The sequence below is a fragment of the Ambystoma mexicanum genome, chromosome 12, assembly GCF_040938575.1.
Source record: "Ambystoma mexicanum isolate Mex_15411 chromosome 12, UKY_AmexF1_1, whole genome shotgun sequence".
Classification (NCBI taxonomy): domain Eukaryota; kingdom Metazoa; phylum Chordata; class Amphibia; order Caudata; family Ambystomatidae; genus Ambystoma; species Ambystoma mexicanum.
Genome location: NC_090936.1, coordinates 1198882826 through 1198954914, shown reverse-complemented (window position 1 = coordinate 1198954914; position 72089 = coordinate 1198882826).

Sequence of the window (72089 nt, the reverse complement as noted above, 5' to 3'; positions counted from 1 at the left end):
ACAAGTATCTACAACACATTTCAGTCAAAGGGTCCCCGACCAAAAATGACCTAGCACTAATCCAGCAGAGGTCTGTGCCTGCCCCAGAGAGAATATGTAATAGAGTATTAGCAGCAAGCCCTCTCTCTGTACAGTGTGATCACCTAAATGTTGCAGTAACACTATGGCAGGTACAAGTGCACCCCCCAGGTTAGAGGACAACAACGTTCAAAACATGTGCCTACAGGTGCATGGCCACTCTTCATCTTGCACACCCTGACAGTCCATAAGACCAGCCAATCTACACATTGCAAACACATTCAAATCAGTATCCCAGTCACTTGCTACGCTGCCTGATATTCTGACCAATCCCATTTGGGACTTTCTGACCCTGCCTACCATGCCTTGCATGAAATTGATGGCTAAATGCATCAAATCACACCCGACAACATTATTAGAAAGGTCATCATGCCATGTTCCATGTCTCCAAAGAGGCACACAAGACAGCCTGGTGGCCATGGGCAGCCCCAGCACGACTGCCACTTCTGCTTCTGCAAGTTGCCACCGTGGCACCAGAACATGCTGTACTGTGCAGTGATGCAGCACCCGAAAAGCAGAGCAGCCATGGCCAAACACACAAGGATGCATTGATGACCTCGCTTTCTGAGAGCGCCACTGCAGCCACCTCTGGGTCCACTGACACAACTCTGACAGCTGTGGTAACCATTGTGGCCACTAGGCAGCATGCAGAAGCACCTCCCACTTAGGCGCTTACCACCATTGTTGCCACTGAGTCGGTGGCACAAACCACCAACACCACCTCTGACACAAGTGAGTCTGTTTGCCAGCTCACTACTGGAAACACCAAAGCCTCATCCTGCTTACCAAGCAGCACCTGTGGCAGGCACCGCTGATGAAACCCTGCAGCTGCCAGAGTGAGTTACTTATCTATGGACTTCTCTCACCTTTCTAGCCTCTCGCCTCTGCACACCAGTCCCCCCGCCCCCCTTGTCCTCTTGCTGTGCACTGCATTGGCAACATGGTGATGACATAGGCACCACTCCAGGGGATGATGATTCTGAAGGAGCACAGGCTTCTGGATGGGTGAGTAGGCACTGCCAGGAGCTACCAAGCCCAGCTTGGCCACACACTCTGGATGTTGTCTGGTAGAGGATCACACAGATTGAGCAGCAGCAGGAGTGGGTGAAATGCATTTCCCAAGAACAACCGGGCCATGTCTGGCACAAATGAAAATATTTCATGGGCGATTACCCTCATCCTCCTGCATATCCACAGGAGTGAAATGAGGGAATTTGTCAGACATCCCAGCAGAGGGATATGTGGCAAGCACTCCACTAAAATGCTTCTTGCTGTGCATCTCGTGTGCCACCACTCCAACTCGGTAAGGGTGTGGGACGGGCAGGGTGTTGGGGATGAGGAGGTGGGAAGGAATGGCTGTTAGGGATAAGAGTGTGGAGAGTCTAGGGTGTGGGAATGAAGATTTGGGGAGGGGAGGGCATTGGGGATGAGTGTGTTAGAAGGGTAGAGTGTTGGGTATAAGGTTGAGGGGAGGGTGAGAGTGTGTACATGTTAAATAAATCACATTGGACTACAGCCAATGAATCCAGTGGTAATTTCCTTTCAGTGATGAATGGGATTTTAGTGAAAGGTAACAGTACAGTGACAGGTGAATATGTGTGTAATCAAAAAAAGATGTTCAGTGGACTCTGTCTTGTGGAGGCACCTGAACCTTCCCGTTAGCAGTCCAAATGTGCACTCATTGTGTGTTCTTGTTCTCTTGTGTGCGCAATATGAGCTACCCCCTGCGGTGTACCAGGGCTCCTCACAGGTGTCATCAACCACAATACCTGTGGATAGCCTGTAGCCTGGGTCACCCTACACCAGGTAGAAAGGATGCTATTGAACATGACTGTTGGTCGTCAAAGTGCTTGCACAATTTCTATTGCGCCAGGGGCCTTTCTGTGCTGCAATGTGTTTGTGTATGATACCCCCGTACACCACGTGGGGCAGTCTCTGGCTTTGGATGCGCCTCCGCAGCAGAGTGCAGTGCATCCTGCATCATCGTTCATGGGTTCATGTCTGTTTGAACATGATCCCAAAAGGTGATACTTTGGGCATGGAGCTTGGCAATTTTCTGTCTCATCCCCATGCATTGGCTGAAAATGGTTTTCAGGATTTGGCGGTATTGATGTGTGGAATGCATCTTGATGTGTGGAATGCATCTTGAACTAGGCATTATGGGACTTGTAGTTTGGGCACATTAATTCTCATACCTGTCTCAATGTGTGCCTATGTGCCATTTAACTGGCAGTTTGATTACTTACCCTAAAGCCGGGTACGCTGTTCTCTGTGTGTGTTCATTTAAGCTCAGGGTGTTCCTCAGGACTACAGAAACGTGGCTGGAACCCTGAAATCATGCAGAGCAGTGACTGATGGTGAGATCTGCATCACATGTCATCTGAATGTTCATGGAAAGAAACTTCACTGCCATGGGGTGGACTAATGCCACATGTGTACATTGCAGTGCTGCTGTGACATTGGTGAACTGAGCAATCACGTGGAATTCTGCATTTGCAGCATGGACCGGGCCCTGGGCGGTGGACAGACAGATGTGTCTCACGAGTGCATCCAACATTTCCTCCAGCACCTTGGAGAAGGTTTGCTGGGACATACCATGCAGCAAGTAGAGGACAGGCACCAGCTTCAACAGAGGTGAGATGGCAACTCTAATGGTGAGGGCACTATGAAGGTCTGGCTCAATCAGGGGCACCGGGTCTGCGATGGTGTGGCAGTTCAGGAGATACTTTGTGACTAATTGTTCAATGACTTGGTAGAAGGACGGGCACGAGGTAGGGGCGGACTCCGTAACACCTCCTTTGTGGGGCCTGTATCCTTCCGTGCTGTTGCCTTGCATGCCCCTGGAACTACCTCAACAGTAGCAGGTTGTGGATGCCACAGTTCATGTTTGCTTGTGGGTCAATTTTGCTTGGAAGTGTGTTTGAGGAAGGTGTGAATTTTAAATACCGTTGTGGTAGCAATTATTGGCACCGGTGGAGGCATTTTCATCACCGGGATGCTATTACCTCTACCTCTTTGGTGGATGTAACTAGATTATGTTGAGGAGGAATAACTACCTGTTTTTGGTGATATTTTGGTGGAATTCCAGTTTGTGATACAGCAGGTTTACCACTGTCAGTTTTAGGGCTAACTCCACTGGCGTAATTAACACTGGAGGAATTACCGCTGGTTTGTTGGTGCTAATTCCTCCTGCGATTATTCCGCCTGCAGAAGTTCAAATTGTTTCTGTGACCTGTAATTTGGCAGAGTGGTAAATGTGGTAGTATTTATGCTAGCTTCACCCTTTTTTCGATTACCACCAAACTCGTATTAAGGCCCTTAGACTTTTAGAAACTCTATTTTCCATGCCAAGACTAATGGACTATTGGGAAGGTTTACAAAAACTATCAGACCCCTTTTGCAGTCAAGTGTTATTACCATGGGTACTTTTCACCATCAGGAATACACCCCAGGCTTTAAATGGTTTCTCTCAATGTGTGGGTATATTTGGACAACACTCCAGAGACATCCCGGACAAGCTTGAGAGCGAAGCAACAAGCTCTTACCTCTCCAGGCCTGCAAGGTGTTCTTGAAAGCAAGCATCTAACAAGCTGGCAAATCACCCATTAGAAGGATTGCAAAAGGAATCATTAAGCTTGTGAACATGTGAAAGGCTGTAATGGCCGAGGAGACGCTCAGATATTTAATACTGTGGAGACCATAAAGGAATGCAAAACGTAAAGTGATTGGAGACAAATACATTGAAAGTTGTGTGTTTGAAACAAAACATTAGACACGTGTTACCTATACTGTGATCAGCTGGATAACATTTTGTAATGTGTGCTAACCGTGAAGAAGCTCATATGAGTGCTGATATACTATACCTACACCACTTTAAAAGTAATATATTGTCATATTAGTTTTATGTAACCTATAGAAGATACTATTTTCCATCGGATAGATAGAAAATTCAATATTATGTAAAACAGTCTTTAAAAACTGCTCTCTGCCAAATAAGGTGTGCAAACAAAATAGGTTGAATAATTTATTATGAACAAACTAACGAGGCTTTAAGAGCGATAACATATCAATGTAGCTATATGTATTGAGGCCTTACAATGCAATCTATTGCCCTAACTTCCCTTCTTCCCCTTCTCCAAAAGTCACTTCACTACCACATATAACTCTTTTGTTCACAAGGTATTGAAATCTGTGCAGCACCACAAACCTGAGGAGAGTTGTCAGTTGTTGTTTTCTTGTAAATCACAGTCAAAGGGACAATGCAGATTTACTGTCACGCTTCCTTTCAGAAAAACTGTAAGATGCCATTTCCTTGCAGCGTAATCATGTGAAGCCCCTCTACCTCATGAAAGGATCAGTCTTTCTCTTTCTGCAACTGACTCAGTAATAATGCCTGTGGTTCAGAAGGTCAGCAACTAAGCATACAGTTCAAACTAATAAAGGCTGACCAGGCATATTATAAATTAGTACCTGGAGCGGGTTACTATAAAAAACAGACGGTAAGCCCGCTCAGACCTGTGCACGTCACTCGCACCGGTCTTTGATTTTTTTCCGTTATTTTTCAGACCACGATGGGAAGGGAGAACAGACTACGTTTCCCAGCCCGCGGCGGCCATTTCTTTATTTGTGAAATGCAGCACGTCTTGCAACTGAAAAATAACACCATTAGTACCCCCGTTGTTTACTATAGGCCTCAGGGGCATTACCTTATGTGGTAATCCTAATAACTCAAGAAAATGTGGGCAAATCGAAAACATAGAGTTGCACAAAAGCAAATCAAGAAAAGCCCTGGGCATCACATATTCTCCCTTGCTACCTCATTTCTGATTTGCAAAGCCTAGAACTTGAGAAAATCCAGAGGTGCCTGAGGGATCTCTGAGATGCCACGGGGAAAATCTGTGTTTACTGGATTGCACGTCGAAGATGCTCCAGGCAGCCCCAGATTTGCTCCAGTGTTGGACTTTGTGAATAAGGTAGAAGGTCGCAGGAGAACATGTGAGATGATCAGGGCATCTCCTGATTTGCTCCAATGAACCTTTGTGAATCAGTCCCCCATTATCTAGGCTGTCCAGTGAGTGGGCTCAATTTTGAAATTCGCTCTTAAATCTGTCCTAAATATGCCAACCCTATTTAGGCATTTTTTGGATACATTGACATCTGTGCTTTGGTACCTCTTTGAGGTTTTTCTCATGTTAGAAATAAGCAAATAGCTAAGATCTTGTGCTAAACCCCAGCTTCCTTCCCTGGGAAGTCCTCCTTCAAGAAACACTTGTGTACAGGCGCGTTATAAATGACTCATATCACATCATTCTACAATAGTTTTATGAAAAGGGAATGTAAAATAGCAGTCAGGAGCTTTTGAATATACATAGATTATGTAGGATCATTTAAACACAGTATATGACTTCAGAAAGTGATACATGCATATGCTTTGGTGTGGCTGGAAAAAAACATATGAAGAAAATGTTTGCTCATGTTCATACTGTAATATGTTATGGCACTGAAAAAGCTCCAGGAGCAGCACAGGAACGCATGTTGGCAAAACATTTTGAGTTTAACTCAAGAAAAGGTGCACTATTCTAAATATGCTAATCACAAATATTAAATGACTTATCAATTGAAAAGCAATCCCCAATATTTGCCCGTTTTAAATCATTCAAAAGAGCGAAGGGCAATGTTTCATGTAGTGCACCCATTATTTAAATGGGAATCATGTTACCCCTTATATTCAATCTAAAGATCAAAGATCAGTTGTATTGTATTGCAGCCATTGAATATACCCCACTTTAGCCCTCTTCAAAGTGTAATGCTAGTGGAAAACCAGACAATGAGCCTGAGCTGAGTTGCCAAAATGTACACACTCCTCCCCACCCCCGTCCCTACACCTCATTGGCTTATAGTTGAAGGACCTGGACATCCTGCAAAAGAGGGTGTTTTTGGGGTGCACCCTACTGAATGATCATTCGTTTTGTGACATTTGATGTGTTGAACTACAACTCCCATGGTCCCTCACCACTAACTACGCTGGCTAGGGCAGGGTAAGTGAACTCTCTTATCCGTTCCACTGGGGTGCCCATGTTGACTGGATTGCCCCTTCTTTGTTTGGCGGAGCACTCACACTAAATGAGCACTCACACCTGTGGATGCTCCTGGTGAGGTTGTCCACTGCTGCCTTCCTCTTTTTCTTTATTAGAACATCAATGTATCTTTTTTCAGATGGAGCAAAAAACTTCAAAGCAACTCCAAGCAGCGCAATGCAAGCAATAGTCTCAGTAGGCCCCATGGATCGAAGAACCTGGGCTTTGATGTGTACATGGATGTCTTCCTGCTTTTCAATCTGCAGTTCCATTTTTACAGCTCTGATTTTAATGAAGCTTTTCCTAATTAGGGATTATGACCATGGCATATGGGTTCTGTAACAACCTCAAGATTGTCTGGTCCCCAATCACTTTAATGGAATGACCCTTTGCGTTGAGACTATGTGGTGAAGTCTCTTCATCTTCGGCCGCTCATTAGTCATCATCAATATCATGGCTAGCAATGAGCTGGAAGGTGACAATTCTGGGTGCCTGTACTGGCCATGCCCACACACTGCTCCAGTCATCCTGCATAAAACTGCTGCTGCTCTGCTACAGTAATATCCAGCAACACTACCACAGCAGTGTGGGTTGAGACCAAGAGGACAGTCACCAGCCAACAGCACCAACACAAGGGCAATGCCAGGCAAAAAGGCCTTTGCCTGTCATGAGGGCTAACGTATACACAAGGATTTTGCAGTATTTGACAGAGAAGTTAAACAGTTTTTTTCCTGCATTTGGCAGTAAATTTACCATCAGAGGAAAACATATTTGCTCTTCGTTCTATGGATAGATGGGCAACATTTTCCACGTGCCACTTATGGAATCCAAAGTGTTAACAATGATGGTGTGTTTAAAGGTGCACTTAAATAAAAGTAGTATGTTATGTTATTTTTTATTGATTGGTATCTATAAAGTGCACTTTGGCCATGGTTGGCACATCCTTCACCCATAATAGCTAGTGGAAGTTGCAGCTTTACCCCAACATATACTGACATTGTGGGGCTCAGCTGTGGGTGGTGGCATCAGGGTGCCGGGAGTTGCCAGCTGAGTGCTAGAAAATGTTTGAGTCCTGGCACTTATTGTTTTACAAATTAAACACTGGCTGAGCTCGTATTCCAGCATACCGCACGTACTACTTGTGCAGGCTACACACTCCCTTGTGTCAGCCTTTCAGTAATAAAATAGGAGACACTCTATACAGAGAGGATGTAGACCTTTCTCGAGGATGCCCCAGCCCAGTCATCAGCTGGAGGATTTTGGTTCTGAACTACTCTAGACTAATATGCAGCTATGGGACACCAAGAGTTAACTTTGTTAACAATCCTGAGTTGGAACCACCCCATAGAACATCTTATTGGCCCTTGGCTGTTCTCCATAGAGCGACCCTCCAGCTAAAAACATGAGTGTCACCCTAGGTTTGTAAGTGCAGTCCCAGCGTGGTGCCCTTGCACTCTGCCTAGGGAGACACAACACCTCAGTCACTCTTCACTGATTACAGCCAAGAAGGCGGAAACACCTGCGTAGGGTTGCTGGGGTTCTTCTCATCAGAGGATAATTTCCTGGCATTTTCAGGCTGATTGCCTTTGTGAGTAGGACCAGACTGACTGATATGCAAGTGAGCATTTCTCCTCTGGCATGGCACAAAGAGAAACAGCCTAGTTGTAGGCCCTCCTAAGTGGGCAATATGGCACAGGGCAGGTTGGTTGGCCTCTTTGTTCTCAGTAGATGGGCCTTCACAGTTTTGGCAAATGTCATGAAAGCGTGCACAAGAGCGCGTAGACACACCTAACCTGTACTTAGATCAGCTCATTTGATTTCTCGCACTGAAGGCAGCCTGCACTGATTAATTAAATTGCATCTGAACAATTAAGCCTAGGTTATGCACAGAGGAAAAATCCCACACACACAGAACCAAAATACATGTTTCTGTCTCACAGACACACAGACACACATGCACACACACGCACTTTCACGCACACTTCCACACACTTACAAAGGCAAAATGGAAGTGGAAGTGCCTGTGAAGTGCTGTTCGCTGGTGTGAGCTCCTTGTGGATCAAAGTTTGGAGTACCACTTCAGTGATTTGCTGTTAGCACTGGTAGCCATGCCCCCCTGACCCAGCACCACCATAATAGCATTGCGCAGATGCGCACTTTCACCCATGGAAGTGCCTGTGAAGTGCTGTTCGCTGGTGTGAGCTCCTTGTGGATCAAGGTTTGGAGAACCACTTCATTGATTTGCTGTTAACACTGGTAGCCATGCCCCCCTGACCCAGCACCACCATAATAGCATTGCGCACATGCGCACGCGCACACACAGAAGTGCCTGTGAAGTGCTGTTTGCTGGTATGAGCTCATTGTGGATCAAAGTTTGAAGTACCACTTCAGTGATTTGCTGTTAACACTGGTAGCCATGCCCCCTGACCCAGCACCACCATAATAGTATTGCGCACATGCGCACTTTCACACACGGAAGTGCCTGTGAAGTGCTGTTCGCTGGTGTGAGCTCCTTGTGGATCAAGGTTTGGAGTACCACTTCAGTGATTTGCTGTTAACACTTGTAGCCACGCCCCCTGACGCGGCACCACCATGATAGCATTGCGCACACACGCACGCGCACACACGGAAGTGCCTGTGAAGTGCTGTTCGCTGGTGTGAGCTCCTTGTGGATCAAGGCTTGGAGTACCACTTCATTGATTTGCTGTTAACACTGGTAGCCACGCCCCCCTGACCCAGCACCACTATAAAAGCATTGCGCATATGCGCACTTTCACACACGGAAGTGCCTGTGAAGTGCTGTTCGCTGGTGTGAGCTCCTTATGGATCAAGGTTTGGAGTACCACTTCATTGATTCGCTGTTAACACTGGTAGCCACGCCCCCCTGACCCAGCACCACCATAAAAGCATTGCGCACACGTGCACGCGCACACACGGATGTGCCTGTGAAGTGCTGTTCGCTGGTGTGAGCTCCTTGTGGATCAAGGTTTGGAGTACCACTTCAGTGATTTGCTGTTAACACTGGTAGCCATGCCCCCCTGACCCAGCACCACCATAGTAGCGTTGCACACATGCGCACTTTCATACACGGAAGTGCCTGTGAAGTGCAGTTCGCTGGTGTGAGCTCCTTGTGGATCAAGGTTTGGAGTACCACTTCATTGATTTGCTGTTAACACTGGTAGCCACGCCCCCCTGACCCAGCACCACCATAATAGCATTGCGCACACGTGCACGCACACCCACGGAAGTGCCTGTGAAGTGCTGTTCGCTGGTGTTAGCTCCTTGTGGATCAAGGTTTGGAGTACCACTTCAGTGATTTGCTGTTAACACTGGTAGCCACGCCCCCTGACCTACCCGGCACCACCATAATAGCGTTGCATAAATGCACATGCGCACACACGGAAGTGCCTGTGAAGTGCTGTTCTCTGGTGTGAGCTCCTTGTGGATCAAGGTTTGGAGTACCACTTCAGTGATTTGCTGTTAACACTGTTAGCCACGCCCCCCTGACCCGGCACCACCATAATAGCACTGCGCACACGCACACGCATACACGGAAGTGCCTGTGAAGTGCTGTTCGCTGGTGTGAGCTCCTTGTGGATCAAGGTTTGGAGTATCACTTCAGTGGTTTGCTGTTAACACTGGTAGCCATGCCCCCCTAACCCGGCACCACCATAATAGCATTGCGCACATGCAGAAGTGCCTGTGAAGTGCTGTTTGCTGGTGTGAGCTCCTTGTCACAGGGTGACCAGACGTCCCGGTTTTCCCAGGACAGTCCAGGGAAATCACCCTCCGTCAATGGGGTCCCGGGAGTTTTTTCATTTTAGAAACCCCGTCTGGGGTTTGCATGGTTGAGTGGCTACGGTGATTAAAATTGTTATTATTTTTCACAACACTTTCAGAATTTGAAGTTGGAGGATTGGCTCGAACCATTCAACCTTTCAGGTACAAGTCACAACACTTACTGACTGCACCACAGAGACTGATTTGGAAATGGCTGTACATCAAGCCATGTAATACCAATGAGAGCAAACGCTTGTTGTGAAGTAACATGCCAAGATTCATAGACAAAACTGCACAAATGAGATCATGTACACTTTATAGAAAGGAGAAGTGCTAGAAATATGATTAGGTGGTGGTTGTGGAGGCGTGTCGGGGGATGGGCAGTGATTGGTGGGCTGCGATGGGTAGTCCCTCTTTTATGTCGTTGATCGTCCCGCATTTTCGTTTTGGAAATCTGGTCACCCTATTTGTGGATCAAGGTGAAGCAAAAACTACTGCCTATGGACTATTTTTTTAAATAGTTGGACTTATCTCTGATCTCTTTGCTTAGTAGCATACTTAGACGGGTGTATTCTTTGCTTTTGTTTGAAGTTTTGGAGTACCACTTCAGTGATTTGATGTTAACACTGGTAGCCACGCCCACCTGACCAGGCACCACCATAATAGCATTGGCGCACAGGCACACGTGGGAGTGCCCATGAAGTGCTGTTTGCTGGCTTGTGACAGAGACAGCTTTCACACTCGATCTTGGGAACCCCTTTTGGAACGCACCAAATTCCTAATTTCCCCTTAAATCCTGTCCATGGAAGCTCCAGGTTACAGTCCCTTAACGAGGTTAGTATGTATAATCTTCTCCTTGTGTGCCCTTGCCTTCTGGTCTGCTTTCTTTCCCCCCTCCTGCCCTTTCACTTGCACTGTTCGAGCCCTGCATTAGCCTGGCAACAACTCAGTTACTAGTGTATGATTTTCCTTTTTTTGGTGCTTAGCCATCCTTTGTCGACGTTGGCCTATTTTAGATGAAAACCAAGTCAGCTGTTATCCCAGGCACAGCTTTTTCTGAATGTCCCACGACTCAACCAAGTGACTGTAGATAGTTGCGCGGGTGGAGAGCCAATTAAACTAAGTACCTTTGAAGAAGAGATTGCTCTTGGCTATATAGTCAAGGAGCTGAGTTCCGCTCTCCCTTGTGTAGGCTCCAAGCTGATCTCCCAGGTATTGAATCAGCCAAGCAAAATGGGGCTTGTAACACACAATTGTGCCAATCAGTTGGAGCTGGCCACCGTACCTTTCGCTGCATTCTAGATGGTGATGGGAGTGTTTGAAACTGGGGCTAATGCCCTGCCCCTGTAGGGTGTGTGCTCCCCAAGCTGCTCCCCACCTGCGGTCCCCGTGCTGGCTGAGCTCCAGCCCATCAACTTGTCTGGTGGAAAGCAACTTCGGGAGACCCCAACACCCACCCCAGTTGAGATGGTATCGCTAGGTGTGGACTCTGTTTCTCCTGAACCTGTAGTCCCACTCGAGACACCCATGGAGAATGTTAAATGTTTGGATGTGTTGATTAATGATGAAGCAATGTGCTATAATGCATGGGGCATCACTGCATCAATGGAGGTTACCACGTTTGGATGTGGAGCAGATGAGTAGAGCGAATACTATTAGATTAGAAATTGATGCCATCATTGGTCACATAGTTGAGAGGCGCGTCTTCACCTTTGATGATATATATGCTCTACTCTCTCAAATCGTCCAGACACAAATGTGCATGACACCAGTATTGTTGATTGTGGGATGTTTTCCCCCACTAGTCCAGACTCTGCAACATTACTGTGCATTGCTTGCATCAGGAACATCAGAATGGCCACTGGAAAGCATTCTGCTCGCTAAAATCACCCAGAAGGGTGCAGTATGAATCTGAAAAATAGGCCGCCATCCACTTTTGCCTATGTTAGTGGTAACAAAGGAGACCACTGCCAAAACCCATCATTTGGCTGCCCACAGAGCAAGGCTGATTGCAAAAGAAACACAGAGCTGTGTGAAAATCTGTTTTTTGCTGGTTGTCAAATTTGCAAAAATCAGGGCTCACAAACCACCACAAAGATCCAACCTGTTAGGTGTTGAACATCATGCTACTTCAAGAATCCACATAAATATAATGTCAGCAGAAGTATATGTTATCTGAACAAAGTCCACTTTTGAAGATGGTTGTTGGAAAGAAATCTGTCAAAAATGGGTGCAATACCATTACTCGCCTCTGTCAGAAGTTGGCGATTTCTAAAACCTGTCATGTGTAAAGTTGGACATTGAACTCAAAGTATGCCAAAGAAAGATTTGCTATCAGAAGCCTAAGAGGTGGAGACAATTCAAAACTATATTTTAAAAGGGCTTCAATTAAGAAATTGTTGTTAAAAAGGTAATTTATATATCAGGACAAGGCAATTTCAGACATTGTGTTTAAAAGTTAAAGTTTCCCACACTGAGTTTCAAAGACATTCCACACCCTTTTACCCAACAAAGGAATCTCCCCCATGCTCTCTGCTAAGAAACTGGCAGGCTGGTGTGAAAGGAAATGGGAGGGGCACTCTGGCATGTGGCTTTGGAAAAGAGACAATGGAGTCCTTGAACTGAATGGAAATGCTAATTCGGGTGTGACTGACATCAACTGCCCTGGCAGGAAGACAAGCCATGTGACTCTCTGACTCAGCCAAGCTTTGGAGGCGGGCCAGACTGAAAATGTGGATTTGAAATTGGACTAAATATATCTTTAAGGAAAAGACTTATAAAATATTGTACCGAACTGACAAAAATATGAAACTTAAAGATTATTAAATGAAAAATTCACTTGCAGTTTAAAACTAATCTGGAATCTGTGCGACATTCAGAGACTGAACCAAGCAATTTTTAATATTGTAGCTATTGTGATTATGTTAGGAATATGAAAAATTATAGGAATATGCCCAGAGGGTATATGCATGTATGTGTAAAAAATCGTACAGATCTGAAAATGTGTAACCAACCAAAAGCGTGAAAAATTGTCATTTATGAACCAGAACTCGTAGGAAGATAAGATTTTGATAGAAACGTACCTTAGTCAATCTGTGATGTGTATATGTATTATTAATAAGTTGTGCATATTGAAAATATGTTTTTTGGGAAAAATAGATTTTCTGGGTAAAAGCAAAGGGGAGGTTCTTCCCTAGATTGTAAATGGCAGAATCACTCTGACACATGATGACACCTCATGACACACTGTTTTCTCAAATCAGGGGACAGGGAAGTCTCTGACCTATCAGATCCTTAGAGGGTTGGGCATTGTGACATCAGCCTCCCCACCCACTTTGGAAAATGGATAAATAGGGACTGTTGAGGACCCAGAAGGACACACACATTTTCACTCATCAACTGATCCACTGGCGAGGCACCCTGCAGGAAGATCCAGACTCCAGAACCTAGATCCAGACTCTAGAAGCTAGATCCAGACTCCAGAACTCTGAAGCAGAGGCCTAACCCAAAGAGCTGAACCCTTTTCAGCAGGCCTTTAAAAATCTTGCAAACCTGATTAACCCCTAACTTCCACAGGGCCTAAACTAACTGATTCAAAAGCCTGGCTGAGCTGTTTTCTGCTTCTGGCCAACAACCTTTGCTAGAACCCAAGATCCAGATCAGTCCAGCAGAGCTGTAACCCAGAACCCGTCAGATCCAGTCCAAAAGGCCGCGCAGAGACCAGAGTGCTGAGAGCAGAACCAAGCGCCTGAGACCTGCCCGGTGGAGTAGCGAAGTCCAGTCCAAACCTTTACCAGATCTTTGATGGGTCCATTTTAAACCAGAGTTGTGAGTATTTAGCGTAGAACTGTCCATAGTCATCTCTTAGTTTAAAGTAATCCATCCAACCCATTCCAACATATCCAGACTGCATTGTAGAATCTCTTTTGTCCATTCTGAATCCTTTCTAATCCATCTAATCCCGTGATAATTGTTAGTGCAAGCCAACCTGTTTGCAATGCAGAGCGCAATTTCATTTGAAATCTTGACTCTTTTTGAGAAAAATTGACCTTCACTAAAACCTCTTTAACTTTTGAACCGTACGTCCTAGAAATGAAAAGTTGCCACGAATTTGTATTTGGCTAAATTTCACCACCTGTAAAAACAGTTATTTCTTGTTTCGAACTTCTGAATTTCGTTTTCCATCTGCTAACCATTCAACAATCATTGCAAGTATCTACCTGAACCAATCCAAAGCCACTATCACTAGTTCTGAATTCAATTTAACAAATTAAAATAATTTTTAGCATTGTTCCCATTCAATTCAAAACACATTTAAAAGCAATTGACCTGTTTTAAAATCATTACTGTTCTCTCTAAGCTTGCTGGGGGGAATCGTTGTTGAAACTGCAATTGTTGATTGTTATTCCTGATAGCTGTGTGCCCTCATTCATCTCTTCATATTACATATTGGGGGAAGTGAGTAACAACAGGGGAAAAGAGTGATTATATTGTCTTTGGTTGAATTCATATCAAGTTTCTTTCTGTGCTGCATTCTTTCCTATCATTGCATTTCCTTGAACCACACAAAGTTATTCTCTGCTACATTATTCTTCCTATTCCTACTCCTAATTGATTAAATAGATTGTTGATATTGTCATATTACACATTGCTGATTATTGTTCATATTCATAAGAGTGATATTCAGATATTATCCATATTTATAAAAGTGTGATAGATATATTGTTCAATTCTTCAAATAAATCTTTTCATTTTCAAAACAAACCTATTTCTTGGTTCAGTGAGACCGGAGAATTCAAAGAGAGGGGCATTATATAAGGGTACATCATCCAGAATTAAAAGAACTTTTGACATAAACATATATAAATAAGTTTTTCCATTGGGCATCCCATACTAGGCATTGACTTAGTTGGAGTGCTGGATTGAAATCACGTACATGATAACCAGCTAGGTATGAGCTCTGCCAGTAATGATTGAGACCTTAGAAAATGTAGTATCTACCTCGGTTGATAAATGCGAGAACATAGAATGTAAGTTCGATGTGCATTCTCTATTACTGCACAAAAGTATTAATGAAGGTAGAAAAGTTATGAAAGATTAGAGCATAAATACAAAGGAAACCGCTGTGTCTGTCGGTATACTGCATGTTAATGATATTAATACAAGTATTGCAGGAGATGTGTTGCAGAATGAATCAGGTGTGAGGTATAATGTAAGTGAGGATGCTAAAAAGGCCCCCTCTAAAAAGAAAAAGTGTATGGATGAGGACGGTGTCAAGAATAAGCCTAATAAGGCCAAGAAACAAAGTACAAAAGTTGTGCAAGCTTTTATATACAAAGAAATACACAGACTAAAAATGGCTGTATTATCCCAAACAACTTAGACCTTACGTAGAGGGAGATAGAGTCATCACATTTGTAGAAACACACCCTACCAAGAGAAACCCACAGACTAATACTTCACTGGCTAGTTCAAATTCTAGTAGCAATGTACATGTGGTGGTGGTTCATGTTACTCAGGAGGGTCCCCTGTATAAACAAAATAAGACATCAAAAAAGACCATTGACATTCAGCGTTTTCTGTCGAGTCCTACCCACAAAGAACATTCTCATCCTTCTCTTTCCTAGCAAGGTGGATATAAATTAACAGAAAAGAGAAGGAAGAAAGTTATGAAAGATATGGGTATTCCAGATACCGTACTGGCCGATATTCCGAAAACGTTCACTGAGGCGGATGATATGGAGTGTGCTTTAAAGAGCCGTGTGGCAATTAATTCCAACTGCAATAACAGTACCAATGTGAACTCCCATCATAACCGATTAGAGTCAGAAGCCATTGAGATGAATAATGGACAAGTTGATAATAAGACCACAACATCCTCTCAAAGTCACTCACAGAAAACAACGCGTCCTCTCCGATTTCAAGTGACAGATCGAACTAACGAAGCAATACTACTGAATAGAACACGTATAATTGAGCTACGCCATTCAATAGTACCCTTAAGAATGGTGACCTCTAAAGATCTTAGAATTGTCAATCAACTGGTTGCCACTAGGGCTGTGACCATGAACTCATGGTGTGCAGATCTATCTCTATTAGAATATATTCTACAACATCATAATCATTACAGGAACTTGGGATACTCCTGTGAAGAGATATCAATGAATACAGTCAAATAGGAATCTAGTTGTAGTAGCTCCCATACTATTGCGCACCAAAACGTTTTCTTAGACGAGAACGCTAAGAAAGACAAGTATGAAAAATATAATCATGTAAAGATAGTAGGTAATAAGAATTTAAATGGTGAGCCTAGATTGGAACACTTCGTAGACCTGCCCGAGGACTATTGGCAATGGCTACCTGTTGCGTTTAAATCTCAGTTCAGTAAGCAACATCAATGACACTGACATGATCATGTCTTGGAACACCAGAGGTAACTATCATTTCACATCTGAAGATGGCCTCCTCACCAATATGCAGCTGTTCTTTGTGGTAGCTCTACAAGAAATGCAGATGTGGGAGCTTTGTGAAATAGATGGCTGTATCACTGTGCAAAGACTAGCCACTAAAGGGCCTAGGGGCCTCCGGAAGGGAGGACTCCTGATCTCAATTAGACAATCCTGGGCAGCCTTGGCACAGTTTGGTCCACTGATATGGAGTTGACAGTCTTTGTACAATACAATCAGATAAAGGCCTCCCCTATTTTAGTGGTTAATGTATATAATCCCCCGAATGGACTTTATCACAAAACAAATATCCAGACGGTAACTCGTATCCTAGATGAATGTGATGTAGCGATTCCTATTATTCTACTTGGTGACCTCAATGCCAATATTGAGAGTTGTACTAAGTGTGAGGTCGTTACACATGAATCTGGACCCCTTGGCTTTAACTGTTCCAATGGTCAAGGTAAAGATTGGGCTAATTTGTTCCAAGCACATCACTTGAAGATGCTGAAGGGAAACTGTCCAAGTGATAGCAGCAGAAGTGCCTCCCGTGTCGGTGGGCAAAGCATGACTACTATTGATCATACAGTATTCAATGATACTGCCAATGAATATGTGCCAGGCTTGGCTTTAGAGAGCCCTGAGGCTGCCGAAGCTGAAGATAAAAGCAATGATGAATTACATTGAAACATCTCCATAAATGATGGAGGTAATCGGATCAAATGGAATCCCAGCAAATCAGAAAAGCGAAGAAGGGCGGCACAACAGGAGTTAACAGGTTTTACAGACAATATGCCAGGGCTGGTAGATAAAGGCGATTCTTTTGTAGTACAAGCTTATTAACATGCTTTAGTAGCCATTAAAGCGTATCATGTCAAAAAGGTATCTATGCTACTATAAGTGAAAGATGGAATGTTATTCACCCGCAGAACCCACAGTTTGACAGAGAAATTGATGAGGCTAAAAAACCTCAAAATGGCCATTCGTCTGATTAAAAATGCCGACCAAACCGACGCTCCACTTAGAATCAAAACAGCTAAGAAAGAGTCTCAACAGTGGCTACATTATCACAGAGCCCATGCGGCTAGTAGAGTTTGGCCTTCCATGGCCTTTTTTGCTAGAACCAATAACAATTAAGGTATATGGGCTGTTGCCAATGGAACAAAAAATAAATCCTGGCCCATGAATAGTGTGTGTGAACATGATTAGATCGCACCTGTGACTAAGACCATTGGGGCACCAGATATAACAGACGAACCAGCAGTCCTTAATGAGGCATACGGGTAGGAAGCCACACTGTTGAAGATCTAACAGTAATGATTAAAACCCTCCCTACATCACGAGCAATAGGGCCCGACGGCACTTGCAATGCACTAGTCAGGTGGTCCCCCTGAGAAATGGGCACACACCCTTTATCTAATATTTCAGTGAATAGGTAAATATGGCCGGGTACCTAAACCTTGGCGGGAGAGTTCCATCTTGCCTATCCACAAAAAGGGTAGTTGGAAGGATCCCACTAACTACCGCATGTTAGCGATGTTAGATATTCCAGCCAAAATATTTGCGAAAGTTCTGTTGAAGGAGTTGAATCAAAGGATTGCATATAATTATATCTTCCCTCCTAATCAATCCGGCTTTCGAGCAGAATCGTCCACAGTTCATAATATTACCAGATTGGTATCAGCTATAGAATATTCGTGGAACAGACGGCAGCTTCCAGTTTTGCGTTCATTGACTTTAGCGTCGCATTTGATACCACCTTGAGGCACAAACTATGGACTAAACTGAACCGATGGGGCATTCTGGTTGGGCTGTTGTATACTGATGCTTCTGTCAGATTGAGACTTGAATGTGAAGGAAATGTCACTGAATCGATCCCAACGTGCTGCCGGGTTAAACAGGGCTGCATCCTGGCTGCAACTCTTTTTAATTTATATCTGGCTGACCTAACATTGACACTTAATGCCATACTGTCAAATGATGTCAAAATAGGTTTAGCTGAACTAGGCTGGCTAGGTTATGCAGATGACCTCTTTTAGACTACACTTTGCAGCCACAAATGGGTTAATAATCAATGTAGTTAAAGCGAAAGTTATTGCCTTTCTAAGAAAAATAAAACAACAAGGAACAAAAAGTCCTAGGTGGTCTATTTCTGGTTGGAATACTGAAATGGTCGCCTGCTATGGATATCTGTGCACCGTGATGGATCAGAAAACTCTTGGGAACAACAGTGGGCTGAAACCAAAAGCAAATGCCTGAAAATCACAACATCATTATGTCATTGTATTGGCACTCAAGGTGGATGCTCTCCTAGCACAGTGTTATTGCTATACTCCTCTAAAGTTGTTCCTTGCTTATTATATGTCGCCATAATTAAGCAATATGACCCGAGCGGCGGTGGCATTACCGACACAGGTAATGCCCCCACAGCGAGGGTCATACTGCTATCAGTACCCCGGCCCACATTATATGCATGACCGGGGCACTAAAAGCATTTTTTTCTGTCCCGAAATGCTGCAGCGTTTCGGGACAGGAAAATAAAAAGAAAGGACCAAGAAAATGTCCGCCATGGAAAGGGAAAACGGAGTCTGTTTCCCCTTTCCATGGCGGCCATCGGGAGCGGATGCGCTGGGAACACGAGTGTTCCCAGCGCATCCGCTCCCGAAAGAGGATCAAAAAGAAGGTAAGTGGTGTTGGGAGGGTGGGAGTGGGGAGGGGATTAATAAAAAAGTTTTTTTTAAAAAAAAACGTACCTGCTTCCCTGGCGAGGGACGAGGGAAGCCTCCAGACATGTGTGGAGGAGCGGACCGGGGATGGCCCCGCTCCGACCCGCTCCGAGTCTCCACATGGCTAGAGGCTTCCCTCATCCCTCACCGGAGAAGCAGGAACAAGAAGGTAAGTGGGGCGAGGAGGGAGGAGGGAGGAAAGGGAATTTAAAAAACAAAAAAAAACCTAAAAAGATTCTCGGCCGGGTAAGGACCCAGCGAGAGCCAATCAGAATGTGTGTTGCATTCTGCTTGACTCTCGCCGGTTACTAATATGGGGAAAGTGACTCAAACATGAGTTGAACAGATTTGAAGGGAAGATTTTAAAAATGATATTCAGATATGAGTATTTGTTACTGGAATGCAACCTAATGCGCATAGGTGATATCATGGATTATAAAGTCGCAATGCTTTTAGTTAAATTATGTACACTGGACAAAAATACATTCATTGTCGAACTTACGAGGACCTTTAGCGGTCTTGATAACTGTGTTGATCTTTGTGCGCTAGAATATATGAGAGCTATCTATCGGAAATGGGCTAAGGAAAATGCTCATGACTGGTTAACATATACTCATGCGAAGAGCAAGATGCCAAGTGAAACAGGTTATACATGAGGTAGGCAAAAAAAGGGATTTGACGCAATTGGCAACTTAGGTCAACAGTGGTGTGTTCAGTCAACAATGGTAGAGCTATCCGGGAACACCTAAATATCAGTCTACGTTCCCAGACAATAAAATAATTATGTGATGCCTACTATTTAAATTTAATATGTGTGGCACTTATTCTTGTGACCTTGAAGACGTGAATGGTTTGTGGGAAAGTCTTTTGAAGGGGAATTACATGAATTTAATTTTCCATATGATGAATTTTTACGAACTCTGTTTACATATTCTTACAACTGTCTGATGCCATTTTAATTAATAGTTGTTAGCATAGAGGTTGAATTAGGTCTGATTTAATATTTTGCAATCTTCATTGTGGATGTGTTTATGTGCGACATATGTAAAGTCTTTGTTGGCTGAATGCATTTTACTGAATACATAAATAAATAAACAAAGGAAAAATCTCTCCCACAGATGAAAAATACATCTCTCTATCACACAGGCGCGCGCGAGCACGCGCGCGCGCGCGCACACACACACACACACACGCACACACACACACTCACTCTTTGAAGAAAAACAAATATCATGCAGTGCCTGGCTTCTAATGATGTGGTTGATGTAGAACCGTTGAGACACGTGCACTGTCTGGAGCACATATTGCGGTTCAGTTGCAGAGGTGACAGATGTTCTTGCAGACAGTGGCCTTTGTGGGTGTCGCTATGTCGGACGTTGTTTTTTTTTTTTTTTTTTTTTAAATTTTTATTTTAATTTTCAAATTTACAGTAAGATGAACAAAAACATATTAGATAATTACAACAAAACACATATAATCTCTAACCTACTTACTCAACTATATACAAACCCCCCAGAGTCACATCAGATCTAAAAGCAGTCCTAGTATAATAAAAGAAATTTACTCCATATCTTATTGAACAATGCACTCTTTTTCTCCCTCAGATACAAAACCCTTTCGATATCAGCCAAAATATGCATCTCAGCAATCCACATTTCAATTGTAACAGGAGTGGATGTTTTCCAGTTTCTCAATATCAATTTCTTTCCCACCATTGCTCCCCGAAAGATCCACTTTCTCTGGGAGGTACTCAAGTCTTCCAACACATCAGTGCTGCCCAGCACAATGGTCTTAAAATCTAAGTGGATTCTCTCTTCGAGAACTCTCTCACAAATCTGATCAAATTCGAACCACATACCCCTCACTCTTGGACATTCCCACAGCATATGTTCAAAGGTGCCCCTCTCCTGAATACACGCCCAACAGTCAGAGTTATCACTCATTCCTCTTTCCATCAAACGCTCCGGTGTCCAATAAGTTCTATGTAGGATCTTAATCTGCCGCGATCTTTCAACCAGACTCAAAGAACACAGTTTCACATTCTCACAGATTCGAGACCAATGCTCTTCCGCAATGTCTTCACCAATCCTTCGGTTCCAATCCAGTCTCACCGCATCATTTATCTTGTAGTTGGACACAATTTGTTTATAAACATAGCTGACCAAGCCACAACCACTCACCCCAGGTATCCAACCAAGAAAATCCAAATTGACTCCTTCCTCCATATTTACTTCACCTACTGCTCTCCGGATCTTCCGATAATCTGCCATACAAAAGGTAGGGATATCAAACTTTAACTTGACCTCTCTGGCAGTCAACCAAGTCATACCATTAAAAAGATCCCCAATCCACTGCACCCCAGCTAGGAACCATTCATGCCAGAACATAACTTTCCCTTCATATGTAACACTTGGATTCAGCCAAAGTGAAGCATTCGGGTCTCTCAATGCATTGAAACCCAAACACTCATTCAAAGCCAACCACGATGTCCGTAGACTCTTAGTCAATGGATTCTCCAACCTCCGACTGCATGGCTGACTCGTTAATAAAGCCCGGGGTGACAACGGACTCACATGACTAGATTCCGCACCAAACCCATCCGTACCATCTGATTTAATACATGCAAATAATGTACGGGCCATGAAGGCCAGATGATATGCCCTGAAGTCCGGCACCCCTAGCCCGCCTTTCGACAAGGGCAATTGCAGTTTGCTTATCCTCAGGCGCGGAGGTTTATGATCCCACAAGAAACCCTGTATAAGCCTATCCAGTTCCCGCCAATACCTTTTCTCAATTTCCAACGGAACCATACTTAAAACATAGTTCACTCTGGGAGTTGACACCATCTTTAAAGCATTCACCTTCCCCCAAAGGGAAAGTTGCAGCAAGGACCATCTATCCAGATCTGATTTGAAAGCAGCGCAGACCACATTCATATTCACTCTCACAAAATCTGCAATTGATGGCAAAATCCAAACACCCAGGTACATTAATCTCTCAGCACACCACTTGAAGCCCAATCCAGTAACCAATTGTTTGTCACATAGTGGGACAAGGGGTAGAACTTCCGATTTCGCCCAATTAATCTTGTACCCAGAGCACCGATGAAAAACCTCCAGAACATTCATAAGTACAGGTAACGATTCAGCAAGATTCCTAAGGACCAATAGCAAGTCATCAGCATATAGCCAAGCTTTTTGTTTCAAACCCCAACCATCAACACCTTGCAGGCCATTCTCAGTTCTCAGCTTAATGGCCAAAGGTTCAAAACTGAGTACAAATAAAAGAGGAGACAACGGGTATCCTTGTCTCGTCCCACGTTCCAAATCAAAAATTTGGGACCTCCACCCATTAGTTTTGACGTCCGCCGTGGGCTTGGTATATAGTAGTCTGATCCAAGAACAAAAATGATGACCAAAACCCATTTTTTCCAAAACACTAAACATAAAATGCCAATTGACCCTATCGAATGCTTTTTCGGCATCCAATGAGAGAACCGCCGAGTCATCTGAAAGTTCTGACGCTCTAGCGATGGTACACAGTAAAGTCCTCATATTGCTGGACGTCGTTCTACCCTTAACAAAACCCGACTGATTCTGATCTATCAGTTTCGGTAGAAGATTTTCCAACCTCAATGCCAGAACCTTGGCTAGGATCTTGTTGTCCACATTAATTAAACTTATAGGTCTGTAACTGGACGCCAAAGTTTCGTCTTTGCCCTTCTTTAGAAAGACCGAAATATGTCGGACGTTGTTGAAAGCAGCCTGCGACTGTGTCGCCCTATTTATGGTAATGGCTGCTCTTTTCCTTCTGCTTGTTCATTCCTCTTGTCAGATTATAGATACAGCCATGGAACTCGGGTACCCAGGGTGAAGGAACAGAAGCCTCAGTGATTTCAAAAAGAAATGCCAAGTGAATGGCGTTCTCCCTTGCCTCTGCATCTCTGCATGTATGCTGTGTCATGCTGCTGTGTCATGCTGAGATGTGCTGCTTGCCGATTCCAATGGATAAATAGTCATTATTTATTATTACTAGTATCACTATTATTATATATGTGCATAGCATGAACCATGCTCAGGAGCAATGGAGTGCTGTACAGGTCATCGAGCAAACCTGGGCAGCAAGGCATATACCTAATGGAGTACGTACAGGATAGCCGGAATCTAGGCCAGGGGGACCTCAGGGGGCTATAACACCAGGACCTTTGGTTGTAGACCCAGAGAGAAGCACAGGGGCTACAACCAACAGGCTAACTAGCCCCGCGACCCGACAGTCCCGACAGTAGCACAGCCCCGGATCTTTTCCAGACCTAGCAACACCCCAGCAAATGAAAGCAGTAAAGGCAAAAAGACAAACTGCTCTGATTGAACGATTAGTGAGCGACTGTTACGAATACAAAGGTGGGGAAAGGCTTCCATTGGCTAAGCACAAACCTGTTCCGCAGTTCTGCCCATAGGTTTACTCTTCAGAGATGTCAATCAGCAGTCATCATTTTCAAACAATAACCGTGTTTAAGTTTCAAAATAAAAGCATTCTCCAAGCCAGACTTAATAGAAAGAATAGTCTTCACAAAAAACGCAGAATCACAAAACCCTCCAATCACCTGCCCAGGAAAGGGAAACACACAAGTAATACAGGCTGACTGTTTACCACAGCTATGACAGCGGCGTGATGTTATGTTGATTTATACCGCACAGTGCTACCACCCACCGGCAGTCTCCAGGCACTCGTGTGGCTCTGCAAGGGAGGGGGCCTTAGGGGGCTCGTGAGGAAAGGATGAGAGGATAGGCTCAGACTCAGGAGGAACTGGCATCTGTGAGTATTTTTTTGCATGATGTAGTTGATACTGGAGGCCCTGTGCATTGTAACCATATGGATAAGACTCAGTGCCTCAGGTGTGTGCTAGTGTTTGTGTTGATGTTACTGTGTTGTGTGATGTTGGGGTGGATTGTGGTTGTTCACACTGGTTAGATTGTGTCCATAAGGGATCCAGAGTTGCGGGTGGCTGTTGCTGTAGGACTGTCTGGAGTCTTGGTATGCAATTGTGTTGTTGAAGGTTTTATGGACCATGTGGCCGGTAGTTCACCCTAGCGGTGCTTCCAGAATCTCAGCAAGATGGTGCGGTGTGAACATTGAATTGATTCTTGTTGTGTTCATGAGTAGTGTGGCTACCTAAGGTCTAGTGTAGTGGCGTTGGTTATGTTGGGAGCGCAGGAAGGGGAAGTGGGTTAGTAAGTCGGTTGGTTTGGTGGGGCGTCCTCTGGCGCGACTCTTTGGTTGCCGCTTGATGGTATCTACGCACGTCCTTGGTTATGGTTCGCCGGCCTATCCCGCCTCCTCACCAGGTGAACAAGAGTGCAAAGCTTGATGGGCAAGGGTACAACCATCAGAGGGCATAGGGGTGTACTGAAATCTTAAAATGTGCAATATGAACTTTGAACACCCCCAAATATTCAACCCCACTCTTCTCCCTCTGCCCATAGCAATGGAGGCTCTTGTTGTACCCATCCCCATGAGATCCAAAATAGGGTGCTCCCTCTGTCCAATATTAATTGTCCTGTGATTCCAGGAGTGAATCATTTACAAGTTGAGAAAAAGATGCATTGGGTGACGCCCTCTGTAGAAACAGGACAGCCCAAACTACACACCCAAAAGTAAAGACTGTCCAAATGAACATATATGGTTCGTGGTTTGCACACATTTAACAGTTGGGGGGAGTGTTGTGTGAAATGAAAAGAGCGCCCAAAATGACATGCTCAGAAGGTTTTCATCTTAAATCACTATTACAGACATACAATCTGTGATCACTTGTTTGTTCCAAAAATACTCTTTGATGTTATGCAAGGAGCCAGGAACCCAAGTTTGTGCTATTTGCTAACCTGTCCTTTCTCAGAGGTTATTGGTGTATAGAACAATGGTGATTTACTCACTGGTGCTCAGTTTAAAAGCTGTGGTGCATTAAAATAAGTGTAAATATGAGGGATAAACTGCCTGTTATGCACATCTTTGCACTTGTTTTTACCATTGTGGGGCATTTTAAAAATCTTGTGCAGGTAAAATAGGAGATAGGAAGCACAATATGTTTCCTCCTACTCATTCCAGCTCCACTTGTGAAACCAAATAGCTGTATGCCTGCATGCTCCTTACAGGCAAGTGTAAAATAATGAAGTGCTTTGGAATCCACCTGCTAAAAACAACCCCAAATTACCCAGGGCTACCTCGCTATGATTGGGCAGTTGTGGGGTATGTTATTGCCACTCCAAGAAAAATATTCAACTACTGGCACGGACCTTGAATATTTTTCAATGGCAGTGCACCCTCAGGCGCTACCCAGCCCTGACACCCAAAGCTGCCTCTTCCACTGGTATATGTGTACTAATTGTACATGCCATGCACAGAGCCAACTAGGATATGTGGGTTTAGGGCATCAGGAGGTGACCTCCTTGATTCTGATCGAGGTGAAGTGCACTGTCTAAATAAAAAATAACTAATTTCATATTGCATTGTTGGCAGTATGGTAAAAATGAGCCGGTAATTCTGTTACCGATGCATTACCGCACTTCCCAAGTATGAGTTTGGCGGAAAGGAGGAGGATTCACCTCCAGCTGAGAGCTGGAGGTAAATCGGCCACCTTTCTCACAAAAAGTGGGAAAATCAGTGGTAGTACCGCAGGCAGTAATTCCGCAGAAATCCCCATGGAGTCCTGTGGACTCCAATTAATGAGGACTATCGCTGCTTATCACTATTTGTAACCCGGCGGTAATTCTACTAGACCAAGTGGTGGTAACGGTAATTCTGTCTGGTGGAATCGCAGCAGATTTACCACAAAGATACCACCAAACTTGTAATGTGGCCCACAGACTTTGATCTTAAAAGGAGCTCTGTGCTGCCATGTCTCAGTACTCAAAGTTTTTCTGCCTGTATTTGACTTATGGAGACTGTTTTATTTCTTTGGGCCTTGAGTACTTCCACTAACTGTTGTTTTACCAATCCAACAAACAGCACACTGTGCAGAGACCTGCTGCGGCACAAGCCTGGCCTGAGCTAAAATGATGTCAATATTTCTGTGCTTTGCTGGCCTATGCAGCACTGTGTGCTCGTGCATAAGTATGAGCTGCAAGCCCATGTGCTAACCGTGTGACGCCACCCTCCAGAGCTTAGCCGATAGGTCGCATCCCTTGTGCACAAGACTACGCTAAACCTCAGAGATGCTTCTGCCTCATAGGTCATCATTAGCAAGGTGTATTTATTTATTTGAATTTATAAAGCGCGCAAACAGCCCAGAGGCAGCGTGGCGCTGTTACATGGAATCGGCTTAGTTACAGGTGGGGTTACATACTTGGGTACATGATGTGTTACATGGATAGCGATATGGTTACACATGGTTACATAGTGTAACTTTGGTCTCTACGCACAGCTGACTTGGGGCCACATCTGCTTCTTCCAGGGCCACATCTGCTTCTTCCTGGGCCACATCTGCTTCTTCCTGGGCCACATCTGCTTCTTCCACATAGCTCTTTGAATGTAGAGTTAGGCAAATTTCCAGATAAGCCAGTTTCATTGGCTAGTACCGGTACTAGCGCTCACCCTACCTACACAAATCAGTCATGTGAGCCATGACTATATATGTCCACAACCGTTTATCATACAGGTAGTGATAGGAATAATGTCTGACCGCAGCCCTTCAATACTGGACTTCTTTTAACAGACACCCCCATGGTACAGCCATTCAGTACTTCAGGTGCGCTTCTCCCAGCCAGCCAGGCGATATTACTTGCCTGGGAAAATAGAGCACATGGTAGAAACCTGGTAATCAGGAAACAAGGGGGCATAGAGGACCTGTCAGGGAGGGTTTCCTGTTTGAGCACTAGGGATTAAACTCGTGAGGCAGGGTAGGAGAAAGGAAGCCTGCAGAGAAACCCTGCAGGACTGCAGCTGCATGCACCTCCACAGGATGGGGATCAGCCATTTTGTGGAGGTGAAAGGCACCACGTTGGCGCAAGTCCAGGTGGTGCCCATTGTTTTGCATGGTGAGGTGTCTTCATCATCAAAGACCCGATGGACCATGATTCCTTAAGTACCATTTGGTGGAATGTTGTAAATGGACTTGTTGGGAAGGAATCCAGTGATTTCACTGCATGCATTTTCTATTTATTTATTTATTTATTTACTTGCAGAATATTCAGCGGTATAAATCACTGCGTGTTATAGAAAAAGAGGTGGTTGGTGTAGGGAAGAACATATTGTTTGATAGATTTGGGTGGTGGAGTGAGGTGTGATAAGGATGCTGCATGTGGGGGGCGGGGAGCTGCCGCTGCATTTTGTGTTAAGAAAAAATGTGATAAATAATTGACAGTGAAAAAAGGGTGACCAAACACTGAAAACGCGACAGCATAGGGAAGTGTAAAATAGCAGCAAAGTAGTCACTCGCCAGCCGTCCGCTCATCTACTCTACCCGCAAACTTCTGCAAGTGAGCTGGTTCTCCAAGCAGAAATTCTGTGGGAGATCCGTATCCTCAGCAGGTGCCTCCCTCGGAATAGCCTCTCTGCCACCCTACGTCTTGAGCCGTTTCTCCTGAAAATCCGGAAACTCCTCAAGACCTTCCTCTTGTCCTCTTTCTTCTCTCTCCCTCTACCCTGCTAAGCTAGTTCTCTGTTCTTTCCCTCCTATTCCCTACAGCATGCTGACTGGCCCCCTGGTGGTACCTCAGGGTCTCACCAGTCGCTGGCACCCCCGCCAGTCCTCTCTCGCACTTGCCTCAGGGCCCTACACCCTCACTCAATGAACTTGAGAAATTAAACCATGAGAGTGGCTCTCCCTGCACTTACCCCAGTCTCAACCGACCGGGTGCACTTGATCCTCCCCCTCACCGTGACGCCCTGTGCACTTGCTCGATCTGTGTGCTCCATGCCTGAAGATTGTCTGTGCCTGGTCTCCCTTGTCTTCACCCTTCATTGCACTATTAAAACTTCAGGATCGCCATCAGGCACATTTGCTATATCCCATACTGTTAAATGTATGCTATGCACTTACTCTGCCTGTGCAGACTATTATCAGCTCAACTTGTCAAGGGCCCTGAGCGACTGTTGTTTTTTCTCCCATGTTGCCACCCTCCTTGAGCGTTTTGAAACACTTGCCTGTGTATAGACGCTTTATAACAAAAACAATACAATACAGAGGTGGGTTCGACTGCAGATGAGCAGAGCAAGAAGTGTGAACTTTGATGCAAGGTTTCTACAAACAATGGTAGCAATCCTGTGTGAAGCAGTGGGGGTTTGATGGTAGCAATCCTGTGTGATGCAGTGGGGGTTTGATGGTAGCAATCCTGTGTGTTGCAGTGTGGGTTTCCAGAGCTGGCCCCAGGAGAGAGCCGGAAGCCGGCAGCAGGAGATGGTTCACAGCGGAAAAGCACCTGTGTGGCACCAGGGCACCGCTCTTGCTCAGACGTTCAGATGGGCTTCTCATGCCACAAATTAGCCCAGCTGTTAATATAGCCATCAGTTGTCCTATTTCTAAAATTCTTTAGAACTATGCGGAAAAAGTGTGTGATCGGTTTTACTGCTACATACTGTGAGCTTGTAAACTACACAGCCAGCAGAGGTCATATTGTATTTCTGTGTTGTGTTTCATGTTTCTGGTGCAGACGGATAATGTGCAGAATGGTGCCTTTCTATGCAAACACATGTTGCCCAGATATCTACCTGCTCTGCTCTCTCTGGAATCATTTTGCACCAGGCAGGTTGAGAGCCAGTCTCTCGTTGTGTCTCTGCCACGACCTGGCAGAGAGTGGGCATCGTTTCTACCTTAGGGTTCACAAGTGGGTTATTATTGTGGCAATAAGACCTGAGGTGGCGGGTCAATACCGCCCCAGGTAATGAAAATAAATCCACCACAACCAGAATAGTATTGTATCCATTACAAGGGGGAAGGTCCGTGATAAAATCTAGTGACAAGGTGTGCCAAGGTGCTGGTGGAATGTCTAAAGGCTGAAGAAGACCGGCAGGTTTTGTCTTTTGGCCTTTGTTTTGGGCGCAAACTCCACAGGACATCACGAAAGATTTAATATCCTTAACGAAGCCAACGAATACCCAAAATGCACAAATAACAAATAAAGTAATATGTACATAAAATGTGCATGTCAAAATGGGGATAAATACCCACGTGAGTGGTAACATCTCTTGCATGCCTTGACCGATGATGTGTTAACCCTTGCAATGGGAAATGCATGTGAATAGTCACAAGATTACCCCATTGGAGGCTGAGGACACAGCTATTTACACCAAGCCCATGTTGAGGTTGTTAGCAGGTGCTGCCCCCTTCATCCACCAGCCTCGTGTTACCTCTCATATTGCAGATGCCAAATCCAGGCGTTGTTCTTGTGAAGGTACTGCAAGTATTTGGCCAGATGTTGCTGAACGCGGGCCGAATGAAAGTTCTGTTATTACATGTTATTGACCATTAGAAACTGGCTGCACTCACATGCAATCAGAGCTTTTTTAGAAACGTTGCCAGGGGCAGTGTAAGGAGCTCGGCCCACGAGAAGATGGCGGCCAGGTGTGCAAGAGTCGATTGTTTGTTCATAGTGGTCCACTAAACCCTGTGCATTCAGAACAGGTTCCTTTTGAACCCGCTTAACCTGTATTTGCGTAAATTGAGGCGGATTCGGTAGAGGCAGGATGTGTCTAACTTATCAACACAATGTGTGCGAATGTCAGCTCCTGAAACTGCTGCTCATCATCACGTTTAATTGTCAACACGTGTACAGTGGCAGAGCTGAGCAAGCGTCACTTTCCATGAAGAAAGCAGAGCTTTCATAAACTGGAACCTTGGCTCCTGAACTGTAGAAGGATATGTTACTTACTTGGTGAAACCTGCAGTAACACTGACATCAGAATACACCTGGTGTTGGCCACATCATTCTGTGTCCTCTGAGAAACATATTGCAATTACTTTATGAATATATGACACGAGGTTGGGCATTCCCTCCTTACTTGCAAAATAGTACTGTTGTCTTGCTAGTTAAAGTGCAATTTATTTATTTAATGTGATACAGTTTACTTGATACACTTTACACATAATCTAAACTTAAACATATACTAAGACCTAAAATCAAATAAATAGCATAATACAACATACAATACAACATAATACAACATACAATCAGTCCTGTAAAATACATTTAATATTCATAATAAAGATAAAAGACAAACACAGAAGAAAAAAAAAGGGCAAAAGTAGAAGAGGAAAGGCAGACACACCAAATTAATCTTCAACTTTGTTTGTACAAATGAACACAGATTTTAAGCGATCATCGAATCACTGAGGATCTCAAAATATTATACTAGTGGCAGAACAGACGGAATCAGGGCAGATGTCTGTGCTGCCTCCTGTTACTTAAATATATAGGCCTCATTACACGGTAGGCGGTAAGGGTTTACCGGTACCGGTAAGGGCACCGGTACCGGTAAACCCTTACCGCTTTACTATGAGTTCCCTTTGCGGGACCCGACCTTAACGGCTGGTTTTACCAGCCGTTAAGGGACGGGCCCGCTAAGGGACCTTGGTGGTAATTACGGTACCGCAATTTGCGGTACCGTAATTAGCGCCTTCACCATTCCCATTGAGCCCTATGGGGGCAAAAATGGGAATGGGGAAGTGCCTTGGTGAATGGGGAATTACTGCCCCCGCTCACCCTGGAGTAGGGTGATAATTCCGCCATCCACCAAGGCGGACACAGTAAAATACCAGCGGCAACCATGGCGCTAATAGTGCCATGCTTACCGCCTACCGTGTAATGAGGCCCATAGTCCTTAGTCTACCACTTACAAAGGCACAAGCAGGATCTATCATATGATGTCTCGAGCACTATGTCCCACTTGCTATTCAAATCTCAATACCCAATATTTCTTCAGTCCTTAGCCAGATATTATAAAGGGCAGTCCACACCCGCAGACTCTCGGAGTTGATGCAGAGGTGCCAAAAGGATGAATCATTGATTGTTGCCAGGTCATGGGTGTACTTCCCAATATGATGGTGAATTACATCTATCATGCTACCACATTACGTCAGCAAATGTCTGGCTGTCTCTAATACGTTGCTCTCTTTACTTACCCGACAAATACATTGTTCTATCGGGATAAGCTCTCTTATGTCCGTTACCATCATGTTCAGAAGCTGGTCCAGCTTGAGTAGAAGTATAAAGCGTCGCAACCTTTTAGAGGGGCAAAGATTAAGATAAACCTTTGGTTTCATGAAAGAGTAAAGCCTGTATTGTACAAATTGATAGCTTTTCAGCGTGCTGAGGTGGGCAAAGTTCTCAAACCAATCCCACAACTCAACACGCTTGTCGAGTGCATTCTGCACCAGCTTTGAGTACACCCCTCCTCGCCAAGTCCAGCATATGTCAGCTAAATATTTTGTCATCTTCAAAGATGGTGAGCACGGATTATGTTTCTTACATAATTCCTGATAGACAGTTGTTAATAGTGAGTTGTTTATTCCACTACACATCTTCAGGCAAAACCCTGATCTCTTTTTCATGACAATGGGCCTCATTACGAGTTTGGAGGCAGCCATGGTGCTATTAGCTATTAGCACCAAGGCTGCCTCAAACCGGGCTCCATTGCCCGGTTCCTGCAATGGGGACTTACCGGGTCATTCTGACATAGGAGGACCCAGTAATTCCTCCTTGCAGGAACCATTCCCCATTCCTATTTGAGCCCCCATAGTGCTCAACGGGAATGGGGAGGGAGGTAATAACGGGGCACATCACAAGTTGTCCGTTATTACCTCCCTCTTCCCCTCGCGGGACCCAGTAAATAGGTCTGGTTTCACCAGACGTCTGGTCCGGGTCCCGCAAAGGGAACCTCGTAATCGGCTCTCCCGTAATGAAGGGTGCCGGTCCCGTACCGGGACCCTTCAATACGGGAGCGCCACCCTTGTAATGAGGCCCAATGGCTTTAAGCATGGGCACTCCCAGTTCCAATTGTATAAGGGCCATAGGAACTCCCGGTGCTAAGCCATGGACACGGCACCAAAATTTTCCTTCGATGCCCTGAATCCACCTGAGATCCATATCAAAAAGTGCTTCTAGGCCATAGGTCATCATAAGGATAAATACTTGCAAATAAAGTTGGCGCGTGCCCCATAGCGTAAAGCCTCCATGCTTGTTTGTAAAACTGGCAACTAAAGCTGTTACTTGTGCTGCTCGCGTAATACCGGATTGTTTGCAAGACACATATTCACCACTGGGCTCAAAATCAATTCCCAAATAGCGATATTGTGGCGCGTATGAGATCTTGACTTTGCCCACCATGAGATTAACACGAGAGACTCTTTTATTAGTAAATCTCAAGACCTTGCTTTTTTCAAGTTTAATGGTGAGTCGATTACAAGTGGCATACTCCCAAAGTGCCGTAGCACATCTACGCATTCCACTGATGGTATGATCGAAGATGACCAAATCGTCTGCATATGCCATAACAGGACAAGCAGCTGCCCCGATTTTTGGAGGGCAATTGCTAACAGCAGTTATAGCCACCGGTATATCATGGACGTATAGGTTGTACACCAGAGGGGCAGTGACGTAACCCTGTTTCCCCCCCCTATTCTGCTGCACTTTTCCGGTCAGATGCCCCTCTTGATCTAATTTCAACCTAACTGAGTTATTATAGTGTAACAATATGAGATAGTACAGTATACCAGCAGGGCAGCCCAGCGCGGCTAGTTTTAACCATAACCGTTCTCTAGGGACCGATCAAAGGCTGCTTTGAAGTCAATGTAGAGTGCATATAACGGTCGTTCTCCCCTTCTACGGGCCCTAGATCTCAATAAATCCATGACCATAAGATTATGGCAAGTTGAATAGCCTCTTCTGAATCCACATTAGGAATTTGGACAAAATATCTGCCTCGTCAACCCATACCTGCAGCTCTTTGAGTAGCAGGGACGCAAACAGTTTGCCTGTCGTATCTAACATGGAAAGTAATCTGTAATTATTCGGGTCCAGACGATTACCTTTTTTAAATACAGGGTTTAGTACGGCAGTCTGCCAAGAGCTAGGAATCTTCCCCTGTGCCATTATCTTCTCAAATAATATAGCCAACAAACTGGCCCAGAACTCGAGCTGACTTTTGATGACTATATTAGCCAGACCATTAGGTCCCGGAGCTCTAGATTATTTTAGAGTCTTTATCTTGTTGATTATGGCCATATATGACATCTCAAAAGGTGCAATTGCTATTGTAGCTTTCAATGGCCAGATCTCATCTATCTGCATGATGGCATTACAGTTCTCCAGGAATTTTTCCCATTCGGCAGCATTTATTGGATTAACCAGTTGACCCTTTGCAGCCACCCTTGCTTCACCTAGAAGTGACCAAATACTTAGAGAGTTTTTAGTGCAAATGGTCTGTACTAAATTCTGATATGCCTGAGTTCTTTCAGCAAATCTTATGTTTTTAATGATAGCTCTGTATTTATTTTTAATTTTCCTCGCAACAACCCATAGTTCTTCTGTGAGGCCTAGATTTTTCTTGCTAATACGCATGTCCCTTCTAAGGTCTCTCTTAGCATCTCTAATCCTCTTGTTAAACAGGAGTGTCCCACCCTCTGATATAATCATCCGCCATGTAGGGGCAGATGCATGAGTGCTAGAAAAACCAGTGATCCAATTTTCTATTAAATCAATGGACATGCCGTTGAAATCTGGTAAATGCGGCCATCTCTCAGTCGCAAGAGCTTCTGCCGCCTGATTTATATTCTTGGCAGGCCACCTTATGCTTGTACCTGCTTTGTCTACGCATACTGTACCCATATTACTCTTCTCAGATTCTCCTTGTAGGACATTTAGTACACAAGGGAGTGCTGAATGGTTGCTCCATTTGTTCAAGATGACTACCATATAATCTACACCCAATAGCATTTTTGGGCACATGAATATGTAATCAAGTGTACTACAAGTAGATCCATTGGACTAACTATGCTTCCCAGGATGGTCACTCAAGGTATAACCGTTAAGCATTTCTAAATCCCATTCTTCAAACAATTGTTGCCATTGTGGCCCCTCAATATCAATTTTAGTATGAGTCAGTAAGCGTTTCTCCCTCAGTTTAGAATTCTGTGGGTATCTCCCTCCCTCACCAGCCATGTGGCAGTTAAAATTGCCCACTACTATTACCGCCATATTTCCACATGTGACTGACCAGGAGGCTAATAACTCGTGAAGTGCTTCTTGCAGTAAATCACTTATCAAGGCTTGAGGAGGATTATATATGTTTATCAACAGTCATTTTTGCCCTTTTCCCTTGGGTCCGTACTCAACCTCCACTGTCATCAAATTGTTCTCTTGATTACAGATAATCCACCTCGAAGTCAAGAAGCTAGCAACCCCTATCAGAAGACCTCCAAACGGTCTTCATTTTTCACCTCTTTTAGCAAAGGATTGATAGTTCACATAGCCATCTAATGTCAAGGTGTCCATCGCCCAAGTCTCTTGAAGACATATAAGACTATGTTTTGCAACAAAGTTTACTGAACCCTCCGAGGACAATAAATGTGCAAATCCTCTACAGTTCCAAGATAATAGTGATACATTTCAGTGTTTGGTTAACATCTCAGGTAGGGATTCCGCCAGCCATTTTAGAACAAGTTGGACATCTGCAACTTCCACCATCTTACCCTTAGGTACAATGGGACAATCCACTGGTTTTGCCAAACCATCTATTTCCTCATATTCGAAACTAGGGTCAATTTCATCCAGATCTGCATCAATCTCTACGTCCACTGCCCACAGCTCATCCCGATATTTCCTAATCATCTGTGCAGTAGATATAAATTTACAATGCAGAGCTGAGACACAGCGATTCGGGCCTTTCAATGGCTCCACAAACTGAAAATCCTCAGACTTCAAGACACGAAGTTCAGCCACTGAGTGTAGTCGGATCAGAAACTAGGATTGGGGCAGCCATCTGCGTTACTATTTTTGTATAGGTTCTTAATCAGAAAGATCCTATTGGCTGAGATATCGGTTCCAACCTTTCCCGACTTTATTGGTGGATTGTTTACTTTGGCAGTGGCTTGCAAGAGTTGGGAAGATTTATCCGGTCTCAAGGGTTGTCTTTCCTACTCCGATTGATCTTCAGTCTCAAATCCTTCCCACTCTTCTACCTTTTCTTCCAATTCTTCTGAGGTCGGTATCCATTCTTCCTCTACCACCTGTTCTTCCCTTACTGGTCGTTCCACCTCTTCAGGCCACTCTTTACTCTCGTCTTGATAGGTTATCAACCAGCTGGACAAACAACCATCTCCAGTACCATTCTTTTTCTTGGCTCTGGCCGCCCTTTTTGTTGGCTTTTTTTGAACGACCACCAACAGTCGCTGATTCTCCCTCTATGGAGACCAGTGTGTTGGTTTTCCTGTTCTTTTGCGCCTTCTTCGCCATTTTACGCTGCTTTCGGGAGAAAAAGACCACCTTACTCTGGTCCATAAATACAGAGGCTTCTTTATCTTGTATGTTATTTATCTCATCCGCCAGAACAATGACTTCATATAAATTTACTTCTGCCTCCACTTCCTCGTTACTTTCAAATACCCTGGCCGTAGTCAGTGAGTTAGTATTTGCCCTGTCATTTGTAGCAATATCTTTAGGGAAAATTGTAAAGAAGGCACTGAAGATTGAATCTCTGCTATTTCGTTGGCTCCGGGGACCCGGGGAACGGAGAGGTGAGATCTTCTTCCTCCGTGTCAGGCGCATCCTCCATAGGGACCATTACCATATTTGGAGAGGCAGATAATCTGATCATAGGGACAGAGTGACCCAGTGCACTTACTGGTGAGGTCAGAGGATTAATACCCTGTGTCAAACCGTTGTCTCCAGACAACCTGGGGACCTGTGGAGTCATCCCCCTCTGTGTACTCAAACAGAGTTCTAACAATTAATTGTTGTCAATGTGGTCAAAGTTTGATGAACTCATTGGTCGCCCCCTCCAGCATCTGGAGGTACAGGTCCCTCGATAATCGTGTAATTAATTTCTGGAATGAGGTTTGGGGGAAAGAAACCAGTAATTACCCCTTGGCCAGGAAGGATGAACTTTTTAGCATTCTTCTTAATATTTTCCTTTGCACTTCCCATCTCCTTGCTCTGTAGCGCCTCTGCATCAAGTATTAACTCGTCTTACGTAGGTTATATTTACTTTGTGCAGGCTTTTTCCCCGAAGGCATTCTGAATCAATGGATTGACCAGTGTAAAGATAGTAGTTTGTTTAAACTAACTATATTTGGGTAAAGTGCCCTCTCGTACACTCCCCTCAGCACACGTGTTCAACAGGGTGAGAATAGCTCAAACACACCCCAAACAGGGCCTTAATAGAGCCCTTTCACTCAGTGCTATCGCTGTTTCACCAGTGTCAATCCTAATTCAATCTCCCAGTGAAAACAAATGGGCCCCACCCAGTGCAAGTCCAAAAACAGCAGTGGTAATCAATAGTGCTGTCCACTGGGCAGGACTCACACCAGTACACCAGGGGAGCCCACAGCCACCAAAGAAAACAGCCACAGACGAAAAACAGGCCAATACAGAGCAGAGAAAAAGTGTTGAAATTGGTGTTCAGGGGGAGACCCTATATTTATCAGACTCACCACAAGCCGCATAGTAGCAGCTGATAACTTCACTGTGCGATGGGGGTAAAACGAGGAGATTGAATCGCTACCATTCCCGCATCCGCAAATACTGAGACCCCCGTCAAAAACACATCGGGGTTGAATGCCGGTAACAGCCCGTATTCCACCACACTCCACCTTCCACAGTCCACGGGTCTGCAGTGGCAGCCGTTCTCATATACAGCCACACTGGATTGCAAAAGCCACACAGGATTGCAAAAGCAGCAATGCGGTCCCAAACGCCTCTGCACCAGCACCAGCTCCGAACCTCCTCACACTAGAGAAAAGCACCTTACAGCCAGCGAGTCAAGCCGCACTGCAATAGAATGTCAGGCAAATCTTCCGGCAGCCGCTTCCGACTCATCAAGGTAATCATCAACGTAATTTTGTGCAGGCTTTAGAAAGCTGGATGTATTTTCCTTATTCACATTTTCTTTACACAGGTGAAATGGCCTTGCACAGCACCCTATTCAAGGATTACCTCGGCCAACTCCGATGTTTCATGGGTATATATTGGTTGGTTTTCGATTGTATTTCTTATTTTCTAATATTTTCAGAATGCAGCTTTGACATTTTTTGAATTTCTAATCAAGCCTCTCGTTTGTGGTGTTTGGATAGAGGTGGGGTCCCAGTGACCCCGATCCGTACAGACATCTCATTAGGAGATTGGAGGTAATGAAAAAAGGAAGGCGAAATGGTAATAGTGGCATCGTTAACGGGTCCGGGGGATTCCGACCCAACAACCCGCCAATACTGGCACCGCCCGTACCGTGCCCCCTCATACTCTCCTTCGGGGAGTTAATACCGGCATGCCAGTAATAGGAGGACATCACAACCCACGCGGGCATGCAAATACCGGTTCCCGAAGCAGGTAATCAGGGCCTGCACAATGGCGGCATACAGGCATCGCGGACCACCCATAAACAGCAATCAGCAATCAAGCCAACTGGCACAGGTGCACACAATCACCACAGGTGGACTCAATGGAGTCAGGACCAGTATAAAAGGAGTACACCCACACACCACACCCCTTCGTACGCCAAAATGCTACCACTAGCTGTTGCAATCATGGCGCTGGAGGACATGCCTATACTGCTACAACTACAGCAACAACAGCAACTACAACAACTACTGCAGAAGCAACAACAGGCATCACAGAGGAGACGCAGGAGGAGGAGAGTGAGACAGGCCCAGCAATTACCACCAGTGCAGCCAGTAGTACCTCGTAGGCAGCCACCAATCCTTCGCATCAGACCCAGCCCATTCAATCTAACCCCTGACCAGATCCACACCCTGTACCGGTTGGACCGGGAGACCATCACCACCATAGTGGACATGATAGGCAACGACATTGCCAGCCTCATAGAAACACGCACTGCCATCCCCCCAATACTAAATGTGGTGTCTGTGCTCCACTTCCTGGCCACAGGCACCTACCAGCACACAGTGGGGCAGCTGCATGGCATTTCACAACCACTATTTTCATGCATGCTGACCCAAGTTCTGGATGCCCTCCTGAAGCTCTCTAGCACCCACATATCCCTACCACGGACTGCCCAGGAGATAGCCGACACCAAAGTAGGCTTCCATGGACTGACAGGCATTCCCAATTGTGTTGGTGCCCTGGACTGCACCCATGCAGAATTGGTAGTCCCCCATGCCGTAGAGGCAGTGTACCGCAATCGCAAGCAATACCACTGCATCAATGTGCAGATGGTATGTGACTCCAGCAAGATCATCACACATTGATGTACCCGATTTCCCAGATCAACACATGATGCCATGGTGCTGCGTAACTCCACGCTACCCTGTCACATGGAGCAACATGCTGGACCACGTGCCTGGCTGCTTGGTGAGTTGCCTAACTGGCCCATGGCAGTGCATCGGTTTAGTGATGTGTTGGGATGCATACTCCACCTGGGTGGGAATGGGGGGGATGCATACTCCACCTGGGTGGGAATGGGGGGCATGCATACTCCACCTGGGTGGGAATGGACGGTGAGTGGAGAATGCACGCAGAGCTAATGACTCCTGACCTGAACACCTCCAACCCCAACATGATGCATCATTGGCACACATCTGACCATTAACGCATAAAAAATGACCACATGTAAGACGCACAGCCTGGCCACCATGTGTATGTCAAGTAATGCATGAATAAACAGGATTGCAACTGTGCCAATGTGGCTAGAGTGACCATGCACAGTGTAGTATACACAGCATAAATGGGAGGCTAAACATTGTCGTACAACCACAGTACATCCGCCTCAGCATGCATTATTTCACCCTGCATCATCTATTCAAAGCCATTCAGACTACCACACCTCATAGCAGTATAGAATGCATCTAGATAATATTTGTGCATACATACAGGGACATGTGCATGTCCACACCAAATAGCTGCGGGCATGACTGTGAAACCTGAAGGTGGCAGCTCAGAGTGACACACACCTATTTGTATGTGCTTGCAGGTGATGGAGGATATCCCTTGAAGCCGTGGCTACTTACCCCTGTGCGGAACCCGCAGAACCGCCATGAAGAGGAGTACAATCGGGTTCACACCCGTACCCGTGTTGTGATTGAGCAGACCTTTGGCCTGTTGAAGGCGCAGTTCCGCTGCCTAAGCAGGTCTGGTGGAGCACTCCTTTATAGGCCTGAGAAGGTGGCAAAGATCACCATGGCTTGTGGCATGCTGCACAACATGTGCGTCCGGAGAAATGTACCACTGCCACCTGACATTGACATGCATGCACTGGGTGAGGATGATGAGGATGGAGAAGGAGGTGAAGCAGCACCCCTGGCAGTACGTCATGCACAGGATGGGCATGCAGTACGCCAATCACTGATCCACGAATACTTCTGAACCACAAGGACTTTGATATATAAGTATCAGTGACACACTGGGTATATGTGGACATGCACACAGGGAATGTAGGGAGTTGGGCACTGAACACCATCATACATTAGATGGATACACACGAAATGAACAATGTCCAGGCATTGAATGTTTCTTCACACAACGGGTGTATTGATTCAAACTGAAAAAATGGAACAACCCCCTCAAAATCCCCAGTAAACTCCCAAACCTCCCCAGTGAACTCCCAAACCCCACCAGTGAACTCCCAAACCCCCCAGTAAACTCCCAACCCCCCCCAGTGAACTACCCCTAATGCTCCCATTCACCCCCAACACCATCTGGCCAGTCCCATTGTTCTCCCACACTATTTGCGGGACTTCTTGCTGTCCGTGGGCAGTATATCTGTGTGCCTCGCACTCCTTCTCATAGGACGCACAAAGCTGGGGGGTCCAGAGGAAGTGGGGACAGAGGAAGCAGATATGGTTGCTGGTGAGGAGTCAGTGGGGATTTCCACACCTGCTGCATGTCGTGGCCGCTGCATGTGCAGCAGGATGGATGTCTGGATCTGTGTTATGGTCCCCAGACAGTCTCTCTTCAGCACTGCTGAGGCATTGACTGCGGCTGTGTTGGCCGTTATGGCGGCTGTGGTCCCTGCTATGGCTGTGGCTATCTCCCGCCTGCTGTCCTCGCCATCCACGATGTATTGGCGCAGCAAGTCCAACATCGACACCTGCCTGGCCTCCACACTCGCCAGACGTACCTCAAGGCTGTTGTTGGGCGCAGCAGTGGTCAAGGGTGCTGTCAAGGGGCCTGCATTATCAGTGCTGTCCTCTGGGATGGGGCTCAGGTCGGAATCGTGCAGGCAGGGATCGGCACTGCTGTAGGTGGGTGAGGGCTGAGTTTGGGGCCGGGGGGTGGAAACAGGGCTTGTGGAGCGTGGACATCCCACATGCATGACTCCTTCTTGGTCCACATACTCCTCCACGTCATCTTCGGTGGTGGCCAGTGGTTGTTGGGCCTCGCCTTCTACCGGTGTAGGTGTGGGCAGCTGGTTGTCCACGGTGTCAGGCGCACTGGGTGTAGGGGTGGACTACCCTGGAGGTGGTGGTGTCGGTTGCCGTTTTCTGTGGCCGGGAGGTGGTATCCTGGCTGGCATCTTCTCCATCGGTCCCTGGGGGGGTAGAAGAGATGCAGACTATCAGTAATGGTGTTACATGCCAGATGCATTCTATGGTACTGTGGAGTATTTCATTTATCATGCATTCATGTCTTACAGGTGTGTCACACAGGGTAGTGTGAGGGGGCATTTTGGCATTTGCTGCATGGCAGGTGGCATGCCATTGTATTGGGGCTTGTGTGATGTCTTACATGGGGAAGGTCTGTGTGTGTTGGTAATGGGATTGGCACTCAGCATGCATTTCAGTGTGGCAGGGTTTGGGCCTCCACCTGGACAAGAATATGTTGATGTGTGTGTTGGGACATGCATTGCCTTGCCATTGCCTTGCCTAGACCACTACAGGGATATGCAGGGTCACTCACCTCCATCTGCTGATATTGCCGCACCCGTCTCTATCTCCCCAAATCCCTCGAATGACTCCAGATTAATGAAGGTGCTTGCCATCTCCTCCCAGGCGGTCAGTTTGCCATGAGAGTGGGGACCCCGCCTGTAGCCATGGCCTCCCTCCTGTTGCTTGCAAGGATATTGCAGACCCTGAGGCGGAGGTCATCCCACCTCTTCTTGCAATCCCGCACTGTCCGTGGTGGGGTGGTTCCAACAGCGGAGACCTTGTGGGCTATCTCCTGCCAGATGACCTTCTTGCGCTATTGCACCTCACGCTTCAGGTTCTGATCTTTAATGACATCAGCATGTGAGGCAAGGGTGTCCGCAAGCATGTTTAATTCTGCATCAGAAAAACGTTTTTTCCGCAGGCGGGGGGTGCTCTTCCAGGTGCCTTGGACATGGTGTATGAATTGCCACTGGTCTCTCCTGTAGTCAACTGTTGCTTTGGGAGGATTGCAATGGATTGTGTTTTTAAAGATGGCCGCCGGCACATTTCCAGTTCCCATGCGATGACGTTACTTCCGGTTCCAGTATTGCGAGCCTGGTATTTGCATGTTGGTATTACCGGGTCGGTATTAAGGGGTTCCTCCTAGCCGCAGCCGATATTGGCGGGTCCCGTGATGGCGCTATGGGGGGGTTGGAGGGCCTTTAGCGGCATGCTGGTATGACCGTTAACGACATGGTGGTTTGTGCGTGCTCGCGCACTCTTAATCACCCGCTATTAGCGGCGTCATACGAGCACGGACACGCTCTTACCTCCATGCCGGTAATGACCCCGTTTTTACCGCACTACTCGTAATGAGGCCCTTGAATTTCTGTATCTGCAGGGCTATTAATATTGATACTGATATTTTATTTGTATTGTGCTCCTACACGGGTGTTTCCGAGCACGATGAGGCAAGGGAGGGTAACAGGGGCGAACAAAAACAACAATCTTACTAGGCGCAGTGACACTGAGAACGCACAAGTGCATGGGAGAGTGAGAGGGGTAAGTGCAAGGGAGAGGAGAGGGGGAGAGGTGAAAAGTGCTGGGCAAAAATAGAGATAAGTAAATAAAACATGAATAAATAAATAAATAAATAACAAAAAGCAAATAACAGTGGTAGTGCAGCCAGCAAGTGGCAAGTGCTAGGAATAAGGCAACCGACAGGGTGTGTCTGAATAAGTGCAGAAAAAGAAAAAGGGGCTGGGGGGACTGTAAGGTTACAGATACAGACTCCAGTGCAAGGCATTGCCTGGAGACAGTGCGGGTGGGTGGCAGGGTGAGCAGGTACCTGGTCTATAAAGACAGAGGGAGACCAGGTGCACGATGCCTGAACAGATCAACAGGGGAAAGGAGGACAGAAGGCAGAAGCAAAGAGGAAGGTCTTGAGATGCTTCCGGAACCAGAGATGGTTCTTCTCAAGTTTTAGAGTGGCAGGGAGGCTGTTCCAGGGGGAAGCCCCAGCCGAAGACAGAGATCTGCCCCCAGCTCGTTTCTTAGAAAAAACGACTGACCCTGAGGGAATTAGAGGTGGAGGAGTGAAGGGCTTGGGAGGGAAGGTATTTACGGAGGGACAGCTGAAGGTGTTTTGGACCCAGGCACCAGAAAGTCTTGTGGACAATACAAAGGGTCTTGAATTTAATCCTTGCAGCCATGGGAGCCAGTGAAAAGATTTCAGGGCTGGAGAGATACAATCCCAGGGGTTGAGACCAAGGACAAGTCTTTCAGTCCTGTTCTGGATGAGTTGCAAAGTGCGGAGAGTAGAGGCAGATAGATTTAGAAAGAGGCTGTTGCAATAGTCCAACCTTGAGAGAACCAGGGCTCGAGAGACAGTGAGCTTCTGGGGGAAGGAAAGGAAAGGCAGAATACCTCTGAGGAGGTGCAGTAAGAAGTTTGACTTTTTTGAGACATCAGAGATGTGGGCCGAGAAGGAAAGCTTGGAGTCAAAGATGACCCCGAGGTTCTTAGCCTCAGAGGTGGGCGCAGGAGGAGGGTGAAGGGAGGCTGGCCAGAGAGTGAGGGGAAAGGATGGTGAAGGTGTGCTGATGAGGAGGATTTCAGTCTTGTTGGGATTCATGCAGAGATTGTTGGCAGCACACCACTCCTCAATGCCAGATAGGCAGTCAGAGATGAGAGAAGGAGAAGGGGTGGCCGAGGGAAGCCTGAAAATGAGTTGAGTGTCATCAACATAGCACTGGAAATTTGAGCAGAAAATGGAAATGGGGTGGGCGAGAGTTGCCAGGTATTGGTTAAAGAGCCAGGGTGAGAGGTTGGATGCCTGGGGAACACTGCAGGTAGAGAGGGAGATAGAGGAAAGGAAGGAACCAACTTGGACCTTGGAGGGTTGATCAGAGAGGAAAGAGGTTAGCCAAACCAGACTCTGATCTTTGATGCTCAGGTTGTCACAGAGACGGTTGAGCAGGATGGTGTGGTTGACCATGTCAAAGGCAGAAGAGAGATCGAGTACGATGAGGTCAGAGGGAATGTTAGTGTCAAGCTTGGGGAGCACATCTTCATGGATGTTCAGGAGAGCAGTTTCCGTGCTTCTGGCAGCTCTAAAGCCAGACTGATGGCAGTGGAGACAGCCAACAGAATCAGAGTAGAGGTTTAGCTGAGAGATGGCCAGCTTTTCCAGGAGTTCTCTTCCAGGCTCATCAGCAGTCTCTTGAAAGCAGTCAATAGTGGAAATAAGCGCTATGCATATAGCGCTTAGGGATAGAATGAGAGATAATGTAGTGCACCATACTTCTCTCTATTGAACTTTGTTACACAGCCACTCTGCTTTCAGCCTGACAGCCACACACATTCTAAAGCTTTAAAACACACCTCTGAAAATAAAACCTATAATCTTTCTAAAGCCTCTATAGGACTGCCATTTGCCCTTCCATCTTCCCCACTGCCCTTCCATCTTCCCTACTGCCCTTCCATCTTCCCCACTGCCATATGTCCTTCCATCTTCTCTACTGGCGTCAGCCCTTCCATCTTCCCAACTGCCATCTGCCCTTCAATCTTCCCTACTGCCATCTGCCCTTCCATCTTCCCCACTGCCATCTGCCCTTCCATCTTCCCCACTGCCCTTCCATTTTACCTACTGCCCTTCCATCTTCCCAAATGTCATCTGTCCTTCCATCTTTCACACTGCCATCTGCCCTTCCATCTTCCCCACTGCCCTTCCATCTTCCCAAATGCCATCTGCCCTTCCATCTTCCTTCCTGCCATCAGCCTTCCATCTTACCAAATGCCATCTGTCCTTCCATCTTCCCAACTGCCCTTCCATGTTACCTCCTGCCATCTGCCTGTCCATCTTCCCTCCTGCCATCAGCCCTTCCATCTTCCCTCCTGCCATCTGCCCTTCCATCTTCCCAAATGCCATCTGTCCTTCCAGCTTCCCTACTGACATCTGTCCTTCCATCTTCCCTCCTGCCATCAGCCCTCCCATCTTCCCCACGTCTATCTTTCCTTCCATCTTCCCCACGTCCATCTGTCCCTCCATCTTCCCTACTGCCATCTGCCCTTCCATCTTCCCAAATGCCATCTGTCCTTCCATCTTCCCTACTGACATCTGCCCTTCCATCTTCCCAAATGCCATCTGTCCTTCCATCTTCCCTACTGACATCTGCCCTTCCATCTTCCCAAATGCCATCTGTCCTTCCATCTTCCCCAAATGCCATCTGTCCTTCCATCTTCCCCACTGCCCTTCCATCTTCCCTACAGCCCTTTGATCTTCCCTACTGCCATCTTCCTTTCCATCTTCCCTACTGACATCTGCCCTTCCATCATCCCCACAGCCATCAGCCCTTCCATCTTCCCTACCGCCCTTCCATCTTCTCTACTGCCACCAGCCCTCCCATCTTCCCCACTGCCATCTGCCCTTCCATCTTCTCTATTGTCATCTGCCCTTCCATCTTCACAAATGCCATCTGCCCTTCCATTTTACCTATTGTGGACAGCCCTTCCATCTTCCCAACTTTCATCTGCCCTTCCATTTTCCCTACTGCTATCTGCCCTTCCATCTTCCCTACCATTAGTCCTTGCTTTCTCTTGGCCGGTGACTCTGAAGATGCTGGTAGACATTGGATGGGATGTATGCTTGGAGAGTGGACCAATGGTACTGACACCTTTGCCTCTTGATTTCTGAGTTCCTGGAGTTAGTCGGATGAGTACTCTGGGCGTGTTGCTCCAAAGTGGACTGAGTCATTAGAGCCCAGCTGAGAAGCCCAACACAGTGTTGCATTATCTCCTGGATTCACAGGCACAGACTCTGGACATGTTGATGGTGCCAATGTTGGTGACCATCCAGTACCCCCCTTTATAGGTTGTGGATCATTGTGGGTCAGGGTGGTGATGGGGCCATTGATTTGGCCATCAGATCCAGTAGGGTGGGATACAATGTGGGTAATGGGAAACCCATGTGGGATTCTCAGGGGCAGGACATGGATGAAGGGTAAGGTGGAGAACCACTTGAGTACATTATGTGGGATACAAGTGGTGTTTATGAGACGTTAGGTGATGAGGATTTAAAGCAGGTAAGACCAACAGAGTCATTGATTATTTAGTCACAAAACAGTCCAGACAAGACAGACAATGGCAATCAACACACTGTGCTTGCCCTGCCTCTTGTCTGTACACATGGAACATGTGTCTATTTCATATTAAGTTACTAGAAACTATGGAGGTCCCCTGGGGAGTGGGGGTGAGTACTACCATCTATATCATGGATTACATATTGCCTGTGCCCCAAATCACTGCATCCACAGCTAGGACATCCAAAGGTCAGAGTACATCAGTCACATTCGACACAAGACTTGATGCTCCAGGTCATCACACTTTGAAGGATTTGGTGAACAAGACACGAGTATCACAGACATGTTAGTGTATAGAATACAGGTGGATCCGGCCCTGACCACTCCTCCGGTAGTACCATGTGATTAGATGGCAGGCGCATTCATTAGGCGGGTGATGTCTGCAGAGTTGAGGACATCGGGCACAGGCAGCTGGGGTGGTGAATCTATCAGCATTTGCATAAGCGAGGGAACTAGCCAGTGCCCTCCCTATACCCTGTGGTCCCACCAGGGAAGTTGCATAACACATAGGCCTTGATTCACAGAGCGTTTTTAGGGAAATTGTTTTTATAGACACTTTTAGAGTGCCTAATTGTGTATGTTTATGTCATTAGTGTCTGCAAGTTGTTATATGTTGTCATGTGTAATTGTGATCAAGATGTATACTATCTACCCACCATGTGGGTGAAGAGAAGGGTCTATTTTTATGAATTGTTTCTATTTCCTGAATCAAATTAAACCAATGTGTATTATTTGTATGAGATGTGCACTGTGTCCATTTTTTCAGGACGTTCAGTGCCAGGACAATCTAGCACCCGCGTACTGTAAATGGGAATATTGAGTGTGTAATTGCATATCTTCTTCCTTTATGCACGATTACATATGGTCGTCCCCTGACCGTGGACACAGGTGATGTTTCAGTAGGGGTTGGTACAGCCTTTCTTGATATACGCATTTCAAAGGATTTGCGCCATTTGTGAAATGATTCTGTGAATCAGGCCCATAGTGTAGTGAGCAATTGCAGCTCGTCCTGCAAGACATGAATTTGCTTTTCTAGGTTTGACCTTATACACTATTATACTACTAGTGGAACCCGGGAATGACCATTTTCACAGTAGGTGTACTTGCAAAACACTCATATATACAAAGCTCACTGTACGTATGTCACTGCAGATTTTACAACTTGTGCCATGCATCTGATGATGTAGTGAACGTGTTATCTGTAGAGGGTTGGGCTCAGGAGGACCCTTCAGATATGTGTAAGCCAATGATGGCACTAACACTTGTATACTCTAAATGTAGCGTAGGATACTAACCAATCCGAAAACCTCATACGATGTGTAATTGATATTGTATGATGACATCACTGCTTATGTATTTTTAGTACAAAACCTGCTCACAATTATTGTAAATTCGAGAGCTTTTTGTATGTTGTACCGGCTGAGTTTCAATGCTTTGAATAAAGCTGGGTCTTATCATTCACTCTGGGTACTCCATTATTGAGTATTGTTGTTTTACTAGTATGGTAATTTGGGCCAATCTCTACAATTCCAACTCATGCGACCAAGTCAGAGAGAAGGCAACACACTCTGCAAGGAATATTAATTTACTAGCTGTTCCCTAGCAAGTGCCAAAAAAGTTAATATTGGTCAGTAATTCATAGGGTCTCTATTGTCCGGCTTTTAAATATTGGAATTTCTACTGATCACTTCCAGGAAGGGGGTGTATGTCCCTGTGACTTATCAACGGTTATTGAAAAGGGTAAACGCATCAGATGGAATGAGAGGTATTAGCGGTATAAGCATAGTATCTAAGTTCCATTGATCACACAGGCCTCCATGATGTGTCTTTGTAGATGTGTAATTGTCAACCTTGTTCCGTTGCAGAGTCCCCGTGATGGCATTAGATTGTATAGTAGCATAACTACAGCACCTCCTTTAAGTTTTAGCTTGTGAAGAGGCATTCGTCCTACAGTATTTTGCTCTTTAGTGACTGAAACGTTGAGCCAGTTATTAACTGTTCATTGACACTGGAACCGCTGTTCTCTGTGTGAATAGAAGTGGGGGTGGAAAGAAGTAACTTGAAATTCTTCAGAATGTTTGCGACAGTGGAAGTTGATGGTAACCGCGTAGAACCGTGCTCATTCTGTTTGTCCAATGATAGCTGTTGTTGAAGTGGGTGCACTTTGCTACTTGGACAACAGAAGGCAACCTAAGCTGATAATTTGCAACAGCTGAGTACGTAAACACAGATTTGAATTGCACATGGGTTTTTATATGCTGGAAATATATCTGCATCACGATGAAGCCTAGTGCACAATCTTATAGCAAATTCATATGAGTTTGGGCCAAAGGAGGGTGTCTAGATGGGTGGGAGTGAGCAGAAATGGTAAGGGCAAGGCTGATGATTGGGGGTGCTGAGATAAAGAGTTTATCAGGGATCGATTAAGTGTTCTTTGAAGAGGTGCATCTTCTGGCCCTTACTCAAAAGTAGCAGGGATTGGTCCTGTCTGAGTTGTGTTGGGAAGGAAATTAACCTATCCCACCCCATAAGCGCTTTAGAGTAAGGAGAATCCCATAAATGCAGCTGTGATGTGCCAGAGGTGAGGGGGGTGTATTAAGAGACCCTGCACGACCACAATACTATACTTAATTTAGATGCTTAGACTTAGTGTGCTGTAGGGTATTTTGCGGAGATTTGGGGCCTGACGGTATTTTATTACCGCCGAAAAATAACTTAGCAATAATCACTCCTTGTATTCAGATTTGGCCATGTGCAACAATAATACAGTGGACATGCATTATTTCAGCACCCAGACATGCATATTTGGTATGCGTGGTTGGTATGCGTGCTTGGTGGTATTTTGGTGAGCATAATTCCCTTGTTTTATTTGTGGCCCCAATGTCCAGAATCCCTTATCTTTGCTTAGATTTTTCGTGTAATCACTAGAGAGACCTCAGACCTACATTTTAGGAATACCACATTTTCAGTGTTAGTGTGAGTGTTAGTGTGCCACCATGGGCAATCTCACTGACTTATTTACGACAGAGAGCTATATGTGGTAATTTTGTGGTACTTTCCACTACCTTATATACGGTAGGGAACTATGTTCAGAGAGTCCCTCTTCCCGTTGGCTCATGTACCTCCAACGAGCTATGCTACAAACAATCACTCTCAACTGTCCATACTGAATATGATCATGCACACATCTGTCTTAAAATGACAATTGCATTGTTTAAAAATCTCCCCTCATCATCAGCACTGTATTGGTAAATATAAAATACACCACCCGTCTGCTTTCAAATATTTTTCTGTATTATAAAAGTTGCATTTAAACACGATCTCACTCTTTACAGAAATAAATAAAATAGCACAGTAACAGCATTGTCTGTGATACACTGAAAAAAAAAGTGGCGGAGAACAGAACACAATTTGCAACATTAACGTGTGATTAAGGCACCCGAATCTCCTTTCCTACTCTGACTGAACATTCTCGTACACACTCAGCTCCCACACTTATGTAATTACCTTATCTGTTCAGTCAAGTTTTCTTTAGCTGTTCTCTTTCTGAATGTGGCTCCCTTGAAGATTAACCCAAGTGAAAAGGAGCGCCTTTCCTTCTCAAACCGGGGTCATTGCCTGGAATTCTCAGCTTTTGCAGATAGGAATGCTCCAACCAGGAAAAAGGTCCTTCTCCCAGCTCTGCCAAATCTTGACTGTCCTTCTCTCCCTTCAAACGCCCCCCAGCAAAACTCTGATCACTCCCTCTAGCATGATACTTGCTATGACGCTGCTCCAATCAGAATCAATCATGCCATCTCCTCCTTCTCTACACAATGGCTCATTTTTATAGTAATACTTTGTAACCAACTGATTTCCTGTTCTTTCGAGCCTTTTTGCTTCCTGTAGTTATGTGGACAGGGCAGCAGAGAAAACGAAAAGAAAAAAAAAATGGATGTGCGTTTAAAAGTTCACTTTCAGAATAGGCCTAATTCTGCAGTGGAGACACATTTTTATTAGTGGATTATGTTAACTTCAGTTTCATTAGTCAGGTTAGTTATGAGTAATGTTAGCTATTAATTTTCAAATGTGTCTCTCGCACCATAGGCATTTCAGGTGAAAAAATAGTGTGCATTTTTGAATGTGCACGTGTGCTTTTAACTGTAAAAATAGATTTGCATCTTATATGTTAAAATCGTTTTTGACTGAATAGCCTGTCTTTCCTTGTTAATCTGGTAACACATATAGCAATGCACCGCACCCTTGTGGTGGTGCTGCAAAAAAAATTGCTACCTGTGCAGTAGTGCTGTACTCTGTGCTGTTTGCTACCTGTGCAGTAGTGCTGTACTCTGTGCTGTAACACGCCAAATATCCTTACATACCCTCCTTTTGTTTTTAGAATCTGGCTACGATCCAAGCCAATTCCTAAAAACAATTTGTTCTTTTTCTTCTTTTCACAATATATCAATCCAATAAAATGAATATTCATGTGCATCAATGAAAAAGTTGCAATCAATACAGTATTCATCTGAGTTCATTAGTTTAAAAATGTTCTACATTTGCCTTCTCAGTGGAAGTGGCATTACTCTAAGTTTAGATTTTTCAAGTCAATTAAAACAATGAAATAAAACAACTAACCAAAACAAATAATTAATATAACAAATTAAAATAAATAATTAAAATAATAAATACGTGGAACTCCATATGTCAGCACTCTTGTCTGCCTCTGATATGTCCCGACCAGCGATGTTATTTGGTTCATTCGAGTACACTTTCATCTTGGCAATCTTAGATCCATAGGAGTCATCTTTTTTAGCATTCTGGTTATCTTGTCTTCACCTCCACCTGGAGGCAGGCATCTTTTGGTCTTCATCCAGGGGACTCCAGGACTCCATCGTCTCCCGTGGCCTCTGATCCCGGAACCTCCGACCAAATAATGTTAATTTTCTAAATCAAATAGAAAATAAACAAATTAAGTACATAGCACAATACTAACTTCACCCTTTTGCCAAAAATAAAACATGCTTGGTAAAAATATTTCTTTTTTTTTTTCTGAAATTAAACACAAGTTAAAAGAAAACAAGCACACATAAACAGCATTCAATATTTAATACATTTTCTCTCTGCACACCAACCATGAGCTTCCGTTATATGTGCATTTATTTATTTATTTATTTTATATTATATATTTTTACATACACTACAGTGTTTATGTGCCATCATAACAATCAACTTTTTAACTTCTTTGTCACTGCCTCCTGATTACACCCATTTATTTTCTCTTTTTGTGTTCAAGGGACTTTATCTGTTTCTACATGCTCAAGCTGCCTGATCTCATGTCTGGGATGGCATGGTTTGATTTGATTTACATGGACAAACTGCTCTATTGCTGTTTCACCTTCATTTTTCAAAATGTTATACACTACAGGAGAGACCTTATCTATAATTCGAAATGGCCCCTGCCAGGCTGCTAGAAATTTAGAATTTTTCTGTTTACTTTTTCCAAAATGAAACTTGTACACCTGATCCCCTACACTGTATTCCTTTACTGATGTCTTTTTATCATAATACGATTTTGCACTGTCAGCAGCTCTTTCCAGATTTCTCTGCACAAAAGCAAATGCATGTTGCAAATGCCTCCTCAGTTCATCAATATATTCATGAACTGTGGATGCACTCACAAGGGTTTGCTCATGTGTTCTGTATAGTAGGTGTTGTGGTAACACCATTTTCCTACCTGTTAAGACCTCATGGGGGCTAACACCTGTTGCTTTGGCAGGAGTCGACCTGATTGCCATCAAAACCAACGGTAAACGTAAATCCCAACTGGAACCTGCTTCTGCCACAAATTTCTTTAAAATATCCACAACAGACCTATTGCTTCTTTCAACTGTACCTGAAGACGCCGCCCGATATGCGATATGTAGTTTCCTTTTCACACCTAGTATTTGCCATACCTTACTCATTAGAGTACTTGTGAAATGACTTCCTCTGTCTGACTCAATTCTTTGTGGCAACCCAAACCTTGAGAACACATGATTCACCAGCAATGTGGCTGCTGTTTGCGCACTACAATCTGGTGCAGGAATGCATTCAATCCACTTCGACATCAAACATACCACACTCAAAATATAACGGTGTCCCCTGCTCGACCTTTTTAAAGGACCCACATAGTCTATTTCCAAATCTGACCATGGGAGAGTTAGGCCTCTTTTCATCAATGGTGCTCTATGCATTGGTGAAGCAGGTTTAAATTGGGCGCATACTAGACATCCTCTAGTATATAATTCCACATCTTGGGACATATGTGGCTAGTAAGCATAATCTTTTAGTATTTCTAATGTTTTTTGTGAACCTCTATGGCCTGCGGTTATGGGATCATGTGCATGGTGTAGCATTAGTCCTCTGAATGAAAGGGGTACTACCCACTGTATTTGTCCTGTTATGGACTCTCTAATCATGAGTCCATCCTGTAATCTAATTCGTGTTTTGTTCTTTAATAGCACCCTCAACTCTTCTTTTCCCATACAGTCATTTTCTGTTAAAGGATTTTGTTCGGGATCTATCAAATGATTATAATAGATTCCCAAAATTTGATCATTCTTTTGTGCCTCAATCAAATCTTGGTCTGGCGTGTCATGACTCCACTGCACCACCGGTTGATCTACCTCCTTTGGTGCTTTAGAACGTGTGACTGCATCAATTTGTATTTCACCCATTAAATAATCAATAGGTAGCAATTCTCCCATCACAGCCCCAATCTTAGCCAGGTGGTCTGCCTCATCATTTCCCTCCTTATCCTCTCCTGGTGTTTTTAAATGCCCACAAATTTTTCTCCAGTATATTGTTAACTTATTCTCTGACACCAATTTGTCTATGGCTTGTATCATTTTTCCATGCTTAAGTGGCTTTTTGTTATATGTAACCATGCCTCTTGCTTTCCAACCAGGCAAATACTCCACAAAGCTATTCCGTGCATAGTCAGAATCAGTCACCAGGACAATTTCACTGAACTTTATATCAACTGCAGTAGCAATTGCTTTATAAATGGCTGCCAATTCTGCCACCTGACTGCTCCTATCTCCAATCCTCATCCCTATACTGGGGACACCTTCACATTTCAACCAGACATTTCCTATTCCTGCCACTAACTGTTTATTACTGTCATTTTCAATGTGAAAAGCACAACCATCCACATATACAGTTGGCAAATCCTTGCATGTTTTTTCCTCAAAAGCTTTGTGTGGTGATTGTTCAAATTCCTGCAAACTAGTTTCTACTTCCATTTCATTTGGTATTTGTTCAGCTGCACAGTCATGTAAGTCAGCTAACCCTTGAGCAATTGGGTTCTTTTTATTTTGTCCATATCTCACTTCTACGGGAAAACCTTGTAATGCCAGCGTCCATGAAGTGATTCTGGATTGCGCTAGATTACCTGATCTAATTCTTTTACTCTCTAAAAATTGCAAAGGTTGATGATTTGTTTCAATAATTACCTTTTCTCCCTGAACAATGGGGCGGAAATGTTGTAGCGCCCACACAGTGGTTAATAAGGCCTTTTCACATTCATTAAATTTCATTTCAACTTGGGAAAATGCCTTACTTGCATATGCAATGGTTTTGTGATTCAAATCGTGTTTTTGTGATAACACTGCTGACATACAATGTTCAGAAAAACCTATTTCTATAAAGAAATCCCTGTCCTTTATGGGGTATGCTAAACATGGTGCCTTTACAAGACATTCCTTTAATTTAGCCACTGCATCAGACGGCCCTTTTTCCCATTTCCAGGGAGTATTCAGTTTAAGCAGTTCAGTCAATGGTTGAGTGATTTCTGCATAATTTTCAATGAACTTTCTGTTATAGCCTGTCATCCCTAATACACTTTTTACTCCTTTCACATTTTTAGGATCTTTTAATCTTTGTATGGCCTCTATTTTCTTCTTTTGTGGATTTAGCCCATGTTCAGTCACTTCATGCCCTAGAAAGTTCACTTTTTTCTTGCACCATTGTGCTTTTTGCAAAGATACTTTGGCGCCTGCTTTCTGCAATTGGCCAAGTTCATGTCTTATTTCATCAAAATGGCTTTTCAGGCTTTCATTTTTTATCAGGACAGCGTCCACATAAACTATTGTTCCTCTTTCCGCTGCATCCGGCATGGCCTTTCTCAAAAATATGCCAAATTCACTCCCACTATTGATGTACCCGAATGGAGCTCTAAGCCAGGCATATTGAGTCCTGTCAAATGTAAAGGAAAATAAGTGTTGTATCTCCTCTGCCAATGGCACACACCAATATCCAGAGGTGAGATCTAATGTGGTAAATACATTTGAACCATGTATCTGAGCTAGGCCCTGATCAATGAATGGCAGTTGCCATCTAGATACTGGTCCCCTTTTATTTAACTCTCTTAAGTCTGCACACAGCCGCCATTGACCATTTGGCTTCAATACACCTAAAATAGGTGTATTGGATGTGCTATGAATGGGCCTGATGATTCCCCGTGATTCCAAATTTTTAATAATCTCTGCCAATGATTCTAAACATGCCAGCGGTAGTCTATACTGGCGTACAAACACTGGGTTTCTGCTACACCCTTCTGGTAGTGTGGCCACATGTAAATCAGTTAAACCACAATCATAAGCATCTTTTGCAAATACATCCTTAAACTCCATAAATATCTCCCTCAGATTGTCCCTCTCTTCATTGCTTTCACATGCATCCGCTAAGGAGATCTGCTCTTCTACCATTTTGGAAAATTCTGGAAAATCTTCTGGTAAGGGAATCTCGGCGCTTTCTTCTAACTGTGTGGCTGTGTCTTTTTGTAAAGCTGCCACTTTTAAATATTTTGGCATATCAGATTCCACTTCAATGGGCTGATTTTCTGTTTCATTTTCATTTAAATTAAATATTATGCAATCCTCTTGATGGCAGCACACTGTCTCATTTGAATCATAAGGATACACAGAATGAATTTTAAATATTCCTTTGGGCTGAGAGTCCAGGTGTTCTGGCAACTCGCCCTTGGCATCTACATATTTTTCAGGAATATTCCCAATCACCATGTTATTTAAATCTGCCGTATAATGCGATTTTTGTATGGCCATTCCTAATGGGGAGTTTTCCTCTAAATGAATATCCTGAAAACCTTTATTATTTACCATGATTTTTACAGATCCCTCACCAATGTCTACCAATGGAATGTATTCATAATCCAGGCCTTGCTGTTTTATGGATTCATTCAGGCATACAAATGCATCAGGGCCTTTCATCTGCTGTCCATTTTTGCATGTCAGTGTTATTGCAAACTGTTTTGTAAATGCAGGAATAATAGTATTTTTCCTCATTTGTAATTCGATTGCATAAGGAACCAGTTGTGCACAATGATAAGCCCTTCTTTTGTCTTCAAATTCAGGTGCCGGACCACCTAGGCGTGACCATATTTTTTGATTAAGGAAATCTAACACCATACACATTCTGTGCATGATGTCATTTCCCATGTAAAATTCATTTTGTGCTCCACTCACTATCCATACATTATGGTAAATTGTTTTCTGCCCAATGCTAATTTTAAGCATGCATCTGCCTGCAATTCGGTTTTCAAAGTCTGGACTGTCCAAGCCAGAAACATATTGGTTTTTAATCCTAAATCTCGGGATTTCTTCCCTTTCCATTATTTTTTGCAACAATTTCTCATTAATGAAACTCCTTTCATGTTCAAGCGCTAAAGTGGCTTTTATTGTTTTAAAATAGTCATTTATACCAACATGAACCCATGGTTGCTCATCTTCCATGTGTATTTCTGCCAGAGTGGTAATGTGTTTTTCTGAATCTGTTTTAGGAGCAATATTCTGTTTGCACGTTTTCTCTTTTAGATAAAAACGTAATGTGTGCTCATCTATGGCAGTCTGCCAATTTTTCCTTGGGTCCAAGTATATTTGTACAGGTAGTTTTTCATTGTCGCTCTGCATTTCATCTTGACACATTAATATGACAGTGACACTAGGTATGCAGCTATTCTGGAGATATACCTCCACAGCATCATTTGTTTTGGCAACGGTGTGACATTCATTTATATTGCTGTTTTGTGATTTTAGTTTCTTAGACCTCAATGGTTTTTTGGTTAAGGACCACAGCACTCCATTCACCCCATCTATGAGAGGAGACAATCTTTTCAGGCAATCTGTCCCCATCAGAAAGGGAATTTCACAAATAGATGTGATCAATACCTCTTGTTTCATTCTGTGCTTTCCTATTTTTATGTCAACCTCAGTTACACCTATGATGGGCACCTCCTCCCCATTAAAGTTATGCACTGGGCCTTGATTTTCCTTCACTCTGATCTGACTCTGTGGAGGTCTCCCTTCATTGATACTCTTTACCAGCTCCTTGGACATAATTGTGGCCGGTGCGCCAGTGTCAATCATAGCAAAGGTGTGGCATTTTTCTTCTACAGTGATGGGTGCATAATATCTGTCCTCAACTTCCTCTAATACACATAAGAAATGTGAATTCTTACTGATTTCAGGGCTCACCTTTCTCAGGTCTTTTTCACTTTTGGCTAAGCACATTGGTAAATGGAAAGACATTTTTCCCTCCTTTTTACCCATTTCTGCGCGAGAGATTTTATTCATTTCTCCATGATCAGAGGTTTTTTGGAGTGTGGCCACTGTTCGCCCATCCATCTGGGTAACATCAGAGACCACATTACAATCCTCCAACTGAACATGTGTAACAACATCATTCAGCAATTTGTCATTTTTTAATTCTGTGCATTTGTGATCATTTAGTGTGATACCAGCCCTTTCAGCCTCTTCAAAAATATGTGGCTCAAAGAATTCTTCAGGTGATTGACTTGTACCCTCCTTGTGAGTATTTCCTTTTTCTGTCTGTGTTTGGTCATTGTTTTGCTTGCCCAGGGAAGGAGCTATAGCATCCCCACTTACTCCCTGTTCACTGGTATTCCCCATGCATGAGTCATTTTTCTTAAATCTGTTCCTTTGTTCTTTTGGAATTCCTAATGTTTCTTTTTCATTTGTGCAAATCTTTACTGTTTTATTTAGCTCTAAGTTAAACCGTACCTCTTTTTTAGAAGTATTTGCACTTTCTGTCACAATTTCATTTACTGGTACTTTCATTTTTAATCCATTAGGCATCTCAGAGTCGTTATGCAAAAGTATATCAGAGCAATCTGTCATTTTGGCACTGCAGTTATCATGAGTACTTAGTCACTTTTCGGAAGCCCCCCGGTCATTGCTATGGCCATCAGCCCCCTCTATGGAAGGTTGTTTTTGCGCTGTATAGAGCTTTCCTATTTGCTCAGCTAACATTTTCACTTGGGCCTCAAGGCACTGGAACCTTTCCATCTCTCTAGGATCCTCTTTCTGTGGCCTAGGTCGATATTGGTTGTTTTCCCCCTGATTGGATCTATTCTGATACCTCTCAGGTGATTGATGTCGGTTGGGATGGTTTCTGAACTCTTGATTCATTTGTGGAGGGGAGCGGGTTGCACCCATCCTTTGATTATAGTCCCCTGGTGGGGAATCATTGTACTGGCGTGGACTGTAGTTCACGTTTTGCCTCATGTCCTGTCTCTCAGATTGTGGGTACTGGCCCCTATGTTGATTTCCATTATCAGTAAATCGATCCACATATCGGGGCCTATCCTGATTACCATATATCATGGTGTTGGGATCAAATCTGCTCTGTGTCCCCAATGACTGGTAGGGACCATCATTTCTTTGATCTTGATTTTGTCTCTGGTTATTGTTCATACCTGCCATATCAGGCCGGTATCCTACCCGGGGTCAGTCCCCTAAATACCTAGGGCTGATGTAGTTCTCTCTATTACTAGGATCATGTGATTGGAACATTGGTACAGGAAATGGCGATCTTTGTTGATTACCCCTTTTTTCAGGTGTCACATTATTTTTACCTTGGCTTTGAGCAGACTCAAGGGACATTTTGGCTGACCTGATTTCCATTACTGTGGGTGAGGGTTCTTTAGATTTAGGTCTAGTATCTTTCATTTTATCACTTTCTCTACCCTGACAATAGAGTACCTCATATAGTTTTGTGCTTTGATGTACAATCCATTCAAGGGACTTGTCACGGTCAAATTCACGGACCAATTGGGATATGATGTCTTTCTGTAGCCCATAGAAGTATGCAGTTTTAAACTCATTGGAATTTGAGTCAAAAGATACATCAAAGCGAGAAAATGCTCTTTTTAAGTCTTGTAAAAATTGGCGAGGGGATATATTAGGTCCAGCAGTAATTGTGTACGCGACTTTCTTTGCCTCCTGCAATGACTGAAAAGGAGAAAAATGATGCCTAATTTCTTTTTCAAACTCCAGTCATGTCATATTCTGCTGTTCATTTAATCCTCTTATGATGCTGGCCGTCGGGGCATCTAAAGTTAAATGAAAATATTGTCTGTACTGTTCCTTAGGTATCTGGAGTGCTTTAAAAATGTCATGCACCGCTTCTAAGTGATCCTCAATGCAGCATTCACCTCCCTTTTTAAATGGTTTGATCAGGGCTTTAATGGATTTCATTATGTTTATGGGGCTACTTGTTGCAATGCATGGAATTGCATTATTTTGTGATTCAATCCTGTTTTCAGGTGTATGAGATTGGTGGCTGCCCCCAATGGGAGTATCAAATCCCCCAAGGGCGCTGCAACCAAGTTCAGTCACCGGCCCAGTCACTGGGGCACTAGCTCTTTGGGCAGAGCTAGAATTCACCTCCACTCCATTGAATGTGGTACCCTGCCGCCTCTCCTGGGACCTGGGAATGCACATTTGCTGTTCTAAGTCCTTACACTTTTTAAGGAGTCTGTTGGCTTCATCTTGCAAATAGTTGTTTTCACCATTCATTTTATTAATCACCTCCTGCATGTCGCACATTTGCATTTGGCATTCATTGAACTCTTTATTTCTCTTGTCTCTTTCTTGAATCATTTTAATCATTTCTTGTTCTGCACTCTGGAGATCACCTTCTTTTTCACAATATTCTTTTTGTAAAATCTGCATTTCTGAAACAACCTCATCTTTATCCTGCCTAATGTGATCCACTAAGGCTTTTAAGTGTGCCAATTCTTGTTCACTATCTTCAAATTGTTTCTTGCTTTTGGATAACTGAGTATCAAAGTCTCTGCATTTTAATTGCATGTCTTTTTGGCATACATCCAATTCTGCTCTCAACATTTCCTGATTTTTACTTGCCCCATCTAATTCAGTCTTTAACCTGTTAATTAGCTGAGTATCATTCTCTTGCATTCGCAGGGGCTTGTTTAAAATAAACCATATTTTGCCGCATAGCCGTATTAAACAGTCTTTCTCTGCACTTTTATCGGCTGCATTCAATAATCTTGTAAGGCAGACCTGAATTATGCTGCCTTCTGCAAAAATATTGTCTAGTTTTTCTTTCTGCACCTCACCCTGAATGCGGTTACTCCATTCTAACGTGCTATTTGACGACCAATTCCCATGTGCAAACAACTTTGCCTCTAAATATTGCACTAGATCTGAGAATATGGTTTCCCTTTGTGACATTCTCAAATTCGTTTTTAGTGGCACACTGCTATCATAAAATGGGTTCCCTTTAATGTGCAAATGGCAGTGTGGGACACACTTGCCACGCCCAGTAGGTACTCTATGATCACTTTCCCGGCCTGCAACGCACCATAAATATGTAGGGTATTTTGTGGAGATTTGGGGCCTGACGGTATTTTATTACCGCTGAAAAATAACTTAGCAATAATCACTCCTTGTATTCAGATTTGGCCATGTGCAACAATAATACAGTGGACATGCATTATTTCAGCACCCAGACATGCATATTTGGTTGGTGGTATTTTGGTGAGCATAATTCCCTGTTTTATTTGTGGCCCCAATGTCCAGAATCCCTTATCTTTGCTTAGATTTTTCGTGTAATAACTAGAGAGACCTCAGACCTACATTTTAGGAATACCACATTTTCAGTGTTAGTGTTAGTGTTAGTGTGCCACCATGGGCGATCTCACTGACTTATTTACAACAGAGAGCTATATGTGGTAATTTTGTGGTAATTTCCACTACCTTATATACGGTAGGGAACTATGTTCAGAGAGTCCCTCTTTCCGTTGGCTCATGTACCTCCAACGAGCTATGCTACAAACAATCACTCTCAACTGTCCATACTGAATATGATCATGCACACATCTGTCTTAAAATGACAATTGCATTGTTTAAAAATCTCCCCTCATCATCAGCACTGTATTGGTAAATATAAAATACACCACCCGTCTGCTTTCAAATATTTTTCTGTATTATAAAAGTTGCATTTAAACACGATCTCACTCTTTACAGAAATAAACAAAATAGCACAGTAACAGCATTGTCTGTGATACACTGGAAAAAAAAGTGGCGGAGAACAGAACACAATTTGCAACATTAACGTGTGATTAAGGCACCGGAATCTCCTTTCCTACTCTGACTGAACATTCTCGTACACACTCAGCTCCCACACTTATGTAATTACCTTATCTGTTCAGTCAAGTTTTCTTTAGCTGTTCTCTTTCTGAATGTGGCTGAGCGCCTTTCTTCTCAAACCGGGGTCATTGCCTGGAATTCTCAGCTTTTGCAGATAGGAATGCTCCAACCAGGAAAAAGGTCCTTCTCCCAGCTCTGCCAAATCTTGACTGTCCTTCTCTCCCTTCAAACTCCCCCCAGCAAAACTCTGATCACTCCCTCTAGCATGATACTTGCTATGACGCTGCTCCAATCAGAATCAATCATGCCATCTCCTCCTTCTCTACACAATGGCTCATTTTTATAGTAATACTTTGTAACCAACTGATTTCCTGTTCTTTCGAGCCTTTTTGCTTCCTGTAGTTATGTGGACAGGGCAGCAGAGAAAACGAAAAGAAAAAAAAAATGGATGTGCGTTTAAAAGTTCACTTTCAGAATAGGCCTAATTCTGCAGTGGAGACACATTTTTATTAGTGGATTATGTTAACTTCAGTTTCATTAGTCAGGTTAGTTATGAGTAATGTTAGTTATTAATTTTCAAATGTGTCTCTCGCACCATAGGCATTTCAGGTGAAAAAATAGTGTGCATTTTTGAATGTGCACGTGTGCTTTTAACTGTAAAAATAGATTTGCATCTTATATGTTAAAATCGTTTTTGACTGAATAGCCTGTCTTTCCTTGTTGATCTGGTAACACATATAGCAATGCACCGCACCCTTGTGGTGGTGCTGCAAAAAAAATTGCTACCTGTGCAGTAGTGCTGTACTCTGTGCTGTTTGCTACCTGTGCAGTAGTGCTGTACTCTGTGCTGTAACACGCCAAATATCCTTACAGTGCACATAAAAACAGGCGTCATTTTGTGGTTATGGTAGAAACATTCTGGCCTGCATGGCTGTGCAGTAGACACAGACCACAGACCTAACGAAGAAACCTGAATAGGTCAAGTCCTGATGATAAAGAGACCCATTCTCTTAGCCTTCTAAGAAACTTTCTTTTGTTCAACAACTGTTGCTAATACGTGTTATCCCAGGAAGGAATGTGCCCTGCAAAGCAACAAGAGAGTACCAGGCGCCTCACAGTGCACGTTTATTGCATCCAGGACAAAGCAGGTCCCCAACCCCAACCCATCCAACCATGAGCTTTGGCACCCACTGTCCCAGTCCAAGCACCCTGAATTAAACGATAGATGACCCCAGAACCCCAACAATAAACCCACTGGCCATAAAAGATCTAAAAAGAACACAACCATTCAACGCTATTTCATAATGACAAGATGTGTAATACGAGTTACAGGGTGGGATCCATTATAGTCCAAAGCGAGGGTGGAAGCCGTGGGTGTGGATGGTGCGATACAGAATGAGTGAAGAATGTGTGGGTCAGCGTGATCGTAATCCTCTCCCTGTGCCAGTCCCTGAGCCTCCCAGGTGCACACTATAATGATAGAGCAGCACTGTCTCACATAGTAACTAATTGCAAACTCGACCTTGGTTCCCTGAAGATGATGAGCCCAGCAGACCCCACGTGATGGAAGACGGACGGACGGACGAGGCTGGTTCCAATTGTCTGGCATCTGCTATGGAGTAGGCTGACCATGTATAAGTTCTCACCAACCAGCCATGCAGGTTTATACTACATATGGTCACATCACTGATGACGATGTGTTTCCTTGTAACATTCTGCTTGTACCATTTTTTGGTAGAATGCTGTGGAGCAACAGCATTCTTTGCTGGCATACCTATTTTTTGTGTGATTAAACCTTGTTATCCTTGCAAGAATCTCCTGGCCTTTTTTCCCTAGTGGGTTATGTTTTTTCTGGCTTGAGCGTCTGTGGACGTGGCTTCAGTTGGCATTCAATCCCAGAGACATAGTGAACATCAAAGCATTGCATTAAAACAAAAAATAATACTAATGTGTAAACATAGGCACTTGGTGATGCCTCATTTTTTTTACCCTTTTTTTATGCATCACTTCATGTTCTGACATGCAATGTACTTCTGAGAAAAACGGTGTGGCTGCGTGCAAGCATCACGTCTTTTCTCACAAATACACTGGGCCACATTACAAGTATGGGGAAGGGCGGGTAAAAATGTCAGTAATGCAGTATTAACTCTGCATTACGGCACTGCTGTACTACAACTTTGGCAGTGATGCAGAGGATGAACCCACAGCAAAATGCCATAGGTAATTCTGTTACATTACTGCCAAAAATCAGCAAAATCATCGGAATTACCGCCAGCAGCAATTCCTCCGAAATCCCCATGGAATACTATGGACTCCATAAATGGGGAGTAGCACCGCCATACCACTGCTTGTAATCTGGCTGTAATTCAGCCGGACCAGGTGGTGGTAACAGTAATTCTGTTTGGTGGTATTCTGGCAGATTTAACACTGGAATACCACCAAACTTGTAATGAGGCCCATTGTCACTGAACATAACCACCATGGTAATGAGGGCTTGGGCTCCTCTTGCATTTCCACGGCAGCCGAGGCAAGAAGCAAACAGGCAAGGTCAATGCGGTGCCGGCCCACAGCCTAAGAGCCTTGTGTAGGTGGAGTATGGGCATTGTCAGCAAGGGAGGCGTAGGGGGAAACATAGGAAGTAGTGGGAAGCAAATGGAAGATAGCCAGCGTCTGCCTCCAGAACACAGGTTCATCCGAACCCAGGCTTTTATCGTGTGATTTAGCCCAGCAATGGATCAACCTGATTCACTGTTGGACCGGCCGAGGGTAGTAATTACTGATAAGAGGAATTATACAATCTGATATTTCAATATTCCAGAGCCATCTGGATGTTACCAGAACACAATGAAGTTGATTGATGACATGAAAATCCTACTTTTATTTCACTGGAATGTTTTGATCAAAGCTAGAGGAAAAAGCTGACTTAAATTTTCTCTGATCCAGGCGACATGATGCTCAGTGTAGGCGATAAGTGACAACTCTTTAGCAGAAACTTGCAAGGAGGAAGGGCCTCTGACAGAGGTGTTACCCAATGGGTAAACACTAAGCAAGACACTGCTGAAGTTTTCTCGGAAGTGTTAATTGGATGCCCGCCTGCTTTGTTTTTGCAATGAATATTTTTCATTATGCGCCCTAATTAATCCAATTAAGTAATAATGGCAAATTTGTTTCTTTGGGTTTTACTATTTTCCTTTAAATTGTAACAAATAGACAATTAGTGTTAAAGATCAAGGCATTCAAAATGTGCACATGAAGATATTAGGTGACAGGCTTAATGAGTGATAAAAAGTTGCCTAATTAAACAGCATTGTGGGAATGGCATGTTTATTTAGGAAACACTTATGGCAATTCAAACAATTTCCTAAATAGAAACATATAAACAAATTCCACAAGGATACGGCAGAAATGTCTCTGTTTTCTGAGTCATGGGTCGATGATGCCTACTGCATACAAAAGAGATTTTAACAGGAGCATGGAGAAGCCACCAGAGAAACCAACCCAAGATGGCCGCCCTGTTGTTATGCTCTTAGTTCCTCTGTTGCACAAGCGAGGTTCCTCCTCCTAAAAATAGCTCCTACATAACACTTACAATGCACTTGTGAAGTTGGGGAAGGTACAGGCACTTCCTGATGTCAATCCAAGGATTCACCACGGTGTGAATCGAGCACGAATCGAACGGTAAACATTTTAAGGAGTGAGGACAGGGTTCATAGCAGCGTTCTTGGTGCAAAGGTGTTCTGGGTTGGAAGGAGGAGCCTGGGGCTCCTTAGAACATCAGGAGAATTCTCTGTCATTTTATCTATTATGAAGAGTGGGAATCCTGCATTGTCTTGCGTTGGTACCATTTACTCCGCTTCCAGACAGGAAGTCTCCAGGCAGCCATATTTAGTCCTATTACTAATTGGCAAGAGAAAAGGACTACTTGTACAGGTTCAACTATAGTAGGATTTGGGCAATAATGAAATCATTTATAATACACCACTTCCTTCCTCTAGCAATCTATGCATCCAAGAGCAAGTTCCCTATCTCCTGTTAGAGTAGGAACCTAAACAGTCTGGTCCAGGTTGCTGTCTACTTCCGGCCCTTGCTCACCGCCTAAAAGTTAAAATGACTCCAGATTAGCTCTTCTCACTGAGTATATTAACACAACATATTGGCCTGCAGTTCCACAGAAAGAAGGTAGACAAGGAGTAGTGGCCTTGAATCAATGACGTCTGAACAATAAGGATTGCAAATGTAGAACATAGAATGCAGGCTGTCTTTTGGCACTTAGCATAGCTAATCCAGCGGCATTCCTACTTGTCTCCTTGCCAATGACCTTTCCACTCATCTGTACCTCTTCTGCATGCCACTATCCTCACTCATGGGAGTCTACATGGGTTGGTTGGATCGTCATACACATGTCATCATACCCTATGACGTGTATGTGGTGTATGCCTTGTATGGCTATTATATCACGATTGTTTGCATTTTGGGGTACGTGGAGAAGTCGATATGAAACCTTCAAAGGTTATGAATTTACTGATTTTTATTCATTACAGAGAACTTTTTAATTGACCAGGATTGTAAAACATAATAAATGACATCCCATCGTTATTGCATGGTATGTGTTTACTATGCTGGACTGGGGACTTACCCAGACATTATTTTGAGTCTCTTCCAGGAGGGATGGTTGGCTCTTTCCATTCTCAGCTAGGACTATCACACACCACACAACCACAACCTCCCTTGAGAAGCTTATGATGGCCTCTATTGAGGCTGACAATCATGGACCATCAAGCCATTTCCTTCATGGAAGACTGTAGACCGTGCAAGGCAGGTGAGAGCAGGCCCCTCGGAGACCCTCTGAGCCTTGTTACTTATTCCATCCCTCTGTGCGCACCCCCCCAGCCCGTGTATCCCGCTCCCCTTCCCAACGCTAGCTTCCTCATCCCTGCCTCCCTATCTCTCCCCCTCCGGTGCTTGGTTCGTGCTCCTGAGCCTCCAGGACCCTACGGCCGTGTCGCTCTCCCTGCCCGCACTGTAGACCGTGCAAGGCAGGTGAGAGCAGGCCCCTCAGAGACCCTCTGGGCCTTGTTACTTATTCCATCCCTCTGTGCGCCCCCCCGAGCCTGTGTATCCCGCTCCCCTTCCCCACGCTAGCTTCCTCATCCCCGCCTCCCTAGCCCTCCCCCTCCGGTGATTGGCTCGTGTTCCTGAGCCTCCAGGCCCCTACGGCCGTGTCGCTCTCCCTGCCCGCACTGTAGACTGTGCAAGGTAGGTGAGAGCAGGCCCCAGGAAGTGTCAGCAGGTGTCCGCAGAGGAAGCCAAGCCAGTGGCCAGCCGTCAACCAGCAACTACAAGGACCAGTAAGGTAGGGTGGCTCGGGTCGGGGAGAGGTACAGCTCTACCCTAGTTACCTGGCCACTAGGCTAAACCAATGTCTACCAACATGACCACCCCACGTCGCCCCAAACTGCATTGATAGCAGGGTGCTGTGCCCAAATTACATGGTCTGTTCTCCAAACTGCATTGATAGGTCTCTATCCCACTATACAGGTGTCTCAAACTTAGCAGGGCCCCTGCGCCAAAATTGCATTGTTTTTTCTCCAAACTGCATTGATAGCAGGGCTGCTGTGCCCAAATTGCATTGTCTGTTCTCCAAATTGCATTGACAGGCCTCTCTCTCACTATACAGGTGTCTCAAACTTAGCAGGGCCGCTGTGCCCAAATTGCATTGTCTGTTCTCCAAACTGCATTGATAGCAGGGCCGCTGTGCCCAAATTGCATTGTCTGTTCTCCAAACTGCATTGATAGCAGGGCCGCTGTGCCCAAATTGCATTGTCTGTTCTCCAAACTGCATTGATAGGCCTCTCTCCCACTATACAGGTGTCTCAAACTTAGCAGGGCCGCTGTGCCCAAATTGTATTGTCTGTTCTCCAAACTGCATTGATAGCAGGGCCGCTGTGCCCAAATTGCATTGTCTGTTCTCCAAACTGCATTGATAGGCCTCTCTCCCACTATACAGGTGTCTCAAACTTAGCAGGGCCGCTCTGCACAAATTGCATTGTCTGCTCTCCAAACTGCATTGATAGCAGGGCCGGCTGCCCAAACTGCACTGTCTGTTCTCCAAACTGCATTGATAAGCCTCTCTCCCACTACACAGGTGTCTCAAACTTAGCAGGGCCGCTGTTCCCAAATTGCATTGTCTGTTCTCCAAACTGCATTGATAGCAGGGCCGCTGGGCCCAAATTGCATTGTCTGTTCTCCAAACTGCATTGATGGGCCTCTGTCCCACTATACAGGTGTCTCAAACTTAGCAAGGCCGCTGTGCCCGAGTCGTGTTGTCTGTTCTCCGGGCTGCATTGGTGGGCCTCTCTCCCGCTAAGCAGGTGTCTCAGGCTTAGCGGGGCCGCTGTGCCCTAGTTGCACTGTCTGTTCTCCAAACGGCATTGATAGCAGGGCCGCTGTGCCCAAGTTGCATTGTCTGTTCTCCGGGCTGCATTGGTGGGCCTCTCTCCCGCTACACAGGTGTCTCAAGCCTAGCAGGGCTGCTGTGCCCAAATCCCATTGTCTTTTCCCCAAACCGCATTGATAACGGGGCCGCTGCGCCATAGTTGCATTGTCTGCTCCCTGGACTGCATTGCTAGGCCTCTCTCCCACTATACAGGTGTCTCAAGTTTGTCGGGGCCGCTGTGCCCAAGTTGATCACCACAATGAACCGCACTCAGGGAGACGGACAGTAAAGAGAGACACCGATAACACTCAACTTAATAACCCTTAACACCCCACCTACCCACCTAGGACAGCGACTGAACGAATCGACAACTCCAACAGGAATAACACCAACAGACGGAGCCCAAACTATTAGCGGACTCCCCTCACCCGCCACTTCACCACAAGACCACAAGACAACCAGACCAAAGCAGAATCAACTAGACGTAACCAAACAAAGACTAAACAACTCTCAATCTGACAATGCCAGGCAAACGACCCATTCCAAGGAAGAGATGAAGAGATGAAAGAACAAACACCCCAGAACAGCAACTTAGAACAACAACTGTAGACTGGACCCCCGCAGACAAGAACACAAACCGAAGCAACTCTGAGAGAAGAGAAAAATCCCTCTACCTAACTCCATATCTCACAGACAACTGCCCACCATGACAATCCAACCCAACATTAGAAGCAGCAACATCAAACAACATAACACAAGCAAGTAGAAGAAGGATGACCAACACGAACAACAAGCAGACGACCGATGCAATAACCCCCTACATCACCAAAGCAAGAGGAACTTCCCATCAACAACCACAACTCCCGGAAGACGAACGCGATGAAAACACAAAAAACCCAAGACAAAACCTAGAAGAACTCTTCGAAGATGCTGACACCCCGAATCCCACAGCCCAACAAGTGACCGACCAGGAAGGAAACATCAACATCGAACAGAAGACGACCGCGACAAAGCTCAAACCAAACATCACCTCCAAACTTCACTGAAATCTAATAAACGCAAGATCCATGTCAAAACACTCAACAGAGATCTTCGACCTACTCGACGACAACGGCATAGACATCCTGTTCATCACAGAAACCTGGCTGGATGACAACTACAAAATCACACTCCAAAGCTGCCTTCCGAACGACTTCAAATGCCTACAAATAAACAGGAAAAACAAAAAAGGAGGCATCGCTATAGCATTCAAAGAACACCTGAAAATAAAAACTGACAAACCACTCAAAATCCTCAACTGTGAAACCATGGTGATACACCTAACAGCGAGCCCAAAAACCAACATCACATTCATCCTGGTAAACAGACCACCAACATATGATGCAACATTCGTCGATAACTTCATAGAAGCCATCACCAACTTAGCCATCAACCACGAACACCTAATCATCCTGGGGGACTTCAACATCTGGTTTTAAGACAGCCACGCCAACTCCCAAAACTCACTAATTGAACAAATCAGCACCATGAAACTGCGACAACTAGTCAAAGGAGCAACACACTCGGCAGGACACACCCTAGACGCAATTTTCGCCAAAGAAAAACTCATCACCGCGGCACCTCTGATACAAATACTGTGGAGCGACCATCTCATCATCCCATTCATGATCACTCTACCTACCCAAGCCTACATCCAACATCCGAAACTCACACCCACCACCAAAAGAAACTGGAAACACGTCAAAGAAAGCAACCTATTCGAACAGCTGGAATTAACAAAACCCTCAACTACAGAATTGGAGCTAGCAGACCTAGACGGGAAAGCAGAGATACTGCACAAATGGATCGCAGAAACAATTGACAAGATCGCTCCAGAAAAACCTTTCACCCCAACAAAAAAAAAAGAGCAATGGCAAAATGGTTCACCCCACTATTAAATGACATGAAAAAGAAAAACAAAAATATGTAATTGGAATGGAGGAAAGAATACAACCTAAAAAAAACACTGTACCAGAAACAAATCCGTGCATACAAGAAGGAAATTCAAAAGCCAAAGAGAAGACATTACAATGACAGAATCAACAATGCCACCAACACACAAAAGGAAATGTTTAGCATCATTAAAGAAATGAGATAACACCCCAACCCCATCAGAAAAACTATGCAACGACCTGGCAAACCACTTAAAAAAAAAAGTCAATGACATCCGACAAACCATTCAAAAGCGACCAACCAACCACAACACACAATCCAATGAACTTAACACGGAACCACAGCAACACAAACTCCAAAGCTTTCCTGAAATATCAGCAGAGGCATTTGCAATGCTGGTTAAACGAAGCAAGAAAGCAGGTTCACCCATGGACCCCTGCCTCCCAGACATCTACAAATCAATCCTCGCACAAGGATCGCCAGCAGAACACTATAGAAACCTTCACTATCAACAGGGACTGTACAGAAGATCTTCAAATCAGCATACATCAGGCCACTCTTGAAAAACACAAGTGGAGATGTAGATGACCTTTCCAACTACAGGCCGATCTTTAACATCCCCTACCCAGCAAAACTTCTAGAATGCTACGTTTATAAACTAACCCAAGACCACGTACAAAAACACCACCTGCTTGACCAAGCTCAAATCGGTTTCAGACCAGTGAGAGGAATGGAAACAGCACTACTATCCATCTAGGACGACCTCAAAACTAATGCATACTCAAACACAACCTCAGCCCTTACTCTACTCGACCTCTCTGCAGACTTTGACACAGTTAGCCACGACACCCTGACCAAAAGACTAGAAGACATAGGCATAACAGACACAGCACTACGCTGGACCAAATCATTCCTAGCAGATAGAATAGAAACCATATGGATAAAACCTTTCAAATCCACTCCACGAGTTAACGACTGTGGAGTGCTACAAGGATCCTCACTATCTCCACTATATTTCAACATCTATCAGACTCCGATTATCAGAATCTTCAAAAAATACAACATTACATGTTACAACTATGCAGATGACACTCAGATCATCTACAAAATCAAAGACACTGATGCCGACCACTCAGCCTTAACCGACTGTCTAAAAGAAGTCTTCAACTGGATGGATGCCAACAACCTGAAAATCAACCCAGGAGAGACCGAAATCTTGATCTTATGCAAAGACCAGGAGAACGAAACCACCATCCCATGGCTTACGGAAATGGCAAACGCACCAACACCATCTATGGTAGTTAAACATCTGGGAGTCCTAATGGACAACACCCTAACCTTGGAACCACAAATAAATGCAACAGTGAAGAAATGCTTTTTCCTCCTCCACACAGCAAGAAGAATTCTACCTTTCCTCTCCTTCACACACAAAACACTCACTATCGTCGCCCTAATCATGTCAAAAATCGACTATGCAAACAGCCTCTACCTCGGAATACCAGAATACCTCCTGAAGAAACTGCAACGGATCCAAAATGCAGCAGCAAGACTACTCCTCAAACTATCCAGAAGAGACCACATCACTCCAGCCCTAAAAACACTACACTGGCTCCCACTAAAACAACGCATCACCTTCAAAACAATGTGCATAACACACAGAGCAATTAGCGGACAAGGAGCAGAATTCCTACAAAAGAAAATAACAGTCTACAACCAACTAGACCCCTTCGATCAAGCAATGAAATCCGCCTGGAACTCAAACCATACCTTAAGAAAAAAGTTGGAGGCACCTCCTTCTACCACTTAGCCGCAAAAACCTGGAACGACATCCCAAAAGAAATAAGAAACACTGAAGATCACCTAAAATTCCGGAAATCACTAAAACCTGGCTCTTCCACACCACAGACTAAATCTGGAAACCAAAACCAGAAAAAAGGATGACACAGACATCCCCGACCCAAGAGGGTAACTCCCACAGCACCTGGACGGGTGACACCGGATAGACTGGAACACAGGCGGCACGCACGGAAACTTAGTCAACTACCCCAAACAATCCCACCATCAATTCGCCCGCCTTATAGCTACCGCCAGGCACCACAGTGTCGTGGAACTGTCTAGATATTGGCAATCACTGCATGACCGAGAGGATTGACATTGGCAGGTGAACTGACTACAGGAGTATGAAGGGAGAATAAGGGGTGCTATGAGAGAGCATGTTAGAGGTGGGGGTCAGAGGAGTAAGGAACCTTATATGCCAGTCGGACCCAGATCAGGACAGAGCCACATCAGGGGAGACTACACAAGCCGAGCGTCTCAATTCAGGATAGAGACGCAAACTAACCAACCCTAACAATTTCCCTTTTTTGCATACACCTCTCAAACTACGAACCAAACACAACCAAAACCTACAGCACAACAAGCCACACAAAATTCACTACATCGCAACAACAAAACAAAACACACATAGTATTGCACAACAGTACACAACGACTACCGGCCGCAAACACCCCAGGCCCAGCCAACGGACCCTCCGGGCTGAGGCCGTCAACAGCACATCACTGCTCCCTTGCACTTCTCCTGCTTCCTCCCACTAACTCAACCTCCCCTCCTCTTTCACAGCCGCCAGAGCGCCAGGGGACCACTCTGGTGGTGATAGTGCGCGGTACAAATGTCCTTTAACATTAACATTAACATTAACATTAACATAAATCAACTGAATGCAGAGATGATATAACCAGAGGAAAATCATCAGAGAGAAGAAGAGAGGGAGAGAGAAAAAAGATAGGCGGGGAGAGGGAGAAAAAGAGAAAGAATCTGAGAGAGAGAGAAAGAGAGATAAAGAAATAAAATAGGTTGCTATGGCCAGGTGCAGGGGTGAGGAGAGGCTTGAGGGGGGCTGACAATGGGCCGAGGCCAAGGTGGCGTAGAAGAAAATGGCAGCACCTGAGCAAGTGCTTTGAGTGGCTGGTGAAAGGCGCAAATGGCATTGCCAGGTCTCCCCAGCTTTTGTAGCCCCTTGATTGGCTGTGCTCCCTTTTCTGGGTGTGATTACCATAGTCTGCCTCTTTGGCCCTTCCCATCTTGTGCGGTTGGTAACCAGGACAGTGTACATTTCTTTCATTACTACCACTACTTTTTCTCACTATTTGGGATAACCCCTGTGTCTATTAATTGGGTAGTAAAGCAGAACAGACTTCATTTAATGTGTTCCCACCATGGTTTACTCTCACTCCACGAGCATCCCTCCATCGGGTGCATTATGGTGGGATGGTAACAAGGACAGTGTTCATTTAATTAATGTATGCATTATTCTGTTTCCGTGTGTGTCCATCACCCCTGTGATGTACATTTAAGGTTAACTAAGAAAGTGTTTATTCATTCATTATAAACATGCCTTATTCTGAATTCCCTATGATTGATGTCAATGGAAAGCTTGAGACCCACTTAAAGTACTGATACAGATGAGGGAAACCTTAGAGGATGTCCTGTTCATGTATAGGACTGCCATCTCCTCTGAA